Below are 72,089 nucleotides of genomic sequence, written 5' to 3'. Positions count from 1 at the left end.
ACTGTCTCAAAAAGCCTGCCTGGCTAGCTGCACAGTCTAATGCACTGCTTCCCAAGTGAGAAGGCATGCTGGTCCCCAGCATGAATCGGCCCAGTGGATTTGTGTCATGGTCCAGTGTGCTGACCAGCCTGTGGAAGGTTTTCAAGGTGGTTTTCCATCTGCCTCAGAGAAAGTGGCATGGTTCTCCTTATTCCACCTCAGTTACACTATGTCAGTGATTTCTGTGCAAACACTGCCTCCACGTACGCGTAAATCGTAATTACTCTACCATTTGTGGTTACACTCATCTGGCTTGAGACACTCCCGGTGGGAGAATGGGGGAGGGGGGGGGGGGGAGGATCCACTGGGGGCTGGACTGCACTATAACCCAGAGTTTGGTGTAGGGGGGTGACGGTGAGATGGATGGACTGGTGTGGCCTGTTGTGGGAAGTGGATCTCTGAGGGCTATGATGGGATGAAGCTTCTCCATCGTTTCTAGGTCCTCAGTTCATTACCCAATACAATACAATCCTGAGGAAGTCTAGTAACAAAGTTTCAAGAACTGGCTTTAAATGATGAATCTATGAATATATCACAACCTCCTATGGATTGCTCACATAATGGTTATGTTGAGAAGATTAGAGTAATTACAGCAGACACAGAGGCATTCAAATAGTCATTCTTCCTGTGCTCCATATGTGAATGGAGTCGGAAGAAACCCTAAAAACTGATACAATGGGATGTACCCTCTGCCATGCATTTCACAGTGATTTTCAGAGTACAGATTTTGATGAAGATGTAGATGAAGGTGGCACTAGTTATGTAGAGATAAAGAAGCTGCCACAGGATAGACTAATATGGAGAGATGCATCAAACCAGTCTACAGGCTGAAGACAATAATAATAATAATAATAATAATAATAATACCACACAATATCCACCAGTACATAAATACAATACAGCTACATCCAAACTTATATATACAATTACAGAAATCTGTAATTATTGATACATGTTCTATCACCCGAAAGTTCCTAAATGCAATATAACATATACCGTACAGTTAAAAGGAAGTGACGCTTGATCAAGGTCCGCGTCACATCCCATTTTTAACCAGACTTAACGTCTGAGAAAGTAAAGAAATAATAATAATAAGTTTTACTATTATTATAATATTATATTATAATGGAGTCTTGAATGTTGGCATGTTAGAAAAGGAGAACACAGAAATATGCAATAGCGACAGTGACAAAAGTAAGTAATTAGGGTTATTCAGAGTAATCACATAATTTCTTACTGTCACTGGGCAGTCCAGAGGCTTAATTCTGGAAAGTTCCATTGTGAAAAAAACACTGGCCACTGCTGGTGGTACAGGATACATCATGTTAGGTACACTCCACTTCACCTAGAAAGAAAAAAGAGAATTTTAATTGGTTTGTGCTTCTGAACCTTAACTTTATGAAGATGTTTGCAATAGTTAAAATAATTCACAGTAGTAGAAGCAGAAGTAGAAGTTTATTGTCTCATAACATATAATTTCAAGCCATTGACTTAAAAGTACAGGAGACTCATCAAAACACAAAAACTGGTTTACAGTTTTCCTTATAATACTAGTAATATAATATATGGTACTGAATAATTACTTAATTAAGCAATTAATAATTTTTCTTAAAAAGTAACACACTTTTAAGATTAACAGTTCTTATGCAAGCCATATTCTTTCCAACGAGAGTGCAAGAGAACAGTAGAACAACCATAGACAACATTTTTGTTCATTCCTCATTACTAGAAGGGCATTCTGTTAGCAAAAAAGTGAATGGCCTTTCAGATCATGATGCACAAGTTTTAACTCTAAAAGATTTTTGTGCTGCAACTCATGTTGCTGGTCCAGTTGCTGTAGAGACCTTTGTAAACCTTATCAAGGAACAAGTGTGGCAAGATGATTATAGTGCTGATAGAGTAGATGATAAATATAATGCTTTCCTCAAGACTTTTCTTGTGCTCTTTGAAAGTTGCTTTCCATTAGAACATTCACAACAGGGTACTAGCACAAGCAGGCAGCCTGGGTGGCTGACTAGAGGGATAAGAATATCCTGTAGAACAGAATGGCAATTATATCAAAACGTTAGAAACAGTCAAAATCTAAATGCTGCAGCCCATTACAAACAGTATTGTAAGGTGCTTAAAAAAGTTATTAGGAAGGCAAAAAGTATGTGGTATGCAGATAGAATAGCTAAGTCTCAGGATAAAATTAAAACCATATGGTCAGTCGTAAAGGAAGTGGCTGGTCTGCAGAGACAGGTCGAGGACATAGAATCAGTGTGCAGTGGGAATGTCCATGTTACTGCTAAGTTGCATATATGTACAGTATTTAATAATCACTTTCTGAATATAGCAGGTGAACTAAATAGAAACCTAGTCCCAACAGGGAATCATAGAGTGCTCTTAGAAAAAAGTGTTCCGAGACTGTTACCTGAAATGCTCCTCCATGATACTGACAAGAGGGAGATTGAGTTAATAATTAAATCACTAAAGACCAAGAACTCTCATGGATATGACGGGGTATCTAGCAGAATACTGAAGTATTGTGCTATGTATGTTAGCCCAGTACTTAGCCATACTCGGTAGTGAAGCCACTTTATAAAAAGGGAGACAGGAATAATGTTGACAATTATAGCCCTATTTCTATGCCATCGGTGTTTGCTAAAATTATCGAGAAGGTTGTATATACAAGGTTACGGGAGCATTTAAATTCACGTAGTTTGCTGTCAAATGTACAGTTTGGTTTTAGAAATGGTTTAACAACTGAAAATGCTATATTCTCTTTTCTCTCTGAGGTTTTGGATGGATTAAATAAAAGGTTACGAATGCTAGGTGTTTTCTTTGATTTAACAAAGGCTTTTGACTGTGTTGACCACAAAATATTACTGCAGAAGTTGGACCATTATGGAGTAAGGGGAGGAGCTTACAATTGGTTCGCCTCTTACTTTAAGAACAGAAAGCAGAAGGTAATTCTCCGCAATATTGAGAGTGGTAGTGATGTTCAGCCCCAATGGGGCACTGTTAAGTGGGGCGTTCCCCAAGGGTCGGTGCTGGGGCCACTGCTGTTTCTTATTTATATAAATGATATGCCTTCTAGTATTACAGGTGATTCAAAAAATATTTCTGTTTGCTGATGACACCAGCTTGGTAGAGAAGGATCTTGTGTGTAATATTGAAACATTACCAAATAATGTAGTTCATGAAATAAGTTCGTGGTTTGTGGAAAATAATTCGATGCTAAATCAAGTAAGACTCAGTTTTTACAGTTTCTAACTAACAATTCAACAAGAACTGGTATTTTGATCAGACAGAATGGGAATATTATAAGTGAGATGGAACAGTTCAAGTTCCTAGGTGTTTGGATAGATAGTAAGCTGTTGTGGAAAGCCCATGTTCAGGATCTTGTTCAGAAACTAAATGCTACTTTATTTACCATTAGAACAGTATCTGAAATAAGTGACAGTTCAACATGAAAAGTAGTCTACTTTGCATATTTTCCTACGCTTATGTCATATGGTATTATTTTTTGGGGTAATTCTTCTGATTCAAAAAGGGTATTTTTGGCTCAAAAACGGGCTGTTCGAGGTATATGTGGTGTAAGTTCGAGAACCTCTTGTCGACCCCTATTCAATAGTCTGGGAATTCTGATATTGCCCTCACAGTATATATTTTCTTTAATGTCGTTTGTTGTTAGCAATATTAGCTTATTCCCAAGAGTTAGTAGCTTTCACTCAGTTAATACTAGGCAGAAATCAAATCTGCATGTGGAATGCAATTCCCTGACTCTTGCGCAGAAAGGAGTGCACTATTCTGCTGCATCAATTTTCAATAAGCTACCACAAGAATTCAAAAATCTTAGCAGTAGCCCAAACGCTTTTAAGTCCAAACTGAAGAGTTTCCTCATGGCTCACTCCTTCTATTCTGTCAAGGAGCTCCTGGAAGAGCTGAAAAATTAAGCAGATTCCGGTGTTACGTTGTTGATTTTCTTTATTTCGTATATTGACTCGTTCCATGACAATGGAGACTTCTCCTTAATTTGGTCCCATGGAACAATAAATAAATAAAATAAATAAATAAAAAATACTTGTTCTCTCCTGCTCAAATTTTCAGGTTGTCATTTATGAATTCTTCCACTGAATAGTAACATTTCTGCACTAGTTTCTCATATAAGCATTTTTTCAGTGTTTCTAAATTTATGCTGAGCAGTTTTCTTCCTTTCACTTTGTTTTAAATTTTCATACCCATATAATGTGGAATTTGAGCATAAAGTTTTAAACAGCGGGTGGGCAGCATAAAATTATTTTGATTTGTGGTGTTGTAATCATGCTGTAAATGATTTGCTACAAATAAATAAGGGTTATTGTGTACAAAGATAATCAGCTCATATATGTATAGTGAGGGAACGCTTAGTATACTCAGATTTTTTAGGAGTGCATGACACAATTTTCTTCGCCCTACATTGTGCATATTTCTAATGATGGTTTTCTGAAGTTTTAGTATTTCACACGTATAGCTTGAGTCACCCCAAAACACAATTCCATACTTTATTACTGACTCAAAGTAGCTATTATATACTACTTTTCAGCTTACAAGTAATAGGAAAAGGAGGATATAAACTGAAGCCAAGAAGTTATCATATATTTTTTTCTCTCTGAATTTGTTTTACCATTTTGACACCTTGGTACACTGAAGGCCCAATTGCCATTAGTCAGCCACTCTCCATGAAATTTTGTCCTATCTTTAGTAGAAAAAACAAGACTGTGTGTGGTGTATCAATCTTCACTATAAAAGCAAATAATTTCAGTGTTACTGGGGTACAGAAAATACAGCAATTACTGTTGTGTACAGGCCACCTGGGACATGTATGGATAACTTTTTTTAAAATCTGTCTGACTTGCTGATATACTGTGTATATAATACAGGGGATATAAATATAAGACTTATTAACTAATCATGCCAATCCCAAAAAGCTATACCCCCTACTCAATGAATTCAATCTGGCCCCACTTATCCATGAGCCAACCAGAAAAACTGGCAACAGCAAAACATGTCTGGATAACATAATAACAAACATGACCCATTTTTCCCACAGTACATCTGTTCTAAGGCTAGCCATCTCTGATCATCATGCAGTAAAGTTTCAGTTGGAGGCAAATAAGATGCCCTTTGCCACTAAAAAAACTATATGTAAGCAAACTATTTATGTATAACAATAACAGCAACAGACTGAACTGCACGTTAGACCACATATTGTGGTTTGAGAATGATAGCTTTTCCTACAATAGCTTTGCTGCTGGTTTCTGCTACTGTTCTGATGCCACATGCTGAGTTGTAACCATAGAAGTTAAACAAACAAAATACACTCCTGGAAATGGAAAAAAGAACACATTGACACCGGTGTGTCAGACCCACCATACTTGCTCCGGACACTGCGAGAGGGCTGTACAAGCAATGATCACACGCACGGCACAACGGACACACCAGCAACCGCGGTGTTGGCCATCAAATGGCGCTAGCTGCGCAACATTTGTGCATCGCCGCCGTCAGTGTCAGCCAGTTTGCCGTGGCATACGGAGCTCCATTGCAGTCTTTAACACTGGTAGCATGCCGCGACAGCGTGGACGTGAACCGTATGTGCAGTTGACGGACTTTGAGCCAGGGCGTATACTGGGCATGCGGGAGGCCGGGTGGACGTACCGCCGAATTGCTCAACACGTGGGGCGTGAGGTCTCCACAGTACATCGATGTTGTCGCCAGTGGTTGGCGGAAGGTGCACGTTCCCGTCGACCTGGGACCGGACCGCAGCGACGCACGGATGCATGCCAAGACCGTAGGATCCTACGCAGTGCCGTAGGGGACCGCACCGCCACTTCCCAGCAAATTAGGGACACTGTTGCTCCTGGGGTATCGGCGAGGACCATTTGCAACCGTCTCCATGAAGCTGGGCTACGGTCCCGCACACCGTTAGGCCGTCTTCCGCTCACGCCCCAACATCGTGCAGCCCGCCTCCAGTGGTGTCGTGACAGGTGTGAATGGAGGGACGAATGGAGACGTGTCGTCTTCAGCGATGAGAGTCGCTTCTGCCTTGGTGCCAATGATGGTCGTATGCGTGTTTTGCGCCGTGCAGGTGAGCGCCACAATCAGGACTGCATACGACCGAGGCACACAGGGCCAACACCCGGCATCATGGTGTGGGGAGCGATCTCCTACACTGGCCATACACCACTGGTGATCGTCGAGGGGACACTGAATAGTGCACGGTACATCCAAACTGTCATCGAACCCATCGTTCTACCATTCCTAGACCGGCAAGGGAACTTGCTGTTCCAACAGGACAATGCACGTCCGCATGTATCCTGTGCCACCCAACGTTCTCTAGAAGGTGTAAGTCAACTACCCTGGCCAGCAAGATCTCCGGAACTGTCCCCCATTGAGCATGTTTGGGACTGGATGAAGCGTCGTCTCACACGGTCTGCACGTCCAGCACGAACGCTGGTCCAACTGAGGCGCCAGGTGGAAATGGCATGGCAAGCCGTTCCACAGGACTACATCCAGCATCTCTACAATCATCTCCATGGGAGAATAGCAGCCTGCATTGCTGCGAAAGGTGGATATACACTGTACTAGTGCCGACATTGTGCATGCTCTGTTGCCTGTGCCTATGTGCCTGTGGTTCTGTCAGTGTGATCATGTGATGTATCTGACCCCAGGAATGTGTCAACAAAGTTTCCCCTTCCTGGGACAATGAATTCATGGTGTTCTTATTTCAATTTCCAGGAGTGTATATAAAGAAAAGTTTGATTGTGGTCTTCAGTCTTGAGACTGGTTTGATGCAGCTCTCCATGCTACTCTATCCTGTGCAAGCTTTTTCATCTCCCAGTACCTACTGCAACCTACATCCTTCTGAATCTGCTTAGTGTATTGATCTCTTGGTCTCCCTCTACGATTTTTACCCTCCACGCTGCCCTCCAATGCTAAATTTGTGATCCCTTGATGCCTCAGAACATGTCCTACCAACCGATCCCTTCTTCTAGTCAACTTGTGCCACAAACTTCTGCTCTCCCCAATCCTATTCAATACCTCCTCATTAGTTACGTGATCTACCCACCTTATCTTCAGCATTCTTCTGTAGCACCACATTTCAAAAGCTTCTATTCTCTTCCTGTCCAAACTGGTTATCGTCCATGTTTCACTTCCATACATGGCTACACTCCATACAAATACTTTCAGAAATGACTTCTTGACACTTAAATCTATACTCGATGTTAACAAATTTCTCTTCTTCAGAAACGATTTCCTTGCCATTGCCAGTCTACATTTTATATCCTCTCTACTTCAACCATCATCAGTTATTTTACTCCCTAAATAGCAAAACTCCTTTACTACTTTAAGTGTCTCATTTCCTAATCTAATCCCCTCAGCATCACCTGATTTAATTCGACTACATTCCATTATCCTCGTTTGGCTTTTGTTGATGTTCATCTTATATCCCCCTTTCAAGACACTGTCCATTCCGTTCAACTGCTCTTCCAAGTCCTTTGCTGTCTCTGACAGAATTACAATGTCATCGGCGAACCTCAAAGTTTTTATTTCTTCTCCATGAATTTTAATACCTACTCCAAATTTTTCTTTTGTTTCCTTTACTGCTTGCTCACTATACAGATTGAATAACATCGGGGAGAGGCTACAATCTTGTCTCACTCCTTTTCCAACCACTGCTTCCCTTTCATGCCCCTCGACTCTTATAACTGCCATCTGGTTTCTGTACAATTTGTAAATAGCCTTTCGCTCCCTGTATTTTACCCCTGCCACCTTCAGAATTTGAAAGAGAGTATTCCAGTTAACGTTGTCAAAAGCTTGCTCTAAGTCTACAAATGCTAGAAACGTAAGTTTGCCTTTTCTTAATCTTTCTTCTAAGATAAGTCGTAAGGTTAGTATTGCCTCACATGTTCCAACATTTCTACGGAATCCAAACTGATCTACCCCAAGGTCCGCTTCTACCAGTTTTTCCATTCGTCTGTAAAGAATTCGCGTTAGTATTTTGCAGCCGTGACTTTTTAAACTGATAGTTCGGTAATTTTCACATCTGTCAACACCTGCTTTCTTTGGGATTGGAATTATTATATTCTTTTTGAAGTCTGTGGGTATTTCGCCTGTCTCATACATCTTGCTCACCAGATGGAAGAGTTTTGTCATGACTGGCTCTCCCAAGGCCATCAGTAGTTCTAATGGAATGTTGTCTACTCCTGGGGCCTTGTTTCAACTCAGGTCTTTCAGTGCTCTGTCAAACTCTTCACGCAGTATCTTATCTCCCATTTCATCTTCATCTACATCCTCTTCCATTTCCATAATATTGTCCTCAAGTACATTGCCCTTGGATAAACCCTCTATATACTCCTTCCACCTTTCTGCCTTTCCTTCTTTGCTTAGAACTGGGTTGCCATCTGAGCTCTTGATATTCATACAAGTGGTTCTCTTCGCTCCAAAGGTCTCTTTAATTTTCCTGTAGGCAGTATCTATCTTACCCCTAGTGAGACAAGCCTCTACATCCTTACATTTGTCCTCTAGCCATCCGTGCTTAGCCATTTTGCACTTCCTGTCGATCTCATTTTTGAGATGTTTGTATTCCTTTTTGCCTGCTTCATTTACTGCATTTTTATATTTTCTCCTTTCATCAATTAAATTCAATATTTCTTCTGTTATGCAAGGATTTCTATTAGCCCTCGTCTTTTTACCTACTTGATCCTCTGCTGCCTTCACTACTTCATCCCTCAGAGCTACACATTCTTCTTCTACTGTATTTCTTTCCCCCATTCCTGTCAATTGTTCCCTTATGCTTTCCCTGAAACTCTGTACAACCTCTGGTTCAGTCAGTTTATCCAGGTCCCATCTCCTTAAATTCCCGCCTTTTTGCAGTTTCTTCAGTTTCAATCTGCAGTTCATAACCAATATATTGTGGTCAGAATCCACATCTGCCCCTGGAAATGTCTTACAATTTAAAACCTGGTTCCTAAATCTCTGTCTTAGCATTATGTAATCTATCTGATACCTTTTAGTATCTCCAGGATTCTTCCAGGTATACAACCTTCTTTCATGATTCTTGATCCAAGTGTTAGCTATGATTAAGTTATGCTCTGTGCAAAATTCTACAAGGCGGCTTCCTCTTTCATTTCTTCCCCCCAATCCATATTCACCTACTATGTTTCCTTCTCTCCCTTTTCCTACTGACGAATTCCAGTCACCCATGACTATTAAATTTTCGTCTCCCTTCACTACCTGAATAATTTCTTGTATCTCGTCATACATTTCATCAATTTCTTCATTATCTGCAGAGCTAGTTGGCACATAAACTTGTACTACTGTAGTAGACATGGGCTTTGTGTCTATCCTGGCCACAATAATGCATTCACTATGCTGTTTTTAGTAGCTAACCCGCACTCCTATTTTTTTATTCATTATTGAACCTACTCCTGCATTACCCCTATTTGATTTTGTATTTATAACCCTGTAATCACCTGACCAAAAGTCTTGTTCCTCCTGCCACCAAACTTCACTAATTCCCACTATATCTAACTGTAACCTATCCATTTCCCTTTTTAAATTTTCTAACCTACCTGTCCGATTAAGGGATCTGACATTCCACGCTCCAATCCGTAGAATGCCAATTTTCTTTCTCCTGATAACGACGCCCTCTTGAGTAGTCCCCGCCCGGAGATCCGAATGGGGGACTACTTTACCTCCGGAATATTTTACCCAAGAGGACGCCATCATCATTTAATCATACAGTAAAGGTGCATGTCCTCGGGAAAAATTACGGCTGTAGTTTCCCCTTGCTTTCAACCGTTCGCAGTACCAGCACAGCAAGGCCGTTTTGGTTAATGTTACAAGGCCAGATCAGTCAATCATCCAGACTGTTGCCCTTGCAACTACTGAAAAGGCTGCTGCCCCTCTTCAGGAACCACATGTTTGTCTGGCCTCTCAACAGATACCCCTCCGTTGTGGTTGCACCTATGGTACGGCCATCTGTATCGCTGAGGCACGCAAGCCTCCCCACCAACGGCAAGGTCCATGGTTCATGGGGGGTAAAAAAGTATCTGCATAAATAATTATGTCAGTGAAGCAAGGGTAAAATTAAAATTACATCATAACACAATCCTGAATAACAGAGAAAATCTCTCAAGCTAAAGGAGCCTTTCAAAATTTATCAATAATACTATAAAGATTTATTAATACAAACCAGGAGCAACTATGCTGCAAACAAGCTTCAAGCTTCGTATGGTGTTGCTACTGGAATCTGGGGAGTGATAAACAGTTATAGAACAGCCAAAGACAAACTCTGTATGTACTTTATTGTTGACTATATTGGAATGGTTGTAAAAGACCAATGTGAAACTGAAAATATTTTCAATGAATATTTTTCTCCAATAGGGGAAACTATAAGTGACTAACACAATAGCCTACATTATAATTTTAAAAGCAGACCTTCTGAGTATAGCATATATCTAGCCCCCAAAAATTGTGTAGGAAATGTGATACTAGCTGGTACATGAAGTGTGGCAGACTTTATTTGCTGGACAGAATTACATCATGGTCTACACCGATCACTCGTTGAACACATACTAAACTGTCACAGGTATTATCGTTCATTCTACTGCACAGGACAATGGTGTTTATTTTGTCAGTCAGAAGCAATGTCATCAGTATGTCACCCAAACTCCACCTACCAAGGGTTACTCAGATTTTTAGGCATCATAAATTTCCACAGAAGACACACCCCAGATGCAGCTGAGACTCTCATTCTTCTGACTGGAGTCCTCTGTGAGAAGAATACTGCAGGAAAATGCCACCTTCAATGGACACATCCTATGCAGCCAGCCTTAGATCAAATCAAAGATAACTTACTGCATGTGACTACACTCGCTCATCCATCTTCCAACATCCACCTTAATATAACAGCGGATGCGAGTGACCTTGCTATTGGAGCCATGTTACAACAGGATGTTCCTCAGTTCTGTGGTTTTTCTCTTGCGAACTCTCAGATATGCAGCATAAGTGGTCAACCTCTGACCATGAGCTACTAGCCATAGTTGCTACTATTGAGAAGAGATAGAGGGCAGACCTCTTACTGTTTATGCAGATCACCATCCCCTAGTTGACATGTTACAGACCACTGTAAGAAATGTGATACCAGCAGGAGAGTAATCAACAGTACACGAAATGTGGTAGACAGATCCCCACTTTACTTGTTGGATGAATTTACATTGTGGTCTACACTGTGGTACACAGATCCCCACTTTACTTGTTGGACAAATTTACGTTGTTGTCTACACTGATCAGAGGTTTGACACATACCTCCATCACAGGTATTATTGGTTGGCTCGTTCATTTAAAGGGGGGAGGGGGGGAGGACTAAAATACTGCTTGGTCATCAGTCCCTAGTTGCTACAAAACAAGTCCATGGGGGAGAGAATAAAACAAACAAGACTTACCATACAAAACTCGGAGAAATGAAAAACCACAAGAACTACAGAATGGCAACAAGCAGTACAAACCAACAAAAGAAGTCAAGAAAGCCACAGATAGACCCAAGAAACAGGTAGAAAGGATTAAAACAGTAGAGCAGACGACTGTGGCTGTCTGATCATGTGAGCAAAAAAGGACAAGCCAGCCACTTTGCAACACATTGAAACCTCCATCCTAAAAGCACTAGGGTAGATAAATAACATGGATTGAGAAAGGACATGCACTAAAACTTAGATGGAATGATAAAACCCACTCACACATAAAATGTAAAACTAAATCAGCCAATGAGGTATTGTCAGCTAAAAATAATGGTAACAAGTCTGATAACTGAAAATTCCATCACAGGACAGCTAAAACAGGACAGTGCAAGAGAATGTGGAACTTTTTCAACTGGCTGCTGCACCAATACTGGGGTGGTTCTTCACAATGGAGGAGATAGCCATGGGTCAGTGAAGTGTGGCCTTTGCAGAGCTGGTAGAGGACCACAGAGTCCCTGCAAGAGACCGGCATGCAGGACTACCACACATTCATAGTCTCCTTTATGGCACGCAGTTTATTGGGAATACCTAGACAATGCCCTTCTGTATTCCAAATCCCTAAAAACCTCATGGTGTAATACCGAGTGCAGGTCCAGATGAACAGTATGATGCTAACAGAAGTGCAGGATGCACGACTTTGTGGCTGAAAACTGGAAGCCATGGGTTAGAGCCCATGTGTTCACCTTTTAGATGGCTACCTGTAAGCATTGCTCAGTGACACCAGTACTGGAGGAGCAATGGGAAAGGCAAAAGTCATCTGCAGACAGAGAAAGTGAGATGGATGCCCCCACAGCTGGTGCTAATTCATTTGATATTATTGCTCACTCTACTGTACAGGGCTGCAATGTTTATTTTGTCAGTCAGAGGCAACATATGGCCATCATGTTGCACAGAGGCCCCTCCCCCACTAGTGCGGAGTACAGGACAAGGGGAAGCATTGTGAGGTATCAGCATTGATCTGTGGTTGGACAATGGCTGCAGTGATGTTGGAGAGCTCGTAGTCTCTGAGGCAGGCAAGAGGCCGGAGGGGGTGTCTACAGCATGAAGTAGCTGGTACCGGTGCACGCTGTTGTCAGCCTTGGTGGTGGGCGAATTGATCCCATTCACTATTGGCCTCAAAGGATAACTTTCCTTATGTATCTTTGGAAGACCGTAAATTCTAGGAGAGACTGGTACTCTGGGAATAAGAGCCTTGGCTGTGTCAGCGTCAATTCTCGAGTCTTTAATCATGGCCTGCATCTTTTGAATTATCTTAGCTGTAGGCTCCACCCTTAGTTCTTTGTAGATGGGATCATTTAATAATTCTTTCATCTTGTCTTCATACTGCAAGGTGTCTAAGATGACAGCAGCATTGCCTTTGTCTGCTGTTAATATCACAATTTCGTTGTTGTTCTTCAATTCCCTGATAGCTGCCCTTTTCTCTCAGTGCCAAGGCACTGAAACACAACCTTAACCGAGTAGAAGACATAGGTACAACAAAAGGAAAGTTGCTGTATGCATCAATAACTAACCACCAGTGGGTGTCCCAGAATGGCCCTGCAAAATCAATATGAATGCGCTGCCAAGGTGCAGTAGGAATCGGCCACACAAAGAAGCGCTCACGGGGAGCAGATTGATGCTGCGCAGTGATGACGCACTAATTGTTTCGTCTGCACTATACCCCAATGACCAGCATGCAACAATTGGACGATTTCCGACTGCAACAAATGAGGTACAACCACGCGAGACTGATTATTGCCAGTTTGTAACAAGATAACACCGTTGTGTACAGACAAGTTGTGACATTGCGCAAAGTAACATCGAACGAGTGGATCACGAATCTGCATAGCAGATGGGGGCCATTGGGTACAAATATACTGCAAAAGAATCTGCAAAGAAGCATCGGCGGCTGTCGCGGAAGCAATGCAACAAAAATCCACCAGAAAACCATCAGCCAAGTCCTTATCTTGTGAATCAATAAACAAGCAGGACAGTTCAAAAGAATCAAACATTTCATCAGGACTGATAGGTAGACGAGACAAAACATCAGCATTGCCATGCTGGGCCGTAGGCAGAAACAAAATTTCGTAATTGTAGTTAGACAAAAACAAAGACCAACATTGCAACTTTTGTGCAGTATGGGCCAGAACTGGCTTTTGACGGGTGGAATGACGACATCAAAGGCTCATGGTCGGTGACCAAATAGAACTTGTGACCATATAAAAAATAATGAAACTTAGTCACTCCATAGAAAATAGCTAAAGCTTCTTTCTCGATCTGAGAATAGTTTTCATGGGCAGAACTGAGAAACTTAGACGCAAAAACGATTGGGTGATCTACAGAATTATTGCGGTGCGAAAGAACCACTCCTATGCCGTGTGCAGATGCATCAACAGCTAAAACAACAGATTTGGAGTGATCAAAAGGAATCAAACAGCGATCACTCAACAAAGCAGATTTGAACTTGTGGAAAGCAGCATCACATTCCGAAGGCCAAACAAAAGGAACGTTCGTAAGCCGAAGGCGATGCAAAGGCGCTGCAATCTGCGCTGCATTTGGTATAAACTGAATATAATATGTAATTTTGCCCAACACAGACTGAAGTTCTTTCAAGTTCCTGGGTGCTGGGAAGTCGTCCAGATAATTGGAACAACCAGTACAGTGGTACACAACTGCTGTAAGTAAGACTGAAAAATAGCATGAGCTGAAGCACAACCGAACGGAAGGTGGCGAAACTTAAACAATCCAAGGTGGGCGTTGATCACAAAATAGTGCTATGACTGTTCATTGAGCAGAAGTTGAAAATATGCATCCCACAAGTCAATCATGGAGAAGAATTTTCCTCCAGGAAGCTTATTAAAAATGTCTTCAAGACGCGGTAAGGGAAACGTAGCTACCACTGTCTGGGGATTTACTGTAGACTTAAAAGTCAGCACTAATACGGAAACAACCGTTTGTTTTCTTCACATACACTATAGTTGATGCCCTTGGTGAAGCAGAAACAGGTTCAATTACACCACTGTCTTGCAAATGCTTAAGTTCAGAAGCTATGGCGTCGCATGCAGTACCAGGCGTATGCGCCGGAAAATGGGCATGGCATTGTCTTTAACTACAACATATGCTGCAAAGTCTGTGGCACAACCAAGGCCCTCAGAAAAGAGTACAGCAAAATCATTGCATAGTGTGGCAACACTGCCTGCATGGTCACTAGCTTTGATGCAAAGTACATTGTCCTGAATTGCGAGGCCAAAAAGTGCAAATGCGTCCATGCCAAAAATGTTCATAGCATGACTATAGCGGAGCACATGGAAAGACACTGTACATGTCGTTGCACCGTACATGGCTTGCAAACTACATATGCTGAGCACTGAGATTTCCTGTCCAGTAAATGCAGTCAGTGTGGAATGCGAACGACGAAGCGGGGGCGAACCAAGCAAGTCATACATAGATTTGTTCAGTAAGGAAACTGACACACCAGTATGCAGCTGCATACGAACAGAACATCCACAAATGTTCAAAGTCACAAAAAGTTTCTTCGCAATGTGCTGAATGTGAGAGGAAATGTCTGGCAAAACTTGATTCAAAAGACGAGCTCTAGAAGCACTTGAAGCAGAAGGCTTGTAATAAATGGCTGCGCCATTGGTGATGGCGTCGGTACAGGCGGTGGCGTCGGAGGCGCCATAGTAACTGCAGTTTGTAGTGTGACCAGTCCATTTATGGCAGTAAGTAGCTGTGACATTTGCTTTGCCTGAAAACGTACAAGCGTACAAGATCGGACAGTGAAGCCTGTTCCTGTGGCGAAGCCACGGTTTACACAATTGAAAGTCTTACACTGAGACTAGCATGAAAAGAAAGCAGTGCCAAGCAAAAAAGGAAATGATAGGGGAAACCTCATCGCCAACTTTTGTATCTTGCTTGGAATGTGGCGCTTGGGTAGGAGCAGGAAAAGGTAAAACACATCTGTACTGCAGTATGAATTTAAATCACCTTTAATCTAGCAAGAAGAATACATAAGTTTGCCATGTGGTGCGAAGTGTCCCGACCGTCTGCTCTTCATCAAATGGGCAGAATCTGGAGCGGAGCTCGTGGAGCTCTCGCATTCCGGCTAGAGTGCACTGTCGTTGGTGCCTCATAGTGTCAACTTATGAAACTATGCTGTGGCATTGTTGCTATCGATACCACAATACAGGTCGGAGTGTGGAATGTCAGATCTCTTAATTGGGCAAGTAGGTTGGAAAAATTAAAAAGAGAAATGGATAGGTTAAAGTTAGATATAGTGGGGACTAGTGAAGTTATGTGGCAGGAGGAACGGTCTTCTGGTCAGGTGAATACATGGTTATAAATACAAAATCAAATGAATGAAAAAATAAGAATGTGGCTAAGCTACAATGAACAGCATAGTGAATGCACTATTGTAGCCAAGATATAGGCCTATGTCTACAGGTGATGAGGAGATTCAAGAAATATATGTTGTTGTTGTTGTGGTCTTCAGTCCTGAGACTGGTTTGATGCAGCTCTCCATGCTACTCTATCCTGTGCAAGCTTGTTCATCTCCCAGTACCTACTGCAACCTACATCCTTCTGAATCTGCTTAGTGTATTCATCTCTTGGTCTCCCTCTACGATTTTTACCCTCCACGCTGCCCTCCAATACTAAATTGGTGATCCCTTGATGCCTCAGAACATGTCCTACCAACCGATCCCTTCTTCTGGTCAAGTTGTGCCACAAACTTCTCTTCTCTCCAATCCTATTCAATACTTCCTCATTAGTTATGTGATCTACCCATCTAATCTTCAGCATTCTTCTGTAGCACCACATTTCGAAAGCTTCTATTCTCTTCTTGTCCAAACTATTTATCGTCCATGTTTCACTTCCATACATGGCTACACTCCATACGAATACTTTCAGAAATGACTTCCTGACACTTAAATCAATACTGGATGTTAACAAATTTCTCTTCTTCAGAAACGCTTTCCTTGCCATTGCCAGCCTACATTTTATATCCTCTCTACTTTGACCATCATCAGTTATTTTGCTCCCCAAATAGCAAAACTCCTTTACTACTTTAAGTGCCTCATTTCCTAATCTAATTCCCCCAGCATCACCCGACTTAATTAGATTACACTCCATTATCCTTGTTTTGCTTTTGTTGATGTTCATCTTATATCCTCCTTTCAAGACACTGTCCATTCCATTCAACTGCTCTTCCAAGTCCTTTGCTGTCTCTGACAGAATTACAATGACATCGGCGAACCTCAAAGTTTTTATTTCTTCTCCATGAATTTTAATACCTACTCCTAATTTTTCTTTTGTTTCCTTTACTGCTTGCTCAATATACAGATTGAACAACATCGGGGAGAGGCTACAACCCTGTCTTACTCTCTTCCCAACCACTGCTTCCCTTTCATGCCCCTCGACTCTTATAACTGCCATCTGGTTTCTGTACAAATTGTAAATAGCCTTTCGCTCCCTGTATTTTACCCCTGCCACCTTTAGAATTTGAAGGAGAGTATTCCAGTCAACATTGTCAAAAGCTTTCTCTAAGTCTACAAATGCTAGAAACATAGGTTTGCCTTTCCTTAATCTTTCTTCTAAGATAAGTCGTAAGGTCAGTATTGCCTCACGTGTTCCAGTGTTTCTACGGAATCCAAACTGATCTTCCCCGAGGTTGGCTTCTACTAGTTTTTCCATTCATCTGTAAAGAATTCGTGTTAGTATTTTGCAGCTGTGACTTATTAAGCTGGTAGTTCGGTAATTTTCACATCTGTCAACACCTGCTTTCTTTGGGATTGGAATTATTATATTCTTCTTGAAGTCTGTGGGTATTTCGCCTGTTTCATACATCTTGCTCACCAGATGGTAGAGTTTTGTCAGGACTGGCTCTCCCAAGGCCGTCAGTAGTTCCAATGGAAAATTGTCTACTTCGGGGGCCTTGTTTCGACTCAGGTCTTTCAGTGCTCTGTCAAACTCTTCACGCAGTATCATATCTCCCATTTCATCTTCATCTACATCCTCTTCCATTTCCATAATATTGTCCTCAAGTACATCACCCTTGTATAGACCCTCTGTATACTCCTTCCAACTTTCTGCTTTCCCCTTCTTTGCTTAGAACTGGGTTTCCATCTGAGCTCTTGATATTCATACAAGTCGTTCTCTTATCTCCAAAGGTCTCTTTAATTTTCCTGTAGGGGGTATCTATCTTACCCCTAGTGAGATAGGCCTCTACATCCTTACATTTGTCCTCTAGCCATCCGTGCTTAGCCATTTTGCACTTCCTGTCGTTCTCATTTTGAGACGTTTGTATTCCTTTTTGCCTGTTTCACTTACTGCATTTTTATATTTTCTCCTTTCATCAATTAAATTCAGTATTTCTTCTGTTACCCAAGGATTTCTACTAGCCCTTGTCTTTTTACCTACTTGATCCACTGCTGCCTTCACTACTTCATCCCTCAAAGCTACCCATTCTTCTTCTACTGTATTTATTTCCCCCATTCCTGTCAATTGCTCCCTTATGCTCTCACTGAATCTCTGTACAACCTCTGGTTCAGTCAGTTTATCCAGGTCCCATCTCCTTAAATTCCCACCTTTTTGCAGTTTCTTCAGTTTTAATCTACAGGTCATAACCAATGGATTGTGGTCAGAGTCCACATCTGCCCCTGGAAATGTCTTACAATTTAAAACCTGGTTCCTAAACCTCTGTCTTACCATTATATAATCTATCTGATACCTTTTAGTATCTCCAGGGTTCTTCCATGTATACAACCTTCTTTCATGATTCTTAAACAAAGTGTTAGTTATGATTATGTTGTGCTCTGTGCAAAATTCTACAAGGCGGCTTCCTCTTTCGTTTCTGTCCCCCAATCCATATTCACCTACTATGTTTCCTTCTCTCCCTTTTCCTACACTCGAATTCCAGTCACCCATGACCATTAAATTTTCGTCTCCCTTCACAATCTGAATAATTTCTTTTATTTCATCATACATTTCTTCAATTTCTTCGTCATCTGCAGAGCTAGTTGGCATATAAACTTGTACTACTGTAGTAGGTGTGGGCTTCGTATCTATCTTGGCCACAATAATGCGTTCACTATGCTGTTTGTAGTAGTTTCCCGCATTCCTATTTTCCTATTCATTATTAAACCTACTCCTGCATTACCCCTATTTGATTTTGTGTTTATAACCCTGTAGTCACCTGACCAGAAGTCTTGTTCCTCCTGCCACTGAACTTCACTAATTCCCACTATATCTAACTTCAACCTATCCATTTCCCTTTTTAAATTTTCTAACCTACCTGCCCGATTAAGGGATCTGACATTCCACGCTGCGATCCGTAGAACGCCAGTTTTCTTTCTCCTGATAACGACATCCTCTTGAGTAGTCCCCGCCCGGAGATCCGAATGGGGGACTATTTTACCTCCGGGATATTTTACCCAAGAGGACGCCATCATCATGTAATCATACAGTAAAGCTGCATGCCCTCGGAAAAAATTACGGCTGTAGTTTCCCCTTGCTTTCAGCCGTTCGCAGTACCAGCACAGCAAGGCCGTTTTGGTTATTGTTACAAGGCCAGATCAGTCAATCATCCAGATTGTTGCCCTTGCAACTACTGAAAAGGCTGCTGCCCCTCTTCAGGAACCACACGTTTGTCTGGCCTCTCAACAGATACCCCTCCGTTGTGGTTGCACCTACGGTACGGCTATCTGTATCGCTGAGGCACGCAAGCCTCCCCACCAACGGCAAGGTCCATGGTTCATGGGGGGAAGAAGAAATATATAATGAGACAAAAGAAATTATTCAGATAGTTGAAAATTTAATAGTAATGGGGGACTGGATTCGATAGTAGGATAAGGAAGAGAAAGAATATGGACTGGGGAAAGGAATGAAAGAGGAAGTTGCCTGGCAGAATTTTGCACAAACCCTCTGTTACTTGTGCAAAAATCTGTGATATGGTCACTTGTACAGATGAGAGCTGTCATTCACAAAGCAAGTGGTCTATTTGTATACTTTTAACAGTCTTTATGGTTGACTTTACGATATTTTATTGAATCTAAACATAATACAATTAATAGTCATACACAGGATAATATATTATAATGTTTGAAACAGTTCAAAATAACAAATTTACATCTCTTTTCCATGTAAGCATTGAAGTGTGTGTAACAATACAACGACTTATCAAAAGAACATGAAAATGTTTATTTCAAAACCATGACTTAACTAATAACCATATACAAACAGTAATTTAGTGACAAAGTGCAAACAAAACTGAAATAAAGAACACATTATTTGACAATACAGTTTACACACATGTCTTTCAGATGATCTACACATGTCCAGTTGTTGCATGTAGAGCATCATCTATGATTTGTTTTATTTCATACACTTCCACATATATAACACCTTCCATGTGATCCAGTTGATTTTCCTGGCTGTCCCACAGTTTCTTGAGTGCCTAACAGTAATTTAGCTCTCCTCTGAATTTCAAATGGAATGCTTTCAATAAGGGAATGTCACTATGTTTGAGGCTTTATTAGTTCCCTGCTGATTTTTTCTATAAAATCAAAGCATTTTACAACCTGATTTGAAACCATGCAGTGGTCTTTATATATGCATAAAGCATTTATGGCTGCAATGTTCAAAATATTGTAAAAACAGAACCATAGGCTATCTTCTTGTATTATGTGATGCATTGTTCTTCTGACAAAGCTGATCTAACAGATCTACCTCCACTTTTGACATGTTACAGAAATTGACCATTTCAGGTTTATTTTGGTGCCCTGTGGAATGATCTATAGCATCATCAAAATGCATGCTTGACAACATCAACACAGTTCTATTTTTCTTTCGACAATATGAGACCAATTTACAATCCTGTTGAAATCCAAAGATAGACCATTTTGGCTCCCTTTCTCTTTTTGGTAGAAATTTTTTTGGCGCTTCTCTCTTGTTTTTCGTACTGTTTCTTCACCTGAAGTTTCTTGACTAAAGACAAACTGATATACCAGTTGTCAACAGTAATATTTCTGCTTGTACCTTGTACCAGTTTGACCATACGAAGAACGGTATATCCAGCTGAATTACTGGCATTATATGGTCCCCCTGTTTGTTTAATGACATACAGTTCTAAAGTTAAAGCGTAAGCTGTTTTTACACCAAAGCAAACACTTCTAACCCATACTTTTCAGGTTTGGTAGGAATATATTGCCTGAATGGGCAGTTTCCTCTAAATGCCAAAAGCTGTTCAACAGAAAGATATTCAGTAGGTGAAAAATATTTTTGCTAATTGTTCGTGAATAGTGCAACTACCTCTCTGATAGCAGCCAACTTGTCAATCTCTCTGTGAACACCACTATCATGGATATTATCAAACCTCAGACATCTCAACACAAACCTGAATCAGTTTTCACTCATGCATAAATAACATGATTCAAGTCCATTTCCCTTTGAGCTATCCCACAGTTTTGATATACTCTTCTTAGAACATCTCAAGGATCCATATAGATATAACAAACCAATGAAAACTCCCATCTCTATCGCATCTGTTTCTTCAGCATCCCTTTCCCTAGAGAAGTTACCACAAACTTCATCGATGTATATATTAGTGCATGTTGCAATGATGCTTATTATGCTTTCATTCGAGAACAAATTCAGAATTTCTACTTCTGTCTTTTTTATATGAGCTTCAGTTTTTGGTCTAGGCAAATGTGTAATAATATTACAAGATTTGCTTCTAATATTGGTAGAATGTTTATTTTTCCTCTATTTAGTTATTCCATCTTTCCCTAAAAAATTCATCCTCTTGAGTTACTTCTTCCTCTGACTCATATTCATCATTTTCTGACACTTCACGTTCTGTTCCTGAATCATGACCACTTTCAAGAACACAATCCTCAGTCTCTGAGTCAGTGCTATCACTGTGACCATCTTCATCACTCAGCTCATTGAACCATTCCAGCCATACATTAGGAACTCTAGTGAACTCTGTCTGAGGTTTTTTTGCCTTTGACATTTCTTCCACAATCTAAAAATAAAGAGAATACTAGGTAACATGTAAGGTAACTACCATCAGTTTTAATATGCCTAAATTTACACACATGAAAGATTGATTGAATCTAGGAAAGCAATGAAGTAATATAGAATTACTTTGTTTCAGATTGTGGCAACAGAGCTCATGCAGATGACCAGTGTCCTTCAGACTATAATAATGTTTCGTAAAAAATGTATTTTTCATAACTGAAAGCCAACAATGACTGGAGCTAACAGCCAGAGAGTTAACAGAAAGGCACTACAGTCTGGAACCGCATGACCGCTACGGTCGCAGGTTCGAATCCTGCCTCGGGCATGGATGTGTGTGATATCATTAGGATAGTTGGTTTAAGTAGTTCTAAGTTCTAGGGGACTGATGACCTCAGAAGTTAAGTCCCTTAGTGCTCAGAGCCATTTGAACCAGCCAGTTAACAGAACAGTACTGAAAATGGAGTGAACTCAGTCCAGCCCTGTCAGACAAAATTGAGCACGAAAGTCATGTGGATGATGAGTGTCATCCACACAAGCAATGGAAGGTTAATCATAGCTGACACTTGGTTTAAGAATAATGAAAGAAGGTTGTGTATGTGGAAGAGACCAGGAAACACTGGAAGGTATCAGACTGATTAGGTGGTGGTGGTGTGTTGGGGCTTATGGGCGCTCAACATCGAGGCCATCAGTGCCCTGACACACATTAAAAGGAACGAATGTGGACAGACCTAAGAAAACTAAAGCACACACTCAAAGAAAGCAGGAAAAGAAGGAAAATGCTACATAAGAAAGTAAAACCTAAGGAAAGGGGAAACATAGCAACAAGAATGACACAGGAAATTGTTATTGGCTGGCCTCTGAAATTGTTATTGGCTGGCCTCTTACATAAAATATGGGCGAGTTTGTCACACAGTGAGCAAATTAGGATACTCTCCCTAAAATCTTTGTAAAAACATTTGACAGGGCACAGAACTTTAAAACTTTAACCACATTCATCCGAGTGTTGCCTAAAAGAGATGGCAGGTCCGCTGGCAAGTCAGCCGCGACCCGCTGGTCAGAAAATAAAATGCAATCCAATAAAACGTGGCGCACAGTGACCTGGACGCCGCAAGCACCACACATTGGAGGGCCCTCTCGCCGGAGCAGGAAGCCATGCGTCATAGGGCTGTGGCCTATTCAAAGCCGAGTGAGGAGAACCTCGTCCCGTCGATGGGGCTGAAAGGAAGTACACCACACACGCGTTGTGGGCTTGACTATACGGAGCTAGTTGTCAGTCACTTCCAGCCACTCATCCTCCCACCGACGCATGACCCGTGAGCTCAACAGCGAGGTGGGTGCATGCAAGGGGATAGCACACTGAGATAATTGTGGGGCGAGGCACGCCTCCTTGGCTGCGAGATCTGCCCTTTCATTCCCAGCAATGCCAACATGCCCCGGAACCCAGCAGAAAGCTACAACCTTCCCCAGTCGCTGTAGTCGGAGGAGGGCATCCTGGATGGTCTGGACAATTTTGTCTGCCGGATACAAACGTTGCAATGAGTGAAGGGCACTGAGTGAATCGGAACAGACAAGAAATTTAGGAGAGGAAGAATGTCTCATGTGCTCCAGTGCCCACAAGATCGCAAACAATTCTGCATAAAAGACAGTAAAAGTCTGAGGCAGTCGGACCTTGAGGACACGATATGGAAAAACAACTGAGCAACCAACAGAATCTCCTTGTTTAGACCCATCCATAAAAACAGCTACATAGTCGTGGTGCTCAGATAAAATCGCAGAAAATGCTGCATTAAAAACGGTGGCAGGAGTGCAATCTTTCTTGTACTGCAATAAATCTAAAATCACTCCGGGCCTCTTCAGCAACCAGGATGGCAGGCGGTTAAAACCCTGGATTTGGGGTTGTACAGACTCCACACCGAGGGACTCTAGTACACATTGCACACGGATCCCAAACGGCAACGTAGCCCGGGGACGGCGGGAAAAAAGGCGGTCCAGAGGTGGATGGGCAACAAGATGGTGAGCAGGCGATCTGGGAGCTGCAAGAAACTTACAAGCCTGGCGCACCAGCAGGAGCTGCTGCCGGATGGTAAGCGGCGGTTCGCCAGATTCAGCACAGAGGCTGGGTACGGGACTGGTCCGATAAGCACCTGTGGCCAGTCGGATCCCAGCATGGTGAACAGCATCAAGGATCCGCAAATAAGATGGCCTCGCTGACCCATATACTGTGCACCCATAGTCCAGCTGTGAACGCACAAAAGCTCTATAAAACTGTAGGAGACGCGCCCTGTCCACGCCCCAAGATCTGTGGCTGAGGCACTTGAGGATGTTCAGTGCCTTCAGCGTTCTGGCTTTCAAGTCATGTAGGTGTGGCAGCCAAGACAACCTGGAGTCAAAAATTAGGCCCAGAAACTGCACTGTGTCTCTAAAATGTAGGACAGTATACCCCATATGCAAGGCAGGCAAAGTAAAAAGATGACGAGAACGATTAAAATGAACACAAACACACTTATTGGCAGAAAACCGAAAACCCGTCTTTGCAGCCCACTCCTCTAACCGCCGCACTGTTAGCTGCAACTGACGGCTCACGGTTGCAACACTGGAGGAGGAACAGAAAACAGCAAAGTCGTCCACAAATAAGGAACACTGTACTGGACTCCTCACTGTAGACATTATACTGTTGATGGCTATGGCAAAGAGGGTAACACTTAAAACACTGCCCTGGGGGACACCGTTCTCTTGCTCAAAGCGATCAGACAGTGTGTTACCAACGCGGGTCCGAAAAAACCGCTGAGACAGGAAAGATCGAATTTAAATCGGGAGGCGGCCAGGAAAGCCCCATTGATGCATTTGTGCAAGAATACAGTGTCTCCAAGTGGTATCATATGCCTTACTGTTATCAAAGAAGATACCGATACAGTGATACTGATGGAGAAAAGCCTGCTGAATAGCCGCCTCTAGGAGGGTCAGGTTGTCGACCGTGGACCAAAATATTCGGAATCCACACTGAAAGCGGCTAAGGAACTGTCTGGTCTCTAACAGCCAGACCAGACGCCGGTTAACCATCCGTTCCAGGGTCTTTCCGACACAGCTTGTCAAGGCGATACTACAATAACTACCAGGACATGTGCGGTCCTTCCCTGGTTTGAGGAGAGGGATGAGAATTGCCTCCCTCCACGAGGTGGGGAACACTCCTGTCTGCCATATGAGATTAAAACATTCGAGGAGGATTTCCTTCGATGCCGCTGGCAGATGTCGAAGCATGGAGTACCGGATACGGTCGTAACCTGGTGCAGCGTCAGAAGTCTCAGTAAGTGCCGATTCAAGTTCCCATATGGAGAAAGGGGAATTGTAGGCCTCAGAACTGTTCGACCGAAAGTCCAAGGTAGCTCTTTCGACAGTCGCACGGTAGCGACGAAATGCTGGATCCTGATTTGCAGTGGCAGTAGTTTGTGCAAAATGCTCTGCCAGCGTCTGAGCAATGGCTCTGGGTGTCGTTTGGAGGCATCCCTGGTTCAGGACAGCAGCTATTGGTAAACGGCTATGTTTACCGGAAATCCTCTGGATGGCTTCCCATACTCTTGTGGAACAAGTGGAACGGTTGATGGAGTCCAGGAACTCCTGCCATGACCTTTTCTTGCTCTCTTTAATGACACGGCGTGCCCTGGCTCTCACGATTCGAAAGGCGGTAAGATTGACCGCTGTTGGGCGGCATTTAAATCGGCGAAGAGCCGCACGCCTGTCCCGGATGGCTGAACGGCACTCTTCTGTCCACCAAGGCACAAGGCGCCGCTTAGGAGTGCCAGAAGGCTGTGGTATGGACAGGTCAGCAGCATGATGAACCACAAGCGTGATGTGATCCACCCATTCCTGTACGTTATTGTGGCGGTCAAAGACAGCCAACCGAGTGAACAGTGGCCAGTTAGCCCTGCCAATCATCCACGATGGTGGCCTCTGCTCCAGCGATACACCATCCAGGAGATGAATGCGGATACGGAAGTGATCGCTGGAATGAAGGTCGTCAATGGTCTCCCAGTGAACAGAGTCGGTGAGGGTTGTAGAGCAGAAAGATAGGTCAATGGCTGAGAATGACCCTGTAGCAGTAGAGAAATGAGTCGGAGTACCTGTGTTGAGGATGCACAACACTTGAGATATTAGGAGGCTCTCCAAAATTCGACCTCGAGCGCAAAGAGAAGTGGAGCCCCACAGGACATGATGGGCATTGAAGTCTCCCAGGAGGAGAAATGGGCGGGGGAGTTGGTTGATAAGATCTGTGAGAGCATCTAAGGTCACTGCATCCAGAGAGGGTAAATAAAGGGAGCAAACGGTAAGCCTCTGAGGTGAATGAATTTCAACTGCTTGCAGGTCAGTATCCAGGGGGAGAGCAGAGGAGTGGTGGTCATTATTGACAAACACAGCGACTCCGCCTTTGGCCCTTTCTCCAGTCAGGTCATCTTTGCGATATGACGTATAGCCCCTTAGTACAGGAGCATCAGATGGTTTTAAATGCGTTTCCTGTAAACACAAGCACAGGGGGCGTTGCCGTGCTAGGAGGTTCAGTTCCTCCACATGTGCCCGGAATCCATTCATGTTCCACTGTATAATGGGAGCCATCTATCAGGGTGGGAGTACCTTCATTCTCACTTTCTGTTGAGGAGGAGAGCCCACAACAGGTGGAGGCTCAGTTTTGGGGCGAGATGATTGCCCCAGTCTGACATCAACCTCCATCGCCTCAGAAGAGGAGTCGAGAGAGACGTCAGGGAGAATATCCACATCAGGAGACTGTATACCTGCAGTCTCCTTTAGTGGGCGAGTCTTCACCTTTGTCTTTGGCTTCAATGTTCTGGCCTGAGGTGGCATTGGAGCCAAAACCTCAGAAGCAGTAGAGGGTGTAGCAGTGCTGGGCAGTGCACAAGACTGGACCCGGGAAGGGGCAGGAAGTTCCATGATGTCAGCTACCACGGCCTGGTCAGAAGGCCGGGCGGGGGGGGGGGGGGGGGGGGGTAGCAGCAGGCTTCACAGGAATGGCAGCAGCACACGTACATTGACAAGCGCAGGTGCTAGTGCTGACAGTAGTAACCTCCGTTTGTGTAGCAGCATCGGTTTTCAAGACTGGTTGTTTGAGAACGGAAGAAAAGGAAGCAGCGAACGTTGGCGGCTGCATGGACTTGTAGATTTTCTTCGCCTCACCATACGGGATGTGTTTTGTAGTTTTTAGTTCCTGGATCTTCCGTTCCTCAAGGAAAACTCTGCATTCTCTACTTCACACAGGGTGATCCCCAGAGCAGTTCACACACTTGGGAGGAGAGGAGCAACCAACTCCCTCATGGGCAGCTTTATCACAATTCCCACAAGTGGCTTCCCCTCTACAGCCGAGAGTAGTGTGTCCAAAGTGTTGGCATTTAAAACACCGCATAGGTTGGGGTAATAAGGCCGTACACTGAGACGTAGGAAACCTGCCTTTACATGCTCTGGCAATTTGGTGGTGTTAAATGTAAGGATAAATGAGTCAGTCTTTATGAGAGCACCATCCACCCGTTTCATAATGTGTTGCACGTCAACAATTCCTTCCCGGGACCATTCAGCCTTCAGTTCGTCTTGGGAAATGTCAACGATATCTCTGCAAGTCACAACACCCTTGCTGTAGTTCAAGGTGTTGTGAAATTCAGTCTCTATCGCAAACTCCCCAAGAAATTGTGCCTTCTGAAGGTTCTGGACTTGCTGGAAGCTAGATGTTTCAACCAACAAGGTGCCATTTCGCAAGCGCTTTACAGATTTTAATGTGCCAGCAATACCTTCTAAGCCCTTCTGTATATAAAATGGCGAAACTTTTTCAAAACTCCCATCTTTTCTTTTAATTATGAAAAACACATTCTGCAAAGCAGCATGCGTTCTGTTACTACTACCTGAATCAGGAGGACTGGCTACACGAGCCCTCTTGTTGGATTGTGTGTTAGAACCCACCAGCGGTCCACCCTTTCCGCTGCCAGGAGAAGAATAAAAGTTCGAGGGTTCCATCTCGGTCCCACGAGCAGCTAGGGAACTAGAAGTCCACCTAGACAGAGCCCCGCGTGCCTAGGTAAGCCTTATACAACTGGGGCGCAGCAGGTGCCCCAGAGGTTGCCCGCTTGTGACTGTTCCACCCCAACAGCCATGCATCTTATAGGCGCGCAGCACACCATAAGATTGAGGGTTTTTTATAGAGGTTTACCTTCCTCGTAATCCAGGCGGTCAAGCCAAGATTACCATTCCCCGCAGCACACAACATTCCACCGCCGCGCCATGCGGTGGTCTCTGAAGCATGTCCGGGGGTTACGGTGACAGGAGACTGGCGGCGCTGACCAGTCCCCAACTCAGGACCCCGGGGTCGCCAAGCCCTTACTCAGCAAATGAATGCTGAGCCCCTGGGGGGTCAGACTGATTATATAATGGTAACACACAGAAGTCAGAACCAGGTTTTAAATTGTAAGATATTTCCAGGGGAGAGGTAGACACTGACCACAGTTTTTTGGTCATGAATGGTAGATTAAAACTGAAGCAACTACAAAGATGTAAGAATTTAAGGAGAAGTGCAAAACAGCTAAGGAGGAATGGCTAGAGGACAAATGCAAGTATTTTGAAGCATATGTCAATAGGGGAAATATAGATGCTGCCTTCAGGAAAATTAAAGTGACTTTGGAGAAAAGAGAACCATGTATGAATATCACGGTCACAGATGGAAAACCAGTCCTAAGCAAAGAAGGGAAAGCAGAAAGGTGGAAGGATTATATAGATCGTCTATATAAGGGAGATGTACCTAAGGGCAGTATTATGGAAATGGAGAGGACATAGATGAAGATGAGATGGGAGATATAATACTATGTGACAAATTTGACAGAGCATTGAAAGCTTAAGTCAAAACAAGGCCCTGGGAATAGACAACATTCTGTTAGAGCTACTGATAGCCTTGGAAGAGCCATAAATGATAAAACTCTTCCATCTGGTGAGCAATATGTATGAGACAGGTGAAATACCTTCAGACTTCAAGAAGAATACAATGATTCCAATTTGAAAGATAGCAGGTGTTGACAGGTGTGAATATTACCAAAATATCAGTTTAATAAGTCATGGCTGCAAGATACTAACACGAATTCTTTATAGAAGAATGTAAAAACTGGGATGCCAACCATGTGCAAGAGAAATTTGGATTCCATACAAATGTTGGAATACTGACCCCATGACTTTTCACAGAAGGTAAGTCAAGAAAAGGCAAACCTACATTTATAGCACTTGTAAACTTATCAAAAGCTTTTGACGACGTTGACTGGAATGCTCTCTTTCAAATTCTAAAGGTGGCAGTGGTGAAATACGGCAAACAAAAGGCTATTTACAATCTATACAGAAACCAGATGGCAGCCATAAGAATCAAGGGGCATGAAAGGGAATCAGTGGTTGAGAAGGGAGTTAGACAGGATTTTAGCATATCCCTAATGCTATTCAATCTGTGTGCTGAGAAGTAAAGGGAACAAAAGAAAAATTGGCAAAGAAATAAAAACTTTGAGATTTGCCAAGAACTTTGAAATTCTATCGGAGATAACAAAGGAATTGGAAGGGCAGTTGAACAGAATGGACAGTGTTTTGAAACAAGGATATAAGGTGAACGTCAAAAAAGCAAAACAGCGATAATGGAACATACTCAAATTAAATCAGGCAATACTGAGGGGATTGGATTAGTAAATGAGACACTTAGGGCCAATTGTATATAGCATTTAACCTTAAGACATAAAATGGTCATAGATCAAGCTTAACCTGGAAATCTCTTGTATAAATGTGACGCCCAGATCATACTGCCATGAAGTCACATCATATTTGTCTGATGAAACCTTGCAGTTCAAAGTCAGGTTCAGCTCTAGTAGATACCAACTGAAATATTAAAAGAAGTTGTTATTAACACAAAAATGGCAAGTAAACATGTGATTACACCATTCCCATGCTGTTGATAGTCAAAATACTTTTTTTTTCAATCTGGAAAGTTAAGTTAAGGAAATTACCAGGCACCACGTGTACTTAATGATCAATCTCATGACAGCTCTGGGAAGATGACTCACAATTTATGTGAATAGTTCAAAGACATTTTATAGACACTTAGCAGCAGAATAAGAAAGGAAAATTTGAAATATTTGCAGTGAACAGTTAAGTATGGCAAGTTTGACAGCTGCCAATAACAATTCAACATCACTTATACATCTTCCCCTTTTTGGCTCAAGTAGCACTACTTATGCACTTCACATTAAATTTTTAACTACCAAACACATCCTTAAACTGCTATGACAATTCCATGTGCATTGATAAATAGAACATATGCAAGTTTCTTGAAATATACTAACAACATAAACCTATTTCATTCGTTTCAGTGGTTCAGAGGTTGTATTGTGGACTCCAATGCAGAAGATCACATGTCAAGTTTTCAATTTTTCTTCCATTTGTTACTACTTTCATTACTTTATGGGTCATAAAGATAATTACAACAATGCTACCATACCACTCCATACCTTTAAAACCATACCATACTCCCCATTTTTCCGATCTTTTGGACCAATCATGGCCATTAGTAGGATTACAAAGGAGGATAGTTTGTGGACATGCTTATAGAGCCTAATTGCCATATGTGTTGTACTCGTTGGAAGAGTGCAGAAACCTTCCCATTTTTGTTGCTGATGTCTGCATTTACCTGCATCCTGGTTATTACAGATAATGCTGTCAAGATATGGAAATTGATCAACATAATACAGCAGCTTCTGTTGTACTATAATGTGATTAGATGCATTTCCACTTTTCATGCACATTCTGTTTGTCATGTAACCACTTTTCGTCACTACAATACTTGCTATTTCATTCAACTTAGTAGTCATTAGTTGCAAACTTCATTGTGATTCTACCAGAAGAATGATATCAGCAAAATCTGAATCTGTAAGACTAGATCGCTCCATGTTAAAGTTGTCTTTAGTTTTTCTCATTATAATGTCTGTGACACTTACAAAAAAGCATGCTGAGAAAATGCATCCTTGTCTGCCACCTGTCAGAATGCTAAAGAAAGAGGTGTTTCCATTTTCTGTTTTTACACAGCCACTCAAGTCTTAGATACAGGTTCCTAAAAACATCAGTGAGATGGGCAGAAATTACATATAGGTTTACAATATTTTATGATTATTCTTACTGTATACTGTCAAGGGCTTTTTCAAAATCAACAAAGTTCAGGTGTAGTGAACAGTTGAATTCTGTGTATTGTTCTATCACTTTTCAAAGAGCAAATATTTGTTCAGAACAGAATCTTAGAGAAAGTCAATAGTTGACTAATCTAAGGATACCCAGCAGCTGGCTTACATTTAGTTTTTCCTGCTATTATCTGCATCTGCCCTGCTGTTCACCTGGAGTAGACTCAACTTGTGTTTGTTTAATGATTGATGGGGTTTCCGACTTACTGCATGACTAGTGTGATGGGCCCCGTATCTGCACTCCATGGATTGCTATAACATTTCTGTATATTGCTTCTATCTGATGAGTGTAAGGTTCCCACCAGTGTTGAGACTTATTTAGAACTGTACTTAATATTACAGTTGCAATATATTCTAAATTTTTAGTATTTTGTTCCTTGTTCCATAATGATGGATAAATCTTCTGCTAGTTAGAGACTCTGGATACTTTTTCATTGAGAGGAAACCAGTTTCAATATAGAGGGAAGATACAGGTAGTATTTACCATCTTTGAAATGTTGCCAGCATGAGTCTCCATTTCAAACACCTGTAACTGTTCTCACTGCAATGTAGATCTAGCAGTTGTAGGGGTGGAGACCTACAGATGCCTGAGTGGGATAATGGAGGTAGTGGCAGGAACATGAGGGCAACAGAGGCAGCTGCAAGTCTCATCCTACAGTGTGAGGCGTGCTGGATGGGACCGCATTGTAATGGTACTCACACTACAGCATACTGTGATGGTGTGTATGTGAAAGAGAGAGAGAACAAATACACTCACATGCTACTACTGATGATACCTGAAAGAGCACTGATAATTACATAATTCATCACCTCCCAAGACATAATGTAATCCCAGGTCTCTTGATTGTGTGGGATACATTGTGTGGGATACACTCTGCCCACTCAAGCACTGGAGGGAGTTGGGGGTCACATTACTCCAAATCTCATGCCATTTCCTCCACCCTGTCAAGTATGTTTCACTGGGGTTTGGGGAGTTGCTGTTGCTGCAGTACCTCCTCAGACATCTGGCCAGTCTCATGTGGCAACTGATTTGTATCAAATGTAACAAGAACAACAGAAATTGGAAACTATTTTTATAAAATTTTCACTATTACAATGAAACTCGATTCGTATGTACTTACAAGGTGACAGAGAGGGACATTTCCCATTAAAATACTTCTCAACCATCTCATCAATTTTGTTGAGGTCATCCACTATAACAAGAAATATAAACTCTCTCCTTCTACTTCTTTTAACACAGATATACATAGCAAGACTTGAAGATAAAAAATATGTACTTTACAAGGTTGATGTGCTGGTGGAGGCATGGCAAGAGCAGCCTGTTCCAGAGGCTGTATAACTGCGGTTCTCTTTTAGATTTCAGCTGGTGAACTAGCTGCTCCTGCATTTCACACATATACGCTGAACCAAAAATGTTTTGGCATAACAACAAGCACTGGCACAATGATCAAGAACACAAGAGCAGAGAGGACTGTGAGGTGCTGTCACCCAATAATACGCTGACTCAGACAACACCACGCTGGAGCAGCATCTACACAAAGAGAATATAAGAACTGCGCTGACTAGCTGCGGCCAGATTGGAAGACTAGCCATCATACTAATGCTACAGCAACGACTTAAGAACTGAACTGTTTCATTTGCATTGAAATTGTATAAACCGCAGAACATTGATTATTTGCATGTCATCATTTGCTTGGGACATGCCCTCATGAATATACAAAGTTAAGTATTGTCAGTTTTACTTACTGTAACAAACTCCATTAATACAAGTTGCTTGAATTGTTGTCTACCTCCTTCTCAGCCGATGACAAGCTCCTTAACCTTACCAATCTTCTTTCTCTCCACCTTAACTCCTGTTGCTCCACTATCTTTGTTTCCATTGACCTCCAGAACGCCTATGACAGTGTCTGGCATCCCAGGCTCCTCTTCAAACTTCAGGCCTATGCTCTCCCTATCAGTTTCGCCTGTCTCATTGCTTCCTTCCTCTCCAGTCGTCCCTCCTTTGTCACTATCCACAATTCCAACTCCCATACCTTCTATCCCTCTGACGGCGTGCCCCAAGGCTCCATCCTTTCCCCTCTCCTGTATCTCCTGTACACTGCTGATATGCCCAAACCTCCCCCGCCTGTCCAGCTCCTCCAGTTTGCTGATGACACCGCCTTCCTGTCCCTTTATCCCACCCTTCAGTGGCCCCAACTTACCCTCCAAACCCACCTTGACCAGTTCACCACTTGGTGCAACCAGTGGTTCCTTGATATCAACCCCTCCAAGACCCAGGCGATCATCATAGGCTGCACCACCCACTCCTTCCGTCTCAATGATTTCTATCTAACCACTTATGGTCGTCCTATCCACCTCACTCCTACCCTAAACTACCTTGGCCTCACCCCACACTGCCACCTCACCTGGACTCTCCATCTCCTTACAATCCAACACAAAGCCCACAACAGACCCTGCCTTCTGAAACTCCTGTCTGGCCGGACATGGGAACTGCATCCTTGTACCATACTTCACACCCTTGATCCACACCATCCTTTGTAATGCCAGCACCGCTGTGATTTATGCCCCTACCAGATTCTATAAAGCCCTGCAAATCCTATAATACCACGCAGTCCACCTCATCTTCTGCATCCACTTTCCACCCCCTCATGCATCCTCTACGACCTCAACCCCTTCCCCCACCTTCTCCTTTCCCTTAAACACATCCGCACCCTGTATATTGTCCTCCAACTAGATCCCCCCACCCCCTGATTTCCCCCTTCCTCTCCACCCCCAGCCCATTGCTGCACCTTTATCATTGTGTCCCACCCTCTCTCCATCTCCACACCCTCCACCTCCTTTCCCAAGGGAACTTCCAGCACCTACCCCTCCCAGATGATGAGCTTCGACCTGACATCTACCCCTCTTACCAACCCCACCTTCCTCCTCCCTACTCCTCAGGATTCCCTCTCCCCTCCCCTTCCCTCCCCTCCCCTTCCCTCCCTTCCCCTCTCCTTCCCATCCCTTCCCTTCCCTTTCCTTCCCTTCCCTTCCCTTCCCTTCCCTTCCCTTCCCTTCCCTTCGCTACCCTTCCCTTCCCTTCCCTTCCCTTCCCTTCCCCTGAGCAGTTTTTCCCCCTCTCCCACCACCTCCTTCTCCCATGCCTTCCTTCTGTGTCTCTGCACTTCCTCCTGCCTTGTCACCCCTATTCATCTCCTGTCCCACCTGCCTCCTGCCTCTTGGTGCACCCACTGACCCGCTATTCTTTTCATCCTGTCCCCTGCCCCACTGCACCTTGCTCTCCCCTCTTCACCCCCCCCCCCCTCCTGCTCTCAGGCCTCTCCCTTGGATTCTTCGTTGGGTGTGCTTCATCTCTTAAATAAGTGATAAGTGTCTTTGTTCTGGAGTGTTTTAATACTGTGGCCAGCTTTTAACCCGTGTGTGTGACTTCAGTGTATTTTATGTTCTCTACGAATCACCAACTGTGTTTTTTAAGTTTTAATGTCCCCCTTTTTATTGCCTTTATATGATAGTTTTCTCCTCTTGTTAGCTGTCATGTCACTCGACTGAAAAGAAGCGGGTTGTGCCGCTGCCAGCCCTCCCCTGACCCTGTGGGGCAGGAGAATGAAACCACAAAAAAGAGAAGAAAAAAATATTTGCCTAGCGATCCAAGAAAACAACTTCCTAGGCACCCTATATTAGACGAGTGGGCAAGATACTACCGAAAAGAAAAAAAGACTAGAATACAGTTGCATGGTGAGAGCTACTTGTTCTGAAATGTAGTGACAAGCACGTGCACGCACATACACACACACACACACACACACACACACACACACACACACACACACACAACACACACACACACACACACACACACAAACACAGAACTACTAAAGTAATGCCTATTGTAATGTGTGATAGCAAATGAACATCTGCAGTGAGAAGTTTCAGCAATGGAAGCTGAGAAAATAAACTCTAATAGAGCTACTATAATATCACTCCTTTTGATGTTTGATACTAAATGACCACTGTGTTTTACTTGCTCCTAAATATGAACACATACAAACACACACACACAAACACACACACACACACACACACACACACACACACACACACACACATACACACAAAGAGAGAGAGAGAGAGAGAGAGAGAGAAGATGAAAGCGTGTTTCTGTATATACATAGTAATTCCTACTCCTCGACTCTTAGGCATTTGCTGCTGGTACTAACGGTGGTTGATGATGATGGGGAGCGTTTCACTTTAGCGGCGAAAACTCAAAGCAAGCATGCAGCTGGAGAAAGAGGCAAAATGAGGGCAACTGCACCACGATGAGGGTTTATATAACCTCTGCCCCCTCCACCCACCATCTCCCTCAGGGAACCAATAGGACTGCAGCAATCTGACCTGTTGATGAATATGGGTCTGAACACAATGGTATGTGAGCAGAGTCTTTATTCTGCTGGCTGTGGGTTTTTGCTCTTTAAAAACTGAACGTATGGTTAAATATAGCAACAGCCAATAGGAATATAGGAACAGTGATCAACAAGTTGGGACAGGTCAGCAGATGATGAATGTTGGACACACATACTGTACATCTTTATCCTACAGACAGGAACCTGCATAACCATCCAATGTGCAAGTGTCCTCCATTGTTGTCGTCTCTGGCAAGCAGAGATCTACTGATTTCTGAGTGGTGTGGAAACCTTTTGCAGAAATTACTTTTCTTTGAGAAAGATCATAGTATGATGTGTTTAGGACAAAACTGTGAGCTCCAACACAGAGGATATAACAGCATAGTTTTAGACTCCCAACAAGTAACAATACTTTAGCGATGTGAAAACATGTGTATGCTCCGATTTCTTCAGTCTTCGAAAATAGCTCATATAAAAGGGAGGAATCTAGATTTCAAGCGAGAAATTCGAGGTGTATAGACAACAAAATTCCTGTCTTGGATTGAGTAAAGTGGATTCTTTAAACTGGGGAGTCTATGTCAGGATGGAATTTCAGTTAGAACTATACGAACAAGCCACCCCTGCTTGTCTTGCAGTGTCTGCAACCAGTGGCCGACTGGAACTGGCGGCTTAGCTCGCGCGACCAGCGAGTACAAAGCAAGATTCCAGCTGCTGGGTAGTCGGATCGTACTCACGGTCACAGGGGGAAGTCCAGGTGGTGGCACCCTCTGGGAGGCTGAATAGGGAACTAGCCAGTATACCAGTAGAGTGGCGAGAGAAGGAGACGTGATTGTTGCGTGTATTCTCCAACTTTTACTTGGGAATTTGAGGAGAATCATTATGGTGAGAATTTGCACTGGACGATTGTTCCCACCTTGTAAACTGATTGTTGACAGTTTGGTGGTCTCAGTGACACACTCTCCAGTCTCTGAGCATATGGGGCGGCTGAAGATGTGTGTGTAATAGACTCTGTATATATTTAGTGCTAGGATCTATTTGTGGCAGAAATTTAATTATTTGATTAGCAAAATGTTTGAATGTTGAAAATATATTTTATTATGAAGAAGAGTGTTTTAAGCGGACTATTTGACTTCGGTAAATTGTTAAACAATTAATTTCACAAGGTAGTGCAAATAGACCATTTCCCACCAAGAAGAAGCACTTCATCTGTTTCAAAATTTTTCTGTGTGTAGTTCAAAGTATTCTCCACAATATGCGCATATGACCAGACCAGTTACAAAGGGGGCTGTAGAACAGTTTTGAACAGCCCCTGGTGGTAGTGTTGCGGACTAGAATAGCTGGTCTTCAACCTTCAAGGTGAACATATACACACACTATCGGGAAAAGTGGGGGTGGGGGTCGCCAGAAAGTGGGGGCAGTGGCGGCGGAGTGAGGAGCCAAATTGAGAACAATACAGATGCTGAAAACACCCTGAAAAATAAATAAAGTAAATAAATAGAGACACTACCTTACATCTTTCCTCGCCAGCAGCTCAGCACTGACTGAATATTTTCCCCGCTAGTTCACAAATGATGGAGAGGAGAGGAAGTGAGGGAGGGGAGGGGAGGGTAAGTGAGGGAGGGGGAAGAATAGGGGTGGTGATGTCATCAGTGCAATGTTGCCATTTCCATTCCCCAGGAGGAGGAGGTGGGGGAGAGGCTGACATTGTGAATAAATTTCACAACAATCCAGATGACCTTTATCCCGTTACTCTTGATCTAGAGCTGGTATGTCTGCATGTGTTGTATGCATTAGCAGAGGGGTAGTTATTTATTCTGAAGCAAACCCAGTACTTATACACTTATCCAACTATTGTGTTACAAGAGCTGATTAATCAGCCAGTACAAGGGAGACCAAATCAATATCAGTGTCTCCTCCAGCAACAGTAGTTAACTTAGTACCAATTACACCTCGATCCAAGTTGTTGTGCGACTATCTTTAGGTCACATACGGATAGGATTTGGGTCACTTGCCTCCTACACTGTCACTTCTTGGTGGGCAGACAACATCCCCCTTAAAAATCCATGCAAATGAATTTGAGCCTGTCATATTTTTCTACTTTAGCTCACCGACTTGTCAGTTTATGGCGTTTGGATGACTTTCCTTAGGATTCTAGCAAATGAATCCAAAACTGACATATGAATTTTACTTCAGATCGCTTCAGATGCTTACTGCTAGGCGTAGCAGATAGCTAAAAAGATGAGGACTAGTAGAATTTCACGGGTAACACATTAGATATTGAATTTAATTGATGAAAGGAGAAAACACAAGACTGCAGTAAATGACGCAGGAGAAATTGGATACAAGTGTCTAAAAAGAGATTGACAAGAAGTGCAAAATGGCTAAGCATGAATAGCTAGAGGGTTTAGAAGCATATATTACTTGGGAAAAAATAGAAACTGTCTATAAGAAAATTAAAGAGACTTTGGAGAAAGAGAACCACTTGCATGAATATCAAGAGCTCAGATGGAAAACTAGTCCTAAGGAAAGAAGGAGAAGCAGAAAGGTGGAAGGAGTATGTAGAGAGTCTGTGCAAGGGAGATATGCTTGAGAGCAATATTATACAAATGAAAGAGAGTCCCTTTAAATACCTAGGAGAGTGGATTTCATACAATGCAAAAGAAAAGACAGCTATATAAACTAGAGTGCACAAAATGGAAAGAGTGTTTCATGTGATCAAAAACGTTTACAACAAAAAATTCTTGTCCTGGAACACGAAATTAAGACACTACCAAACAGCGGCCAGACCTGAAGCTCTATATGCAGCAGAAACGCTTAAACTAACAAGAAATGGAGATCTTGAGAAACTAGAGAAGGTTGAAAGAAGAATTTTAACGAAAATATTCGGAGCTAAAAGAGACGATAATGCTGAATACAGGTTAAGCCCACATGGTTCATAGAGACTGAAAAGGACATAAAAAATGCTGGAATTAGAATAGCCACAATAGAAAACAGAACACATTTCAGAAAGGCAGTTCAAAAGGCAGAATTTTAGGAGAGAACGAAAACAACTAGATGAAAGTGGACTCAAGAAGAAAGGGAACAACACTCTTAAAGAATGAAGGAAATTTGGAAATTAAGGAAATCTAATACAATGGAGAATGGCCAAAGTTGATTCATCATACCCTTCAAATGGGTTATTCAAAAGAAGAAGAAATGGAAGGGGACTTAGATAAAGATGAGATAGGAGATAAGATACTGCATGAAGGATCTGACAGAGCACTGAAAGACCTAAGTCGAAACAAGGCAGACAAAATTCTATTAGAACTATTGGTAGCCATGGGAGAGCCAACAATAACAAAACACTTCCATCTGGTGAACAAGATGTATGAGACAGGCCAAATACCTCCAGACTTAAAGAAGAATGTAATAATTCCAATTACAAAGAAATCAGGGGCTGACATGTTTGAAAATTACTGAACTATCAGTTTAACAAGTCTTGGTTGCAAAATACAAATACTAACATGAATTCTTTATGGAAGAACGGAGACACTGGTAGAAGCCACCCTCAGAGACAATCAGTTTGGATTCCAGAGAGATGGAAATACTGATTCCATGACTTCTCATTGAAGGTTGGTTAAGGAATGGCAAACGTATGTTTCTAGCATTTGTAGACTTAGAGAATGCATTTGACAATGTTGACTGTACTGGAATACTGTCTTTGAAATTATGAGGGTACCAGGGGTAAAATACAGGGAGCGAAAGGCTATTTACAACTTGTACAGAAACCAGTTATAAGAGTCGAGAGGCATGAAAGGGAAGCAGTGTTTGTGAAGGGAGTGAGGTAGGATTGTAGTGTATCCCCAAAGTTATTCAATCTGTACACTGAGCTAGCAGCAGTGCTGAAGTTCTAAAATTTAGTGGACCACTTGGTAATGGTGGGAGGGAGTACCACACACAGCATCACTATACTTAAACAGCACTGACTGAAATTCGAAAACTATGTGACAGTAATTCACAAATAGTTGTTTTCTGTAGAAATACATCCTGTGATGACTCTCAAGCTCTTAATTTTAATATATCAACACCAAGCATAATTTGTATTGATGCACTAACACTGCCACTGTCAAAAAGGAGAATGCTGAGACAGAATGTTTCATACTTAGCTGTCAACTGCCACTCAGTATATATGTCCACTTGACACACAGCTTCACCCACTATATCTGAAAAAATCCCGCCTTCGTACCTCACTGTACGTTCTTAATTTCTGCTACAACTTTAAGTTCATTGCCAGGTGCTATCACGACATTAACACGCAGATGTCAGTTTGTGGTTAAATGATATATACTGGTGAACAGTAACATTAATTCAACAGCTCAACACTATGTATTCGCCATCTATCAATCCTCCACATCATGTTATATGACTGATCTGCAAAGCAAAAGCGTCATGTGGATGCTACTAGGGTCGTATAGGTTGACATACTCCATGACGGAAAAAAAAGTCTCTGAGAAAGATAACATATTTCTCCTCGATACATAGGGGTGTTTTAGGATATGTATGGAAGTATATAAGTAATTTGTTAGTTGATCAGCATGTAAGATTGGGATGGAAGGGTAATGAATAATACTGGCACAATGTATCCTCCAACATGCACCATGCAGGTGCTTGCAGTGTATTTTTGTAGATGTGGGATGTTTGTAGATGATGAGTTGTCAGTAGACTGGTGGGAAGACTTGTGGTGGAGTTGGTAGTTGACATTAACATAACTAAATCTATTGCCCATTAATAGGACTAGACTCCCATACACTCTCACCCGGAGCATTAACTGCTGTCAAATGCCTAGCAGTACACATCTGGAGCAAACTGAAGTAGAATACATATGTAGGTTTCAGATTCACTTGCTGGCATTTTAAGGGAAGCAATTCAAACACTAGTAACTGACAGGTCAGTGAGCTAAAGTAGAAGAATATGTCAGGATCAAATTAATTTGCATGAATTTTTCACATGGGTGTAATCCACCAACTAAGAAGTGATGGTGTAGGAGGTGAGTGACACAAATTCTGTCAGTAAGTCACCTAATGACTATGGCACTACAATTCGGGAAGAGGTGTAAGAGGTACTAAGATGACTGGTGTTGCTGGAGGTCTGATTTTGTGTGGCTTGTATTTGTTGGCTGATTGGCTCTTTATGTACAATGGTTGGATATGTATGTAAGTACTATGTTTACTTCAAATTAAATAATTACCCATATGCTTATGCATATTACCAATGTAGACATACTCTGCTCTAGACAGAATACAGTAGATGGAATGCAGTATCATGGTCAGTCAACTATCAAACAGCACATGGGGGTAAAAAATGAACAATGATTCATCCACAACTCTTGCTGTAGCTCTGAATTATGCTTTGACGTGTGAGGTTGTTGCACTAATTGTAAATGATTCAATGGATAGTGTATTGGAAGCTCTGTGATAGCGTTAGACTCATACTACGGAGATATGCTCCATTGAAAGAAGGGTGATGTATTTCTCACGGAACAGCATGCTGTCAATGAAGACTCTGACACCATTACGTTTTCATATTTCATAGGAATATGATAAATGAGATTAGAACATATACAGGCACATATTTACAGACAATCATCCAACATCAATGAATTGCAGATGTATCAGATTTTCTTTGTGCATTCCTCTTACAGTAAAGGGTAAGGGTGCAATAAAACTGGCAACTGCTTTCAAAACCATGGCTAATAGGTCCCTATAAGTTCGGGATCCTGAGTCTATGATGCAGTTGCCAGTTTCATTTCTGAAGATATTTCCCACAGACGGGGAAAGAACACAGCCTTGTCGACGAAACCAAGTAAGAAAGATAAGCAAGAAATAGACAAACTGCAACCAACAGTGCACTTAGTGAGTCTATGATGCAGTTGCCAGTTTCATTTCTGAAGATATTTCCCACAGACGGGGAAAGAACACAGCCTTGTCGACGAAACCAAGTAAGAAAGATAAGCAAGAAATAGACAAACTGCAACCAACAGTGCACTACCTTATCTGAAAAATGTTACTGACCAAATAGGCAAACCCCTTCGCTGGGTTGGGGTGCAGCCTGTCTTCTATAGTGGTCGCAGGATCCAGCACGTGCTAGGCTCCACTAAGGACAAGATGGATGCATTACACACTGCAGGCATGTACATGGTGGAATGCGAATGTAGAGAGGCATACATCAGCGAGACTGGCAGGCTCATTCGAGAACAGGAGCAACATTCGTCTCGGGCAACATAACAAATCTGCAGTGGCAGAACATCAGCAAGAATGCGGAGAAGAAATAAAATTCAGTGAAGCCTGTGTGTTAGCCAAGCAGCCGGTTATGACAAAACGCAAAATCAGGAGGTCATAGGAATACTTAAACATCCTAATAACATGAATAGATGATGGATTCAGGCTTGCCCCATCTTGGCTGCCAGCAATCAGAGCCCAACAGACTGCACTGTCACACGAGGCACGAGCACTACCAGCGAGTAACCGCCATGCGGCCGACATCCAGTATTTGGTAAACAGCAGCCAACTTCTCATTCGACAGTGACCACCAATCATGGCACATAACACATGAGCTAATAGACAATAGAGGTTATGTTCTCTCTCCTCCACAATAACGTTTTACAATAAAGTTCCCTCTCTTTCTTCCTTAAGTGACCAATGAAACAAACTGTCTTTTAAAATTATGATGTAACAGCATGTGCAGTGAGCAGTAACAACAAAATATAAGGGACACTGCATAGCTAGAATGCACAACTTCGGCGGAACTCTAGAGAGTTTCGTCCTTCAAGGATTGTTATCCAGAATCGTTGAAGTACTATGATTTCTCACATGTGCAGCAGCCTAGCAGTGACACCAGTGCCAGGTCCAGTTTCAAGTTCCGGTAGCGCCAGTAGCCCAGCTGGTTTCCAGCCACGCCAGCCGGTTCCAGATACACCAGCAGCCCTCGCCGGTTCCAGCAGCAGCCCAGCCGTTCCAGCCATTCAAGTCGTTCCAGCCATTCCAGCCATTCCAATCGTTCCAGCCGTTCCAACCATGCCCCACTATGCCAGCAGCCCTCGCCGTTTCCAGCGGCCCTCATCAGTTCCAGCAGCCCTCGTTGGTTTCAGCGGCCCTCACAGGTTCCAGCTGCCCATCAGCCCTCGTCAGCTTCACATTGTTTCATCTCTGTCTTCGTCCCTTATTGTTCCAGTTCTCCTGTTCTGTTTTTTCCCCTGGTAATCCCTCACCATGACTATCCCCACCACCAGGGCCACCACAACTGCAATAGTCTACACATCCCCATCAGTCGCTGCCACCACCATTACTTGGTGGCCACAGTCGTCCCCTCCTCAACACTCCCCCCCCCCCCCCCCCCTCCTCACCCTTACAACCACTACACCCTTTCTTGCGCCATATCTCTTGCTCCTGCTCCCGCTCCTGCTCCAGCTCAGCAAAATCCTTCACCCTCATCTGATCCCTTCCCTCCATTTCCCCCCTCCCCTGCCACTACACCAGCTTCTACAGTCCCCACCAGGTGGTCGCTCGACGAGTCACTACCCACGCTGCTATCTCACCATCACCATCACCGGGACCTGCCTCTTCCCGCCATCTCCCAGTCGCTCCAGTCCCCCAAACCTCCTCTCACTCCTCTGCTGTGGTTAAGCGCCCTAGCCTCCTCCAACCCTATAAAATCACAGCCTCTCCCTCCTCCCACACCCCCTGACACCATGGACGTCACGCCTCCTGCCACCTCCTCCCCTCCCCTCCTCTCAGTCTCCTCCCCTACCACTACTTACAGGTATGTCCTATCCAATTCTGATCCATCCCTCCTGGGAGCCCATAACCTAACCATGCTTCTCCGGAAGTACTACCCTAGTGCCCCTATCTCCCTCCTTATCCCCTGTAGGGACTCTGCCCTTATCTCCTCTCCCAGCCCCACCCTCCACACTGATATCCTGGCTAGAATCCCCCGTATCCACTTTGGCCCCAAGGCCGCCTTCACCACTGCTCCATCCTCCCCCTCCTCTCACCAACCCCAACCCCATGCCACCCGCCGACCCTCACCGCCGTGATCACTCAGCTTAGCCTGGTGATCACAGAGGAGGAGGTGTTGGCAGAGCTTAACACCCATGCCCACCTTGAAATCCAGGCGGCCTGCTGCATCCATAATTCCACCGGCCCTACCTTCCTCATGTGGATCTTCCTCATGTGGAGTCCACCCCCTCCATTGACCGTTTCCTGAAAGAGAGCGTCCTGTTGTTTAACTGCCACTACAAAGTCGACCCTTCCCGTTCCCCTCTCCAGTCCGTTCCAGTACAATGCGCACTATACATCTGAGTGTCGCAAGGCCCCCGTCTGCCCTCACTGCAAACAGGCAAATTGCCTCTGGCAGTGTCCTAACTTCGAATCCCTCCCCCTCCCCACCTGCAACACCTGTAGTCTTTCTCACCACACCTACTCCCAAAAATATAAGGCCCGGCCCCATCCCGTCTCTCCCAAACTCACTGTGCCTGTCCGTCCCATTGATGATCCTACCCCTCCTGGTGACACCCTTCGCCCCTCCCCACAGCCGAGGACATCATCGGAATATCCACCCCTTTCAGCGCCCCTACACTCTCTACCTAGCTGTCCATTCCATATTTCAGCTCAACACCTTCGCCACCTACTCCCATAACCTAGTCCACCTTATCTTCTCCTGTCTTGACAGCCTCGTTTAAACCCCACCATGGCGTGACAGCACCGTATCTTGTTCAACAACATCCACTTCCTTCCCGTTAACAAGAACCTCCTTATGCGTACCCTCATGACCCACCACGTGGATGCCTTCCTCCTGAACAAAACCTTTCTCCAGCCTCAAAATCCCATCCACATGTCGCCTTACGTCTTTCACCACTCAGATAATACCCTCCTGATAGCGCATGGTGGGGATAGCCATTGGCCACCATCGCCAGATCCCTTTTCGGCTCCAACCCCTCCTTCCTGATCCCACAGAACACCTGATACTCAGTCTCTTCTTCCCCGGCCTTACCATTAGCTGCACCACCATATATGTCTGCCCCTCTGACCCTATTCCTTTCAACTTCCTTTCCACACATCAATCATACCTTCTCCTCCTATGTGATTGCTGCTGACCTCAACATCCATAGTCATTCCACTGCCCAGCTACTGCGGTGGCATTGGTTCTTCCCCCCCCACCCCCACCCCCCGCCCCCATGGTGACCTCATTCTCATTCCCATTCCCCAACGCACAAACCCTGAATCCAATACCACTCTTTATGTCATCCCGGCCTCTCCTAACCTCCTTTTCTCCATGACATCCTCAACCCTATTGTCAGTGGCCATCTCCCTGTCCTAACTGAATCAGACGGTCGTTGCCCCCATCCCGATCCTCGCATCGACCCTCCCGTGAAGTATGTCCACGACTATTCCCGTGCCGACTGGAATGCCTACTGGGATACCCTCACTACCCAGATTGATAGCCACCCCGTCATCTACCGCCACCCTGATGATGTTACCCGTGCTGCCTCCTTTCTCCAGCAGACCTTGTCTGAGGCTGTGGAGGCTCACATCCCTACCGTCGCCATCCACCAGCACCGTCCCACTTTACCCCCACAGGCCCACTCCTCCTCTGTGAATCCCGCCATCTCTAGCATGCTTTCCTTCAGACATGAAACCGGGACACATTACGACGCCACCTGCAACTCCAACAACACGTCCAAAACTTGCCCATGGCCAAGAAATGCCAGGACTGGCGACAGACATGCACGCATCTTAATACTACCCTACTTACCAACTCGCCTAAGTACTGGTCAGCCTTCCACTGCCTTACCGGATCTACCCCCCCCCCCCCCACTACCATCTCCTTCATGATGACCACCCCTTTCCTGATAACCTTAGTAAGGCCAAACATCTTGCTTCTTACCTCTCCGATGTCTTTACCTTCCCTGACGATCCCCAGTTCGATTATTCCCTCTTCCCTGATGTCCTTGATCGAACTCACACCTCTGCCCTTCCACTCTCTCCTGGCTTCCAGTACTTGGATGGCTTTTGGCCGTCCTTCTCTGCCGATGACCTTCTCCTTCACCTCATTCATCTTCTCTCCAAACAACTCAACTCCGGTCGCTCTGCCATCTTCCTCTCCCTCGACCTTCAATGTGCCTATGCCCGTGTATGGCAGTGTGGTGTCCTCTTCAAGCTCCAAACCTTCGCCCTTCCTATTAACTACATCCATCTGATCACCTCCTTTCTTTCCCACCATCCTTCCTATATCACCATCCATAACACGGATTCATACACCTTCTATCCCTCTGCCAGTGTGCCCCAAGGTTCCGTCCTCTCCCCCCCTCGCTACCTTCTATACACGGTGGACATGCCGCTGCCTTCACGCCCCCCCCCTCCCCCCATCCACCTTCTCCTGTATGCCAACGACACTGCCTTCCTTGCCCTCGCCCCCGCCCTGCAACGCTCCAATCCCATATTGACCGGTTCACCACTTAGTGTAACCAGTGGTTGCTCAAGTCAATCCTTCCAAAACTCTGACAACCATTGTAGGAAAAACCACCCCTTCCTCCCGCCTCCATGATTTTTATGTCACCATCTATGGCCGTTCTATTCACCTCGACACCACCCTCAAGTACCTTGGTGTCACCCTTGACCGTCGCCTTTCCTGGAGCCCCCATCTCCGGACGATCCAAGCCAAGGCATGTTCCCGACTCCACCTCCTCAAACTCCTTTCTGGCCACACATGGGGTCTGGAACCCTCCACCATACTCCACACTTATAAATCCCTCATCCGCCCATCCTCTGCTATGCTCATCCTGCCTGGATCCCCACCCCTCCCACCTACTATAAGTCCCTCCAAATGCTCGAACGCCACGTGCTCTGCCTCACATATCGCATCCGTCTCTAATCCCCACGTGGATCCTATATGACTTGATTCCATTCCTGCACCTTCTCCTTTTCCTCGTATGGATACAGATCCTTTACGCCTCCCTCAGGCTCAATCCCCCACTCTCGCTCGTCTCTCCCATCCTTGCCTGCCCTCTGATGCACCTGTATTCTTGCATCCCACCTGATCTCCACCTTTACACCCTCCATACCCTTCCTCAAGGTGGCTTCTGCCAACTCCCCCTCCCTGATGGTGTCCTTGTCCCGTCCATCTACCCATCCTACCAACTCTGACTCTCCCCTACCGTTCCCCCCTTTTTCCCTCAGGGCTCCCTCTCTCCCTCCTCACCTTCCTTTTCCCCCCTCCTCTCTGCCACATCTCCCACTATCATCCCTCTCCCTGGGCTCCCAACCCCCGTTCTCTCCTCCCCCCCTCTCTCCCTTCTTTCTCCCACTGGCTCCCACCCCCTTCCTTTTCCCATCCTCCTACCCCTCCCCTTGACCTGGAGGCAGCCCCCCTCCCCCTTCGTCAGGGTGAGTGCTTCACCAATGATCGTCGCCAGTGTTTCCGAGCATCAGTGTCTCTCCATTTGTATACAGTGTCTTCGTCAGTGTTTTCTACTATGTTCGTGTCTCCACCTGGGCATCTTCATCTGTTTTCAACTGGTGCCACCCTTCATTACAGTGTCTCCCGTTGAACGACTTCTGGTTTCTTGTGCAGTGTTCATCATGTGTTTACCATGTTTTTTATGTTTTTTATGCCTTCCATGTAGGTATGTTGTGTTTTTTGGCCGAAGAGTGGCGTATGTAGGCCACTGCTAGCCCGACTCAGCCGAGGCATGAAATCACAATAAAAGAAAAAAAAGCTAGAGCGCACCAGTGACCCAGAAGAAGGCCGCTGCAACTGTGGCTCAACCGTTGGTTTTTGTCCAGCAGCAGTAGTTTTATACATTATAACGTGGTACCATACCCAGAAAACTTTTATGTCGACTGACTTTGGCTGCAGAAGCCTACGCACTTATATAATATTCTAATTTACTTAAGCAAATGCTGTGATTCACAAAGCCAAAGGATTTGACAGGTCACAGAGAATGCCAGTTGTTATCTAATTAATTAAGGACATTCTTACTGTACTTATAAATAGCTTTCTCTATATTGGAACCCTTAAGCAACCCAAAGAGTGACTTGGATATCATTTGCAGTCAGATGCTTAAGGATATGCTTGAACACAATCTTTTTAAATATTTTTGAAAAAGCCGGCAAAAGTGAAATTGGTACTGTACAATACCCTTAATTGTATTCATCGGTACTGCAGTTTTAATCCTCAGAAATGAATGCTTGATGTTAACGGCCATATTATCTGCATTCACTTCCCTGTCACACATGCTAACCAGATGTATTTTCAACATTTGTTAACATTCAGTTCAACTCCTCTAACAGCTTTGCAGTTATTTATTTATTTATTTATTTATTCATCCGTGGAACAATAAATATTGTATGGATGTCGTCAGATTACAACACATGAGCACACATATACATTTACAATGAAACAGGTTTCTCATATTTTGTGTAGTTTTTATAACTAGTCATGCACATATTTATAATTACATAATATTTTGGTGATAATGTCATATGTTGCTAATAATTTACATCTATGTTAAATATTCTTTTACAGTATAAAAACTTTTACTTACTAAAAAGGTTTTAAGCTTTTGTCTGAAAGTGAGGGGCTCATTTATTTCTTTAATTTCTTGTGGTAATTTGTTGTACAGTTTTATCCCATTGTAAAATATACTTTTTTGTGTCTTTGCCTTGTTCTTTCTATCTAGATGGATGTGGTGACAAGCTCTTGTTTCATGGTCATGTATTAGGCTGTTTGTGTTGTACATGTTAAGATTTTTCTTAATGAACATTATGTTCTGAAAGATATACTCACAAGAAACAGTTAGAATTCCTAGCTTTCTAAATAATTCTAGACAGTGGGCTCTGTTGTTGCTATTTGTTATTATCCTTATGGCTCTTTTTTGTACTTTGAACACATTTTGTATGTTACTGGCACTTGTTCCCCAAAACATGATCCCATAGCTGAGGACTGAGTGTAGATATCCGTAATATGTTATTTTAAGACAGGTATTATTGCATACCGGTGCAAGGATTCTAAGAGCATAGCATGCTGTGGATAATTTCTTTGCCAAAATGTTGACATGGTTTGTCCATTTCAGTTGGCTGTCTACATTCATCCCTAAGAATTTGGTACTTGTTACACATTCTAATTCATTATTGTTAACTTTTATTCTAGTGGCATTGTGTTAGGTGCGATGATTTCCAGAAAAGACTTTTAATTTCATTTGAATCGCAATCCATGTCGCCTGTAATTTCATTAGTGTATTGCTGATAATCTGAAATCTCCCAGCGTCATCATAGTATGACTAAGAACCCTACGCATTGTATTCTTCGAGTTATCACTGAAGCGTTCTCCCAGTACACCTCCCCAGGCAGGGCTATAGAAACATCCGTTACCCTCTTCCAGCCACCGTTGATGCTTATCTTCATTCAGATCATTTCTAATCCAGAGTCTCCAATAACCTCACCAGAGAATGACGCATTTTACCGAATATTTATTTCGTTATTACTGATGGACTACCGACTGTGTCAGGAATTCCCGAAATCGGTAGAGACAGTTTTTGATGGAGAATCGCGATCGTGAATAAAACTGAGTGTATTTGGATATTACCGAGTCTGGACTGACCTGTTCGTGCAGCGTAACGTGCATCGCGCTAGCTGCCGGATCTGGCAGGTAACCCAGCCTCGGACCGAATCCGCGTGGCGGACTGACCTCCGTTACTGTGTACTGCCCAGACAGTCGTCTTTTGGTGGTTGCTCTGGCTTGCTTAGGCAAATTCTGGCCTGGTCCCCAATTTCCGCCTCAGAAATTTCGATACACAAACAATTAGAATACGATCAGACACAGAACAAAGCTTACACATCTTTAGCTTATACAGTTCTGTTGTCCTCAGTTGCGTATAATGTTGTTGTACGTTATGTTTATAATTATTATTTTCGGACCGTCTAATCGCAGCTGAATAAAACACAGTCTTTGTCCTATACGTATCTAGCATTTACTGTCTGGAAGACACCTTCAGTGACGTGGAAAATATATATGTTTTTGTTCATACTGTTTAGTTTACATTTAGGACGTTGTACCTATAGGTTATAAACAGTTCTGGTGCTTGCTGGTTTTTTATGAAATAGTAAGAATTTAAAGTTCTTTCAAATTTCATGGAAGCTGGCCTACATGTTATAACTCTCCATTTCAGACCCAGATGAAGAATTAAATTGGCAAAATGACAAATATTATTAACTATTGTGATTTTGAGAAAGAGATATGTAGAACCATTGTCCGCTGCCGCAGTAATAGGCTCGCAATTTCTGATTCGCGTCCGCGTGAATAATAATTATTATAGGCGCGTCAGTTTGATTTCGCTGAGACATCGGATTTCGTAGAGAATTAATAACCGCAGTCTCTGAAAAAGTTTGCTGCTGTTAGCAGCGATCCGCATGAGAAATAAAACGTGGTTGCTATTGTTCGTCGGCAACCCGTTAATCGGGAAATCGTTACAAGTACCGTTTAGAAAAATTCGACACCTGGTCCGTCATCTGTGAAAATGGTGATTATCATTCTTTGAAATAACCATACTTAGACAATTTCATGTTAACATACTTATTAAGAACGAAAATTACAAATGCTTACATACACAATGGCCAAGGTAGGAGAGACAGAAGTGTCTGCCTCTAAAGAACATGCAATAAAACAAATGATGAAAAACTCACAAAAAATCAGAAAAAGAACTTTGGTCATTTTCATCGGAATCTGTGATATACACTAAGTCTGCCTTCTCTGACCATGTAAAGTCATTTGATTACATATTTTAAACAGCATGTATAATGAAAAATACAAATCACCTGATGTATCCTTCCACTGCCCCCTTTGGCTAAGGCATGGTATTTTCTTTATAAAATTATCCGGTGAATACAATTGTTCCTTTCATTGCAAGCAGTGTCTATGTAGGACACTTATTTCATATTTGAAGTCCATAGCTGTAAATTTCACCTAATGGTTTTCATACAATACGAAAAATTATGATTTTTTCTTCGTCTGGATCGTTTTAGCATTAGCCTTCTTCGCTTTTACTTAAGTTCGTCTTAGAGTCACATTACATTTGTTACACAAAATTTTCAAGCATTTCACTCGATTTTAGTTCAAAATGGTTCAAATGGCTCTGAGCACTATGGGACTTAACATAGATGGTCATCAGTCCCCTAGAACTCAGAACTACTTAAACCTAACTAACCTAAGGACATCACACACATCCATGCCCGAGGCAGGATTCGAACCTGCGACCGTAGCAGTCGCGCGGATCCGGACTGAGCGCCTAGAACCGCTAGATCGATTTTAGTCTGGTCACTTGACATCTATTAGAAAGTTACAAAAATGGAATTATTTTGAATGTTTTTCGAGAAAGAAAATTGAGAAACAGTCTCTTTATCATTTATTTGAGGTAAAATGTAGTTCATTCATACTAGATTGTGGTGATGTTACTGGTAGAAGTGAGTACAGGAGCGACGAATCGGAGCTACAATGATAGTACGACCAGGGATCGGCTGAACCAGAAACATCCGGGAAAGATTTTGAGAACACTGGGGTTGGATACATCCAGGCCACTTCGGATAGGACTCCAGAACGTTGCATCGCCGCCCATAACTGGTGGTTTACATAGAAATGATACAGAAATAGGAATTTTTTTTGCACATGCAGCAAACTAAATATCCCTAGTGTATCACGTCTTCGGTATTAAATCATGTTGTTGTTGTTGTTGTTGTGGTCTTCAGTCCTGAGACTGGTTTGATGCAGCTCTCCATGCTACTCTATCCTGTGCAAGCCTCTTCATCTCCCAGTACCTACTGCAACCTACATCCTTCTGAATCTGCTTAGTGTATTCATCTCTTGGTCTCCCTCTACGATTTTTACCCTCCACGCTGCCCTCCAATACTAAATTGGTGATCCCTTGATGCCTCAGAACATGTCCTACAAACTGACCCCTTCTTCTGGTCAAGTTGTGCCACAAACTTCTCTTCTCCCCAATCCTATTCAATACTTCCTCATTAGTTATGTGGTCTACCCATCTAATCTTCAGCATTCTTCTGTAGCCCCACATTTCGAAAGCTTCTATTCTCTTCTTGTCCAAACTATTTATCGTCCATGTTTCACTTCCATACATGGCTACACTCCATACAAATACTTTCAGAAATGACTTCCTGACACTTAAATCTATACTCGATGCTAACAAATTTCTCTTCTTCAGAAACGCTTTCCTTGCCATTGCCAGTCTACATTTTATATCCTCTCTACGTCGACCATCATCAGTTATTTTGCTCCCCAAATAGCAAAACTCCTTTACTACTTTAAGTGTCTCATTTCCTAATCTAATTCCCTCAGCATCACCCGACTTAATTCGACTACATTCCGTTATCCTCGTTTTGCTTTTGTTGATGTTCATCTTATATCCTCCTTTCAAGACACTGTCCATTCCATTCAACTGCTCTTCCAAGTCCTTTGCTGTCTCTGACAGAATTACAATGTCATCGGCGAACCTCAAAGTTTTTATTTCTTCTCCATGGATTTTAATACCTACTCCGAATTTTTCTTTTGTTTCCTTTACTGCTTGCTCAGTATACAGATTGAATAACATCGGGGAGAGACTACAACCCTGTCTTACTCCCTTCCCAACCACAGCTTCCCTTTCATGTCCCTCGACTCTTATAACTGCCATCTGGTTTCTGTACAAATTGTAAATAGCCTGCCACTCCCTGTATTTTGCCCCTGCCACATTTAGAGTTTGAAAGAGAGTATTCCAGTCAACATTGTCAAAAGCTTTCTCTAAGTCTACAAATGCTAGAAACGTAGGTTCGCGCTTTTCCTTAATCTTTCTTCTAAGATAAGTCGTAAGGTCAGTATTGCCTCACGTGTTCCAGTGTTTCTACGGAATCCAAACTGATCTTCCCCGAGGTCGACTTCTGCTAGTTTTTCCATTCGTCTGTAAAGAATTCGTGTTAGTATTTTGCAGCTGTGGCTTATTAAACTAATTGTTCGGTAATTTTTCACATCTGTCAACACCTGCTTTCTTTGGGATTGGAATTATTATATTCTTCTTGAAGTCTGAGGGAATTTCGCCTGTTTCATACATCTTGCTCACCAGATGGTAGAGTTTTGTTAGGACTGGCTCTCCCAAGGCCGTCAGTAGTTCCAATGGAATGTTGTCTACTCCCAGGGCCTTGTTTCGACTCATGTCTTTCAGAGCTCTGTCAAACTCTTCACGCAGTATCGTATCTCCCATTTCATCTTCATCTACATCCTCTTCCATTTCCATAATATTGTCCTCAAGTACATCGCCCTTGTATAGACCCTCTATATACTCCTTCCACCTTTCTGCTTTCCATTCTTTGCTTAGAACTGGGTTTCCATCTGAGCTCTTGATATTCATACAAGTCGTTCTCTTATCTCCAAAGGTCTCTTTAATTTTCCTGTAGGGGGTATCTATCTTACCCCTAGTGAGATAGGCCTCTACATCCTTACATTTGTCCTCTAGCCATCCGTGCTTAGCCATTTTGCACTTCCTGTCGTTCTCATTTTGAGACGTTTGTATTCCTTTTGCCTGTTTCACTTACTGCATTTTTATATTTTCTCCTTTCATCAATTAAATTCAATATTTCTTCTGTTACCCAAGGATTTCTACTAGCCCTCGTCTTTTTACCTACTTGTTCCTCTTCTGCCTTCACTATTTCATTCCTCAAAGCTAACCATTCTTTCTTCTACTGTATTTATTTCCCCCGTTCCTGTCAACCGTTCCCTTATGCTCTCCCTGAAACTCTGTACAACCTCTGGTTTTTTTCAGTTTATCCAGGTCCCATCTCCTTAAATTCCCACCGTTTTGCAGTTTCTTCAGTTTTAATCTACAGGTCATAACAAACAGATTGTGGTCAGAGTCCACATCTGCCCCTGGAAATGTCTTACAATTTAAAACCTGGTTCCTAAATCTCTGTCTTACCATTATATAAATCTATCTGATACCTTTTAGTTTCTCCAGGGTTCTTCCATGTATACAACCTTCTTTCATGGTTTCTTAAACCAAGTGTTAGCTATGATTATGTTGTGCTCTGTGCAAAATTCTACCAGGCGGCTTCCTCTTTCATTTCTTAGCCCCAATCCATATTCACCTACTATGTTCCCTTCTCTCCCTTTTCCTACACTCGAAATCCAGTCACCCATGACTATTAAATTTTCGTCTCCCTTCACTATCTGAATAATTTCTTTTATTTCATCATACATTTCTTCAATTTCTTCGTCATCTGCAGAGCTAGTTGGCATATAAACTTGTACTACTGTAGTAGGTGTGGGCCTCATATCTATCTTGGCCACAATAATGCGTTTCACTATGTTGTTTGTAGTAGCTTACCCGCATTCCTATTTTCCTATTCATTATTAAACCTACTCCTGCATTACCCCTATTTGATTTTGTGTTTATAACCCTGTAGTCACCTGACCAGAAGTCATGTTCCTCCTGCCACCTAACTTCACTGACTCCCACTATATCTAACTTTAACCTATCCATTTCCCTTTTTAAATTTTCTAACCTACCTGCCCGATTAAGGGATCTGACATTCCATGCTCCGAACCGTAGAACGCCAGTTTTCTTTCTCCTGATAACGACATCCTCTTGAGTAGTCCCCGCCCGGAGATCCGAATGGGGGACTAATTTACCTCCGGAATATTTTACCCAAGAGGACGCCATCATCATTTAATCATACAGTAAAGCTGCATGCCCTCGGGAAAAATTACGGCTGTAGTTTCCCCTTGCTTTCAGCCGTTCGCAGTACCAGCACAGCAAGGCCATTTTGGTTACTGTTACAAGGCCGGATCAGTCAATCATCCAGACTGTTGCCCTTGCAACTACTGAAAAGGCTGCTGCCCCTCTTCAGGAACCACACGTTTGTCTGGCCTCTCAACAGATACCCCTCCGTTGTGGTTGCACCTACGGTACGGCTATCTGTATCGCTGAGGCACACAATCCTCCCCACCAACGGCAAGGTCCATGGGTCATGGGGGGGGGGGGGGTCTTAAATCGTATCAGGAATTAAACTTTATTTGTGATACAGTAAACCTCGTCGTGGGTACCCATGGTCTCACAGTCGTGTTCAGGCACTCGGCCAGTGCACATCGCGCGGTGACGGGCGGTAGCGCGGGCCAGTGTTTACGTCGCGAGCAGTGCTGCGGTGGAGAGCTGCGCAGCGTGTTCGAGCGCTGTTAACGTTTGTTTCTGTACCACTGTTGTAAGTAAGATGTCGACAATTAACAGAGCGAACAGCGTTCAGTGTGTTTTCGATCGTGCTGCCTTGCGACCGACGGCTTTCGAAATCCATGAGTGGATTTTTGAGGATCTGAAATTGCCGGAAGATATAGTCGACACGTTCCAGTTGGACTTTGTGCAGTACTCGTTATTTATCAAATTTATTTCGAGTGACACTTATGAGAAATTCGTTGAGGAGCATGCTGGTGTGAGACCATTTCGTCATAATGATGGCAGTATTAGCAATGTCCAAATCGTGCCTTCGGGATACGGAGTGAGAACCGTCAGGGTATTTAATGTGCCACCTGAGTGCCCTAATGACCTGATAGCACGTTCTCTGTCACTGTACGGCGTTGTTTTGTCGGTTACCAATGAAAAATGGTCGAGCGCATATCGCTACCAAGTTAACAGCGGGGTGCGAAGTGTTCGTGTGGACTTAAAAAAGCATATATCTTCGTATGTTGCCATTGGCGGCTGTCGTGCACAGGTAACTTACATTGGACAACCCCCTACCTGTTCGATCTGCCATTCAACAGAACATCTGCGGATGAACTGTACACGTCGACGTCCATTTCAACTTCCACGGGAACGTCCTGCAGACGGTAGTGAAAAGCTTATTCCGCTATTGAGTGAGGTAGTCGCGGGGACGGTACCACCACCTCGGCAGCCGGAACGTGTTAGCGAGGCGGAGATGCCAGTTCCGGTGGAATGCAGTGCCCAAGACATTTGCGGTAGGACGGACGTCGATCCGGCACCGTCATCCTCACCGGGGCAGTTACCGCTGGATAACAACGATGCGCCAGCCACCTCTGAAACTAAGCCGTGTGAGATACAGGAGCGGGTGCAGATCAGTTTGCCTGAACCGCCCCTAACGGTAGAGACTGCAGCAGAAACGAAGAAAGGCCGCCGAAGGAGAAGCAAAGGGAATAGTAGCAAAGAGGAAAAGTCGGATGATTTGAGACCCGTACACATGTCAGAAAGTGGCAGCGAGACTGAACCTCAATCTTCTTGCTCCGTGCGCTGCGAGGACACCGCGAGGCAAGAACGCATTCGTGAACAGACCAAACACCTGAAGGCACTACTGAGCGCTGAGAGGGAACAGAGCACCGTAACGGCTAAGAGGAAGAGCGAACAGAGTAGCGAGCAGCTGCAGCAGCGCTCCCGCAGGAACTCGATGACGTCAGTCGCAGCCCCGCGTGGTGGTCAGGCTAATGCGACCCCGTTGACAGACTCAGCCGGCGGTGGCGGGCAGGCGGCGCGCGCACCGCGAAGCACCCCGACAGCAATGAGCCGTGGTGGCAGCAGGACGAGGAGATGCAGCAGTAGCTGCTCTCGCGCATGACCATCGCGCTGCGACATTTCCACTCTCTGAGTACTCCAGACGTTCCCAACGAGTTTGATTCAAAGACGTCGAGAAGGACGATCCAACACAGAGCTCATTGTCCTCTGAACCATCATGTGCGATAGCCAAACCTACAACGTTACCACACTTAACGTCAATAGAATTCAAAGTGCGGTGAAACTCCGTTCGCTAACTGATTTCTTGTATGGTACCAGCGTTGACATTGCCCTCCTTCAGGAGGTAGTCACAGTCTTAGAAGTGCCCGGTTACGTTCTCATTGATAACATCAATCTCCAGGATGCTGTAGGCACTGCCATACTTCTGCGCGACGGTATACCATTTACGGATGTGCAGCGGTTGCCTAGTGGTCGTGGCATTTCTCTTCGAGTGAATGGTGTGCAGATTGTTAACGTGTACGCTCCCTCAGGTAGCACTCATAAGAGAGATCGCTCAACATTTTATAAAAACGAGGTTCCCATTCTTCTTAGCGCTTATCGTGCACATCTCATCCTCGGTGGTGACTTCAATTGTGTGCTTAACGACAGAGACCAAACTCCTAACACGAACAGATGTATCGAACTTGAACATTTAATTCATGGCATGCGTCTTCACGATACATGGCAACAACTGCACGGTGAACGGGTAGCGTACACCTTCGTAACCAGTCATTCTGCCAGTCGGTTGGATATGATCTATGTGTCCGAGGCCCTCCAGCGACACGCTGTGAACTGTGACATAGCTCCTGTCAACATCTCCGACCATTGTGCGTATCAGTGTTACCTTAACCTACACCGCCAGCAAATATACCGCGGGAAAGGCTACTGGAAATTGAACGTCAGCCTTCTGCAGGATGCCCAACTTGAAGAGGAGGTGAACATAACATGGCAACAGCTCCAGCGGCAACGACGTCGTTACGATAGCGCTCTCCAGTGGTGGACTCAGTGTGCTAAGCCTAAATTACGCCTCACCCTCATGAGTTACGCCCGACAAAAAAGCTTTTGGCAGAAACAGACTATTGAGTTTTATTATCGCTGTTTGAGAGACCTGTACAGTCGCGCTAACAATCCTTCTGGCGATATCGACGTAAAGATCAAACGATATAAAGCGAAAATCACGGCGATACAACGCCAACGAATGCAAGGCATCATCGTGCGAGCCCACCCCAAGGACGTGGCCGCCGAAGAACGGGCCTCTCTGTACCACGTCCTGAGAACGACGAAACGGTGTAAAGCCATGTTGATTGAAGCCGTCGTTGATGACGCTGAGAATGCCATCACGAAGCAACGTGACATCATCTCGCACGTCTACGACTATTATAGTCAACTTTACAAGAAGCAAGCCGTTGATGAACACTCGTGCGACGATTTTCTTAGGACCTTGAGCTGTCGCTTGTCGCAACAGGATACTGCAAATCTGGAATCTCTTTTCACAGAGGACGAAATCCGACTGGCGGTCCACAGTGCAAAGAAAGGGAAGTCACCAGGACCCGACAGTCTCAGCGCTGAGTTTTACCAGCGTTACTGGAACCTCCTCGGTCCGACACTCCTCGAGATAGCGAATGAACTCTGGCACCTGGAAGTTATACCCAAGGCCTTTACGGAAGGTATCATCCTGCCCTTACCGAAAAAAGGGAACAGCAGGAAGGTCGAAAACATGCGACCCATCACACTCCTGAATGCCGATTTCAAAATCATCACCAGATCGATTAAGCTAAGGATGCAAACCGTTATGTACAAGGTTTTGGGCAGTTACCAGTACAGTGCAGTGCAAGGCCGAAGTGCGATCTCAGCAGCCTGCGATTTGAGGGACATCATCTGTTCGTATGCTGAAACCCAAGGACAGGGCGCTCTGATCTTTCTAGATTTTGAGAAGGCTTATGATCGTGTACGTCATGACTTCCTCTTTAAATGCATGAAGAAACTGGGTTTTGGACTTCATCTCATAGAATTAATTCGCAAACTTACTACAAACGCCTCTTCACGGATTCTCATTAATGGCCATTTTACACAAGAAGTTTCCATTGAGCAATCCGTCCGCCAAGGATGTCCTCTGTCAATGATTTTGTTCGCCATTGCAGTGGAGCCGCTCCTGAACAACTTGGCGCATAGCGGGATCGGACTTAGCGTCGAGTCTGTCACTATCCCATGCATTGCGTATGCTGACGATGTATGCGTCACTGTGTCATCATCGCAACAACTTCTGTCAGCAGAAACTCTTTTACAAACATTCACGTTTCTTTCAGGAGCAATACTCAATAGAACTAAAACCACAGCTTTGCAGATCGGTGGCGGTATCGGAGACATATCCCTTGTTCCCTGGTGCAAGGTCAAGGATTCTCACACAACCCTCGGTGTTACTTTTGAGGCCAAACCAGACAAATTCCTGACGAAGAACTGGTCACACATGCTTAATAAATTACGTGCTGCTTTGGTACTTCACTCCGACCGTGACTTGAACATACTACAGAAAGTTAAGACCATCGAGATCGCCATTACGAGCAAGATGACTTATTTGGCGCAAATTCTTCCAATCTCCGACCATCTAGCCAAGAGTATACAACAAGCGTTATGTTGGTTTCTTATTAGGGGGCACATTTTCAAAGTTCAATTCGATACCTTAACCTTACCTTCGCTCAAAGGTGGCCTTAACCTCATTAAAGTACACAAAAAATGTGTCACCCTGCTCCTAAATCGCATCAGGAAGGAGTTTCGTACCCGGAGGACCAGTATCATCACAAACCTCATTCAGCGGTGGAAGCCTCATAGCCTTGACCCACCCGTTAATATCGCCGGCATTCCACTTTCTTACCGACATGTGCGACTGTACTACATGGAAATGAGCTACATTCGACACAAAATCGTCGATAACGGAAGCCTGACGAACAGGAAGCTTTATGGACTTCTCACGACAACAAACCACAGGAATCGTTTCGAAGAAAAACATCCACATACACATTGGAGTATAGTATGGCGGAATGTGCACAGCGACGTGTTACCGTCACGCGTCATAGCCGACTGGTATCTAACAGTCAACGATAAAGTAGCAACGAATGAAAAGCTACATAAAATTGGCCTTCATCCAACGCCCAACTGTGACACATGCGGAAGGGTCGATACGCTTCTTCATAGGTTCACGTGCGGACATGCAGAAGAAATTACTACATTTCTTCGTCAACGATTGTCGGTGATAGACTGTACGACGCCCTGTGGTGTAGATCTTTTAGAGATCATTCAGCCACAAAAACTGAGATATCCACGAGCAAAAAACAACGCTGCAACGTGGATCATGGGCCACACAGCATCGTTTATTATGCAGAATAGGCATGCTACTTTCCTCGACTATTATTCTTACATAGAAATTGAACACTTTAAAATGAGACAACACTGTGACTACAGGAGGATATTTGGAAATATGCTGAACATCATAATTAATGGTTAAATGCTTCAAATACACTCTTTCGGATCGCAGAGGTTGCCAGTGACCTGTATGTATGAATCCCATTTGCTTCCTGGGACTTTAGTACTTGTCGGAATTTTACGATACTATTCAGATGCTCACCAATGCAGAAGGCATTTTTTCTTTCCCTTTTTCGCTTTCACATTTCCGTTCTCTCGCAGAGCAACCTTCCTTCAATGATGATGTGATAGTCTTTTGTGCACCATAAAAAAAATTCTGTTTACTACTTGGCCCCCCCCCAAAAACAAAAAAAAAAAAAAAAAAAAAAAAAAAAACCTCAAGAATACTTTTCATTTCTTATATTGCGCTACGGCAGCCTAGCAATGATATACACTTTGTTCATTCTATTCTTATTACAAATTGGCGCATATGGTAAAAAAAAACTCAAGAATATTTTTCATTTCTTATATTGCGCTACGGCAGCCTAGCAATGATATACACTTTGTTCATTCTATTCTTATTACAAATTGGCGCATATGGTAAAAAAAAAAAAGGATGGATAGAGCGTCTGCAAAAAAAAAAAAAAAAAAAAAAAAAAAAAAAAAAAGTTGGTAGAGCACTTGCCCGCGAAAGGCAAAGGTCCCGAGTTCGAGTCTCGGTCGATAAAAAAAAAAAAAAAAAAGGGGGGGGGGTAGCGTCTAAAAAAAAAAGAGAGGAAAAAAAATTAAAAAAAATGGTCTAGGGGTAGCGTCTTTGATTCATAATCAAAACGTCTTTGGTCCCGGGTTCGATCCCCGCCACTGCCTAAATTTTGATAAATAATCAGCATTGGCGGCCGAAGACTTCCGGCATAAGAAGTCAGCCTCATTCTGCCAACGGCCTTGTCAAAGAGGGCGGAGGAGCGGATAGAGGTTCAGGGCAGTCTCTTGTCCTAGGGGTGGGAAATTGCCCCTAAAGGCGGAAGAATCAGCAATGATCAACGACATGAGGATGCAGAAGGTAATGGAAACCACTGCATTAAAGACACGTAACGTGTATCCACAGGACATGTGGCCTGTAATTGAAGAAGTGCCATGATGATCTCTCCATTGGCAAAAGATTCCGGAATAGTCCCCCATTCGGATCTCCGGGAGGGGACTGCCAAGGGGGAGGTTACCATGAGAAAAAGATTGAATAATCAACGAAAGGATAACGTTCTACGAGTCGTGGCGTGGAATGTCAGAAGCTTGAACGTGGTAGGGAAACTAGAAAATCTGAAAAGGGAAATGCAAAGGCTCAATCTAGATATAGTAGGGGTCAGTGAAGTGAAGTGGAAGGAAGACAAGGATTTCTGGTCACATGAGTATTGGGTAATAGCAACAGCAGCAGAAAATGGTATAACAGGTGTAGCATTCGTTATGAATAGGAAGGTAGGGCAGAGGGTGTGTTACTGTGAACAGTTCAATGACCGGGTTGTTCTAATCAGAATCGACAGCAGACCAACACCGACAACGATAGTTCAGGTATACATGTCGACGTCGCAAGCTAAAGATGAACAGATAGAGAAAGTGTATGAGGATACTGAAAGGGTAATGCAGTATGTAAAGGGGGACGAAAATCTAATAGTCATGGGCGACTGGAATGCAGTTGTAGGGGAAGGAGTAGAAGAAAAGGTTACAGGAGAATATGGGCTTGGGACAAGGAATGAAGGAGGAGAAAGACTAATTGAGTTCTGTAACAAGTTTCAGCTAGTAATAGCGAATACCCTGTTCAAGAATCACAAGAGGAGGAGGTATACTTGGAAAAGGCCGGGAGATACGGGAAGATTTCAATTAGATTACATCATGGTCAGACAGAGATTCCGAAATCAAATACTGGATTGTAATGCATACCCAGGAGGAGATATAGACTCAGATCACAATATAGTAGTGATGAAGAGTAGGCTGAAGTTCAAGACATTAGTCAGGAAGAATCAATACGCAAAGAAGTGGGATACGAAAGTACTAAGGAATGACGAGATACGTTTAAAGTTCTCTAACGCTATAGATACAGCAATAAGGAATAGCGTAGTAGGCAGTACAGTTGAAGAGGAATGGACATCTCTAAAAAGGGCCATCCCAGAAGTTGGGAAGGAAAACATAGGTACAAAGAAGGTGGCTGCGAAGAAACCATGGGTAACAGAAGAAATACTGCAGTTGATTGATGAAAGGAGGAAGTACAAACATGTTCCGGGAAAATCAGGAATACAGAAATACAAGGCGCTGAGGAATGAAATAAATAGGAAGTGCAGGGAAGCTAAGACGAAATGGCTGCAGGAAAAATGTGAAGACATCGAAAAGAATATGATTGTCGGAAGGACAGACTCAGCATACAGGAAAGTCAAAACAACCTTTGGTGACATTAAAAGCAACGGTGGTAACATTAAGAGTGCAACGGGAATTCTACTGTTAAATGCAGAGGAGACAGCAGATAGGTGGAAAGAATACATTGAAAGCCTCTATGAGGGTGAAGATTTGTCTGATGTGATAGAAGAAGAAAAAGGAGTCGATTTAGAAGAGATAGGGGATCCAGTATTAGAATCGGAATTTAAAAGAGCTTTGGAGGACTTACGGTCAAATAAGGCAGAAGGGATAGATAACATTCCATCAGAATTTCTAAAATCATTGGGGGAAGTGGCAACAAACCGACTATTCACGTTGGTGTGTAGAACATATGAGTCTGGCGACATACCATCTGACTTTCGGAAAAGCATCATCCGCACAATTGCGTAGACGGCAAGAGCTGACATGTCCGAGAATTATCGCACAATCAGCTTAACAGCTCATGCATCGAAGCTGCTTACAAGAATAATATACAGAAGAATGGAAAAGAAAATTGAGAATGCGCTAGGTGACTATCAGTTTGGCTTTAGGAAAAGTAAAGGGACGAGAGAGGCAATTCTGATGTTACGGCTAATAATGGAAGCAAGGATAAAGAAAACTCAAGACACTTTCATAGGATTTGTCGACCTGGAAAAAGCGTTCGACAATATAAAATGGTGCAAGCTGTTCGAGATTCTGAAAAAAGTAGGGGTAAGCTACAAGGAGAGACGGGTCATATACAATATGTACAACAACCAAGAGGGAATAATAAGAGTGGACGATCAAGAACGAAGTGCTCGTATTAAGAAGGGTGTGAGACAAGGCTGTAGCCTTTCGCCCCTACTCTTCAATCTGTACATCGAGGAAGCAATGATGGAAATAAAAGGAAGGTTCAGGAGTGGAATAAAAATACAAGGTGAAAGGATATCAATGATACGATTCGCTGATGACATTGCTATCCTGAGTGAAAGTGAAGAAAAATTAAATGATCTGCTGAACGGAATGAACAGTCTAATGAGTACACAGTATGGTCTGAGAGTAAATCGGAGAAAGATGAAGGTAATGAGAAAAAGTAGAAATGAGAACAGCGAGAAACTTAACATCAGGATTGATGGTCACGAAGTCAATGAAGTTATGGAATTCTGCTACCTAGGCAGTAAAATAACCAATGACAGACGGAGCAAGGAGGACATCAAAAGCAGACTCGCTATGGCAAAAAAGGCATTTCTGGCCAAGAGAAGTCTATTAATATCAAATACCGGCCTTAATTTGAGGAAGAAATTTCTGAGGATGTACGTCTGGAGTACAGCATTGTATGGTAGTGAAACATGGACTGTGGGAAAACCGGAACAGAAGAGAATCAAAGCATTTGAGATGTGGTGCTATAGACGAATGTTGAAAATTAGGTGGACTGATAAGGTAAGGAATGAGGAGGTTCTATGCAGAATCGGAGAGGAAAGGAATATGTGAAAAACACTGATAGGGAGAAGGGACAGGATGATAGGACATCTGCTAAGACATGAGGGAATGACTTCCACGGTACTAGAGAGAGCTGTAGAGGGCAAAAACTGTAGAGGAAGACATGGATTGGAATACGGCAAGCAAATAATTGAGGATGTAGGTTGTAAGTGCTACTCTGAGATGAAGAGGTTAGCACAGGAAAGGAATTCGTGGCGAGCCGCATCAAACCAGTCAGTAGACTGATGACCAAAAAAAAAAAAAAAATTCATATTAAATGAAAAACACAGATTTTATTACGTCATGTGCAATACGCTGCAGTAGCAATCACTTTACATTACTGCATAATTATAACACGATAAAGTGAGTGCAAGAGTACAAGTACACAGAAATTACACTATTTTCTTGAAAAAGATTCAAGCATGGTTGCTGACATCAGTAGTGGAGCAAAGAGATTCTGGTACACTTTCGATATCAAATTGATGTGTTACCTAAATTGTGGCAGGTGATTGATCTGTGACAACCAACTGTTCTGCTAAGTGGTTTATGACCACCTCAGGATTGATTTATGACCCCCTGGGAATAACCCATCCTTCTGAGAAACATATCCACTCCAACTATCCCCCTCCTCCTTCCCCCCTTCCTCTCTGGATAAAGGGCTGCAACCCTCGTCACCAGTTCTCAGTTCAGTTCTGAGCCACTTTCTCCCCTCCTGGGAAATCTCCAGCCCTCCCCCCAGCCCCTTGCCAAAATGAGCACACTTTTGATATTAAATTAATTGAACACTTGAGGCATCGCAGCTGCGGTGCTATCACCAATTTGTCTACTAAAGCTTTCTTGTATGAATGTATGTGGGCTCCAGTGTAAGCAGTCAGAATCTTATGCAATCTGCAATGGGCAAGTTGTGTCTTGCAGACGTGCGTCACGACCATATGGCATGACTGCAGCGTGTGAAAGTAGCAGAGAGGCGCTTACAGAGTAGTTACATTCTCTGGAACTATGTTGTTGTCGTTGTTGTGGTCTTCAGTCCTGAGACTGGTTTGATGCAGCTCTCCATGCTACTCTATCCTGTGCAAGCTTCTTAATCTCCCAGTACCTACTGCAACTTACATCCTTCTGAATCTGCTTCGTGTATTCATCTCTTGGTCTCCCTCTACGATTTTTACCCTCCACGCTGCTCTCCAATACTAAATTGGTGATCCCTTGATGCCTCAGAAGATGTCCTACCAATCGATCCCTTCTTCTAGTCAAGTTGTGCCACAAACTTCTCTTCTCCCCAATCCTCTTCAACACCTCCTCATTAGTTATGTGATCTATCCATCTAATCTTCAGCATTCTTCTGTAGCACCACATTACTAAAGCTTCTATTCTCTTCTTGTCTAAACTATTTATTGTCCATGTTTCACTTCCATACATGGCTACACTACATACAAATACTTTCAGAAACGCTTTCCTTCCCATTCCCAGTCTACATTTTATATCCTCTCTACTTCGACCATCATCAGTTATTTTGCTCCCCAAATAGCAAAACTCCTTTACTACTTTGAGTGTCTCATTTCCTAATCTAATTCCCACAGCATCACCCGACTTAATTCGACTACATTCCATTATCCTCGTTTTGTTTTTGTTGATGTTCATCTTATACCCTCCTTTCAAGACACTGTCCATTCCATTCAACTGCTCTTCCAAGTCCTTTGCTGTCTCTGACAGAATTACAATGTCATCGGCGAACCTCAAAGTTTTTATTTCTTCTCCATGGATTTTAATACCTACTCCAAACTTTTCTTTCATTTCCTTTACTGCTTGCTCAACATACTGATTGAATAACATTGGGGAGAGGCTACAACCTTGTCTCACTCCCTTCCCAACCACTGCTTCCCTTTCATGTCCCTTGACTGCCATCTGGTTTCTGTAAAAATTGTAAATAGCCTTTCGCTCCCTGTATTTTACCCCTGCCACCTTCAGAATTTGAAAGAGAGTATTCCAGTCAACATTGTCAAAAGCTGTCTTTATGTCTACAAATGCTAGAAATGTAGGTTTGCCTTTCCTTAATCTTTCTTCTAATATAAGTCGTAGGGTCAGTATTGCCTCATGTGTTCCAACATTTCTACGGAATCCTAACTGATCTTCCCTGAGATCGGCTTCTACCAGTTTTTTTCCATTCGTCTGTAAAGAATTCGTGTTAGTGTTTTGCAGCTGTCACTTATTAAACTGATGGTTCGGTAATTTTTACATATGTCAACACCGGCTTTCTTTGGGATTGGAATTATTATTTTCTTCTTGAAGTCTGAGGGAATTTCGCCTGTCTCATACATCTTGCTCACCAGATGGCAGAGTTTTGTAATGACTGGCTCTCCCAAGGCTGTCAATAGTTCTAATGGAATGTCGTCTACTCCCAGGGCCTTGTTTTGACATAGGTCTTTCATTGCTCTGTCAAACTCTTCACGCAGTATCATATCTCCCATTTCATCTTCATCTACCTCCTCTTCCATTTCCATAATATTGTCCTCAAGAACATCACCCCTGTATAAACCCTCTATATACTCATTCCATCTTTCTGCTTTCACTTCTTTGCTTAGAATTGGGTTTCCACCTGAATTTTTGATATTAATGCAAGTGGTTCTCTTTTCTCCAAAGGTCTCTCTAATTTTCCTGTAGGCAGTATCTATCTTACCCCTGGTGAGATAAGCCTCTACGTCCTTACATTTGTTCTCCAGCCATCCCCGCTTAGCCATTTTGTTCTTCCTGTCGATCTCATTTTTGAGACGTTTGTATTCCTTTTTGCCTGATTCACTTGCTGCATTTTGTATTTTCTCCTTTCAGCAATTAAATTCAATATTTCTTCTGTTACCCAAGGATTTCTACTAGCCCTCGTCTTTTTACCTACTTGTTCCTCTTCTGCCTTCACTATTTCATTCCTCAAAGCTAATCATTCTTCTTCTACTGTATTTATTTCCCCCGTTCCTGTCAACCGTTCCCTTATGCTCTCCCTGAAACTCTGTACAACCTCTGGTTTTTTTCAGTTTATCCAGGTCCCATCTCCTTAAATTCCCACCTTTTTGCAGTTTCTTCAGTTTTAATCTACAGTTCATAACCAATAGATTGTGATCAGAGTCCACATCTGCCCCTGGAAATGTCTTACAATTTAAAATCTGGTTCCTAAATCTCCGTCTTACCATTATATAATCTGTCTGAAACCTTTTAGTTTCTCCAGGGTTCTTCCATGTATACAACCTTGTTTCATGATTCTTGAACCAAGTGTTAGCTATGATTAAGTTATGCTCTGTGTAAAATTCTACCAGGCGGCTTCCTCTTTCATTTCTTAGCCCCAATCCATATTCACCTTCTCTTCCTTTTCCTACTGTTTGCTTCGTGTCTATCTTGGCCACAATAATGCGTTCACTATGCTGTTTGTAGTGGCTTACCCGCACTCCTATTTTTTTATTCATTGTTAAACCTACTCCTGCATTACCCCTATTTGATTTTGTATTTATAACCATGTATTCACCTGACCAAAAGTCTTGTTCCTCCTGCCACCGAACTTCACTAATTCCCACTATATCTAACTTTAACCTATCCATTTCCCTTTTTAAATTTTCTGACCTACCTGCCCGATTAAGGGATCTGACATTCCACGCTCCGATCTGGAGAATGTCAGTTTTCTTTCTTCTGATAACGATGTCCTCTTGAGTAGTCCCTGTCCGGAGATCCGAATGGGGGAGACTATTTTACATCCAGAACATTTTACCCAAGAGGACGCCATCATCATTTAATCATACAGTAAAGCTGCATGCACTCGGGAAAAATTACGGCTGTAGTTTTCCCTTGCTTTTAGCCGTTCGCCATACCAAAACAGCAAGGCCGCTTTGGTTAGTGTTACAGTGCCAGATCAGTCAATCATCCAGACTGTTGCCCCTGCAACTACAAAAAGGTTGCTGCCCCTCTTCAGGAACCACACGTTTGTCTGGCCTCTCAACAGATACCCCTCCGTTGTGGTTGCACCTACGTTACTGCTATCTGTATCATTGAGGCACGCAAGCCTCCCCACCAACGGCAAGGCCTACGGTTCATGGGGGGGGGGGGGGGGGGTCTGGAACTATAAAAATTAATAACTGATCTAGAAATAGCCTGAGGAACTTCATATTAGGTACATAACCTTCTGTCGTGTAAAGGAACAATCTGTCAAAATCTGACGTCAGTAACTGCCATAATTTGGAAGTTATAAAAAGAAAAGTCAGTAAAAAAGGAATTATCTGACACTTAAAAAACTAAATCAATATATATATGTTAGTAGTTCACCAACTGTGTCTATTTGAAAAGATATGATAACACCTTCAGTGTTTAGATTGAAATTTGGAAAGTTCTCATTCTAGAAAATCTTTCGTAATTTTGGTGTAGTAATAACTTTAAGAATTTCAAGTAGATATTTATGTTTTGTGTTAGGGTGAGTGTAAAAGAGAGTACTTGTCTGAGTGTATGTGGGACATTCGCTAATATTAAATATTCAGTTTGTAATTCTCTATAGAAACTTGCAAGTGTTCCAGCTTAGTATTGTGGGAACGAATCCACCAGTGGTTCCCCTACTATTGGATGACGGATGTTCAAGCATGTTTGAATATGTAATAGACAGCCAGAATGTTCGCGACTATATAGTTAAATTCCAGACGTAAATTACAGCTTAAAGTTTATTTCATTTTATTTTTTTGTTTAACAAGAGCGTTTTGAGTTGCTTCTTTTGATGACGTCAATGAGCTGAGAGCAGTGGTTGGTTCTTGCTAGATTTTGGCGCGAGCCGCGCCCTGAAAGTCAGTTCTGATTGGCCGTAGTTCTGTACAACTAATAAGAAGTGAGGCGGTTTACCACCTAACGCATGAGATAGAGGTGCTTGTAGAGGCACAGAGAAGAAGAAAGAGGTGGACTAGTTTTCGAAGGAGCCGGTCATGCTGAAAGTGTCCGAACGCATTATGTGTAAAATGAAGTGATACAGTGACTTCAGCGTTTCGGTACAGTGATAAAGGTAGCTGGTGTTTACCATTAACTATTTGTGAAATTTTAAGAGTCGAGAGATATTTTGTTCTGGAGAAAATCGCGTGTGTAAACTTTGAACTAAAAGCGTGGCGGTACTAACAAGGGAACCTCCCCATCGCATCCCCCTCAGATTTAGTTATAAGTTGGCACAGTGGATAGGCCTTGAAAAACTGAACACAGATCAATTGAGAAAACAGGAAGAAGTTGTGTGGAACTGTGAAAAAATAAGCAAAATATACAAACTGAGTAGTTCGTGGGAACATGGGCAACATCAAGGAGACTGGTAGCGCAGGATCGCTGTGGCCTCGTGGTAACGTGAGCAGCTGCGGAACGAAAGGTCCTTGGTTCAAATTTCCCATCGAGAGAAAAGTTAAATGTTTTATTTTCAATTTATGTGACAAACTCTTATGTTTTCATCACTTTCTTTGGAGTGATTATCACATCCACAAGAAAACCTAAATCGGGCAAGGTAGAAGAATCTTTTTACCCATTCGCCAAGTGTACATGTTAGGTGGGTCGACAACATATTCCTGTCATGTGACGCACATGCTGTCACCAGTGTCGTATATAATATATCAGATGTGTTTTCCTGTGGAGGAATCGCTTGACCTATGACCTTGCGATCAAATGTTTTCGGTTCCCATTGGAGAGGCACGTCCTTTCGTCTTACTAATCGCACGGTTTTGCGATGCGGTCGCAAAACACAGACACAAAATTTATTACAGTGAACAGAGACGTCAATGAACGAACGGACAGATAATAACTATGCAAAAACAAAGAAAGTAAAATTTTCACTCGAAGGAAGACTTGAACCACGGAACTCTCGTTCTGCTGCTGCTCACGCTACCACGGGACCACGGCGCTCCGGAGCTCATACAGTCCATGATGTTGTCTATGTGACCCATGGACTACTCAGTTTGTATATTTTGCTTATTTTTTTCACAGTTCCACACAACTTCTTCCTGTTTTCTCAATTGATCTGTGTTCAGTTTTTCAAGGCCTATCCACTGTGGCAACTTGTAACTAAATGTGAGGGGGGTGCGATGGGGAGGGTCCCTTGTAAGTAATTTTTTTTTACTGAGTATTTATGGCGAGCAAAAACTTTATTCAAAGGCAACCACTGAATGCCGAGTGCAAAAGTAAATAGCAGTTTATTGACTGTGTCACTCTCGTAAACGTTTCGGAATTGGATAGGAAAAGTTCTGGCTGTTTGAGTGTGACGAGGACTGTGAACAGGAACTTTAATGATTTGAACACATATGGGCTGATGATCTTGCTTAATAGCAATAAAAAAATCCTAATGCAAGTTTAAAAGGACCTTTGAACTTAGAAATTTGAACAGCAACCCATTTCAGATTTATTCTTTAGAGTTCACAAGACTATTTTCAACTTTTTGTACTTATAGCGGCCTCCGATGTGTAGTTACGAAATCTCTGTTTCTTCAACGCTGCTTTTCTGAGATCTCTTAAGTAGCTGCAGCCAGGTCTTAACGTGTGCAGATCTGCAGCAGTATCGAGATAGGTAGACTATATATGTTGCAGAACAGCCGTCGACGTGCGAAAAAGAGCGCGTTACGTCGCACACTTAATTAAATGGATCAATTAATTACCCCTCCTCCCTCTCGAAAATCCCCTGCGGCCCCACTCACTCCCCCTACACTCCCTGCCCCTACCTGGAACAATGACTGGAAGTACAAAACTTAATGGGAAATTCAAAACTTTGTGATAAATTCGAAATTCGGGGGTAAATTCAAATGCTAATTACATTGCATTGTGAAGGATACAATAATAATAACACATTCTCTATTTATAAAAATTCAATTAGCATATCACTGGTGTGGAAGGATGTAGGGTGCTCTCTTTATTTCATCACCCTTGGAATACTGGCACACTCTGACTATAATGTAACAATCCAAAATGGCTGATCCAGAATACTGGCGCAGTCTAAGTCCCCATCCTCCTATTGGCTAGAAATTCCAAATCAGCGAGAAAATTCATCTGTTTTTTCCTATGGCTGTAAAGCATGGGAGTTGGGGAGAGGTAATTGCCATTTATCAAGCACTAGAGAGTAGCTCTAACCAGTCTTGTCACTAATTGCTGGACGTAGAAGGGATGTTTTCGCTATTAGTCTAGCACTAGGAGATTCCTCCACCCAGTCTAGTGAACAGTCCTATATGGGAATGATAGGTAATAATAATAGGACAGCAAACTATCACTGAAGTGCAGGGGAGTAGCCTCCTACAGATCAAAAAGAGGAATAGCTTCCAGAATGAAATTTTCAATCTGCAGCTGAGAGTGTGCTGATATGAAACTTTTTTCTTGCAGTCGGATTACACTCACCACCTTTTTACGGATACCGAAGTAAGTGCTCTTTTGAGTACTTGCCGCGAAAGGCAAAGTTTCTAAGTTTGAGACTTGGTCTGGCACACAGTTTTAAACTGCCAGCTGATATCAAGTGGAATAGTTGTCGGGAGAGACATAAGGATAATTAATAATATTAGGGGACAGACCCACTGAATCTGCTGCGTTGTTACACTGAAGCCGCAAAGAAACTGGTATAGCCATTCGAATTCAAATACAGAAATACGTAAACTGTCAGAATAAGGCGCTATGGTCGGCAACGCCTATTTAAGACAACGAGTACCTGGCGTAGTTGTTAGATCGGTTACTGCTGCTACAATGGTAGGTTATCAAGACTTAAGTGAGTTTGAAGGTGGTGTTATAGTCGACGCACGAGCTATGGGTCACAGCATCTGCGAGGTTTTCCTTACGACCATTTCACGGGTGTACTGTGAATATCAGGAATCCGGAAAATCATCAAATCTTCGACATCGCTGCGGCCGGAAAAATGATCCTGCAAGAACGGGACCAACGACAACTGATGAGAATCGTTCAGCGTGATAGAAGTGCAACCCTTCCGCAAATTGCATCAGATTTCAATCCTGGGCCATCAGCAAGTGTCAGCGTGCGAACCATTCAACGAAACATCATCGATTTGGGTTTCCGGAGCCGAAGGCCCAATCGTCTACCCTTGACGACTGCACGACACAAAGCTTTACGCCTCGTCTGTGGCCGGCCGCGGTGGTCTCGCGGTTCTAGGCGCGCAGTCCGGAACCGTGCGACTGCTACGGTCGCAGGTTCGAATCCTGCCTCGGGCATGGATCTGTGTGATGTCCTTAGGTTTGTTAGGTTTAAGTAGTTCTAAGTTCTAGGGGACTGATAACCACAGCAGTTGAGTCCCATAGTGCTCAGAGCCATTTTGAACCTCGTCTGTGCCCGTCAACACCGACATTGGACTGTTGATGACTGGAAACATATTACCTGGTCGGACAAGTCTTGTTTCAAATTGCATCGAGCGGATGGACGTGTACGGGTGTGGAGACAACCTCATGAATCCATGGACCTTGCATGTCAGCAGGGGACTGTTTAAGCTGGTGAGCGCTATGTAATGGTTTGGGGCGTGTGCAGTTGGAATGATATGGAACCCCTGATACGTCTAGATACGACTCTGACAGGTGACGTGTACGTAAGCATCTTGGCTGATCACCTACATCCATTCATGTCCACTGTACATTCCAAAGGACTTGAGTAATTCCAGCGACACCCCACACGTCCAGTATTGCTACAGAGTGGCTCCAGGAACGCTCTTCTGAGTTTAAACACTTCTGTTGGCCACCAGACTCTCCAGACATGAACATTATTGAGTATATCTTGGATGCCCTACAACGTGCTATTCAAAAGAGATCTCCACGCCCTCGTACTTTTACGGATTTATGGACAGCCCTGCAAGATTCATGTTATCAATTCCCCCCAGCACTACTTCAGACATTAGTCCATGCCACATCATGCTGAGGCACTTCGTGCTCGCGGGGGTCCTAAACGATATTAGGCAGGGGCACCAGTTTCTTTGGCTTTTCAGTGTACAGTATTTGTGGAATGGGCAAGAGTAAGCAAAACATTAGAGGTTAATTCAAAAGTGACATGGCTTTTGAAGACCAGTAGGGAATGTT

Source organism: Schistocerca serialis, chromosome 6 (genome assembly GCF_023864345.2).
Source record: "Schistocerca serialis cubense isolate TAMUIC-IGC-003099 chromosome 6, iqSchSeri2.2, whole genome shotgun sequence".
In the NCBI taxonomy this organism is placed as follows: domain Eukaryota; kingdom Metazoa; phylum Arthropoda; class Insecta; order Orthoptera; family Acrididae; genus Schistocerca; species Schistocerca serialis.
This window is presented reverse-complemented; position numbering follows the sequence as displayed.